Genomic DNA, 71,382 nt, shown 5'->3' on the forward strand with positions numbered 1-71,382 from the left:
GTTCATAAAATTTGTTCATTCTGAAGTAACCTACATCTAAAACCAGGTGGTTGCACATACCCAGCATGGCTTGTAACCTGTGATGGAATTTCCCTGCAGAACTCTGTCCAATCCCCTTTTAATCTGTCCAATCCCCTTTTAAAGGCATCTAGGCCAGACACCATCACTACATCCTGCGGCAAAGCGTTCCACAGACTAATTACATGCTGGGTAAAGAAACATTTTCTTTTGTCTGTCCTAACTCTCCCGACACTCAATTTTAGTGAATGTCCCCTGGTTCTGGTGCTGTGTGAGAGGGAACCTCTCCTGACAGATTATTTCATAAACCTGAGAGTTTATTTCATTCTGTCCTAACGGGAAACGTATGCAGAGCAATTTTTTAAAAAGTAATGTGGCAAGTAAAAATTGCCACATTTTTACTTTTACACAAAGTAAAAAAAAGTAAAAATCAGGCAAGAAGACCTGAGTTTGAAGGAGTATCCACCTCTTCTGTTCCACTTTCTTAGGAGCAGGAGGGATAGACGACAGTGGGGATACGCTGCTGCCTCATCACTGCAACGATAACAGTCCAGAGTTTCCCTGTTGTCACATACGAGCAGCTGACCCTGTGCCATGCGTACTCCAGCCACAAGAGTGTATTTAGCTATGTGTGTAATTAGTCTGTGGAACTCCTTGCCACAGGATGTGGTGCGCTCTGACCTGTATTTAGCTATGTGTGTAATTAGTCTGTGGAACTCCTTGCCACAGGATGTGGTGAGGCATCTGACCTGGATGCCTTTAAGAGGGGGCTGGACAAATTTATGGGGGAAAGTCCATCCCAGGTTACAGGCCTCCTGGTTTCAGAAGTGGGCTGCCTCAGAGTGCCAGTTGCAGGGGAGGGCACCAGGATGCAAGTCTCTTGAGGCACTGTGTGCTCCCTGGGGCACTGGTGGGCCACTGTGAGCTGCACCAGACGGGCCCAGCCTGACCCAGCAGGGCTTTTCTAATGTGAGCCAGAAACTACCAGGAGATCCAAGCTGCAGCTTGGATTGAGTCCAGACTGTCACCCTCTCTATGGTCAGGCGGTCCTAAAGAGGCGGAAGTTCTGTCCCCAAATAAGGTCCGGGGAGCAACACGCCCGCTGACATCTTCGTTCCTCCTCCAGAGGACCTGGAAGCCCTCCTCGCCGGGCCGGGCTCGCGTCCGGAGCTGCTGCTTGCCATGGCGGGCAGCGGCGGCCTGATGTTGGCCCCGCCAGAGGGAGACGCGCCTGTGGCGGGTGAGGCCCTGGTCGGCAGCCCGCGGATCTCCGCCGCCTGCTCCTGGGAGTGCCGGGCGGGCCTGGCCAGCGTACTGCGCCTCGTACCTGAGGAGGAGTTCGGCGGCCGGGAGCTTCTGGGGGCTCCACAGAACGGGTAAGGAGAGCGCCCTGCCGGGGCTGGGGGGGGTGGGCACCGCCGTGGGGGGGGGGGCGGTTGAGCTCGCTGAGAGGCCACAGTGCGCATGCGCGTGCTCCTGGACTGCCGAGGTGCACGGAGGGGGAGGCACGAGCTGGGCTGTGATTGGCTGGGACTCGTGAGGTTCCAGCCTCGCGCCTTCCTGAGCAGGTGTCAGTCATTTGGGGCTGAGCCTTCTGCTCCGGGAACTCTTTGCACCTCGAGCTGCAGCTGCGCCAACTTCCCCTGCTTTGACGGCTGAATGGGGCTGCAGTCCTTCCCTGGGAGGAAGGCCCACTGACTCTGCTGGGCCTTGCTTCTGAGTAGACCTGCATAGGAGGGGGCTCTGAGGCTGCCACCTTCTCCACACTTTCCTGGGAGTAAGCCCCATGGACTCTATTGGGACTTACTTCTGAGTAGAGCTGCATAGGACTGGGCTGTGAGGCTAGGATCTTATCCATGCTTTCCTGGGAGTAAACCTCATTGACCTCAATGAAACTTACTTCTGAGTAGACATGCTTAGGATTGGGCTGTCAGAGGGAATGCCCTTGCTAGGAGTATTGCTTTTGAGTTAAGAACACATAAAAACACAAAATGCCACCTTTTGGTGTTAACTAGCCAAATAAAAACACAAAACACAACCTTTTTGGTGTTTTAGACGTTTCCCAGAAATTAAAATAGTTCACTTTTCCAGTTAGAAGTAATCATGTGACTGCATTTCTTGACACTACATCACCTGAATTGCCTACCTACTAAATTTTTAAGCAATTATAATGTATAATTTATTAAAATGCAGCCTTGGAATAAAAACTCATTACACCACAATTTGCCATTTTAATAAAGAAATTGGGGGGGGGGGAATCACCCCAAAAAACCACACCCCTAGCCATTCCAGTGTAGGGACACCCACATTCAGATTTGGATTAGCCAGAAATTGTGAGGTGGTCTTTCTCTTTCAGCCCACCCCATTATTATTGTTATTTGTTTTTATTTTTCACATAAGAACATAAGAACAGCCCCACTGGATCAGACCATAGGCCCACCTAGTCCAGCTTCCTGTATCTCACAGCGGCCCACCAAATGCCCCAGGAAGCACACCAGATACAAGAGACCTCATCCTGGTGCCCTCCCTTGCATCTGGCATTCTGACATAGCCCATTTCTAAAATCAGGAGGTTGCACATACACATCATGGCTTGTAACCCATAATGGATTTTTCCTTCAGAAATTTGTCCAATCCCCTTTTAAAGGCATCCAGGCCAGATGCCATCACCACATCCTGTGGCAAGGAGTTCCACAGACCAACCACACGCTGAGTAAAGAAATATTTTCTTTTGTCTGTCCTAACTCTCCCAACACTCAATTTTAGTGGATGTCCCCTGGTTCTGGTGTTATGTGAAAGTATAAAGAGCATCTCTCTATCCACTCTGTCCATCCCCTGCATACTTCTGTATGTCTCAATCATGTCCCCCCTGAGGCGCCTCTTTTCTAGGCTGAAGAGGCCCAAACACCATAGCCTTTCCTCATAAGGAAGGTGCCCCAGCCCAGTAATCATCTTAGTCCCTCTGTTTTGCACCTTTTCCATTTCCACTATGTTTTTTTTTGAGATGCGGCGACCAGAACTGGACACAGTACTCCAGGTGTGGCCTTACCATCGATTTGTACATCTTTGTACTACCTTTCTTCCAAGGAGCTCAGGGTGGTGTACATAGTTCCTCTTTCCCTCCTTTTGTCCTCACAACAACCCTGTGAGGTAGGTGAGGCTGAGAGAAACTGGCCCACCCAGGAAGCTTCATGATTCCAAGGAGCTCAGATGGTGTCAATGCTCCTTTCCCAGTAGTTCCCAAGCTTTTTTCCACTGGTGGTTTTTTTCCCACCTACTGGGCCATTAGCTGTGGCTCCCCACAAGGACTACAATCCTATACACTGTGTAGGACAACGGGTTTTTCATGAGGATTCCACAGCTACCCAGGGTGGTTTTTGTGGCTCTCCGGGGAGCTGCATCTCACAATTTGAGAGCCACTGTCCTAGCTTCTCACCAATTTTATCTTCCGGACCCAATGAGGTTTGCAAAATTTTTCTGGTCCAAGGTTACACAATGAGTCATCTTGTGACTAAATGGGGATGATCAACAGTGCAACTGTGCATATCTACTTTGAAGGAAGTCCCTTTGAGTTCAGTGGAGCGTACTTCCTGGTAACAATTTATACAATTGCATTCTGAGTTACAGCTATGTAACCCATTTTCAGATAACCATTATTTTGTAGCATCTGTGTACATAGTGGTTTACATACAGTGAGAAAACAGATTATGAGCATTAAGTGGGGGATGATTTGTAAATCATATATGGTATCCTTGAGCACTTTGGTGGATGAGTAGAATTAAATGTAATACATAAATTAAAGGTGCAGGTACTCTTCGTATCTGAACACTCAAATTAGTACTATGTCAACTGACAATGAATATGGTTGTATCAAACTGCTTTATACTGAGTCAGGCACCTAGTCCATCTAGCCCTATATCATCATAGCTACATCATACATAAACTACTTAAAGTCTTGAGGCAGAGATTCTTCCTTGTTCTGATACCTGAGATCTTTGGAACTATTGATGTCAGGAACTAAGCTGACATTTTTTCCATGCAAAACATATTTATAAAGGTGGATTTATGAACAGTTGCTAAAACATCCTGTCATTCCAGGAAATATATACAGCACTGACCAATTAATATAGTTGTACAATGACCAATTATAGGGACAAATCCAGCCCCACATCATTATAATTGATATTTTGCAAATGTTGGACTCAGTCTGTGTAAGTGACTACTGCTGAAAGACAGCTGTGAAGTTCAAGGTGCAGTTGCATCCAACGCATTTGGATCTTATTTTAAAGTCCAACACGATTAACACACAAAATATTGGTGTTCTTATACATATGCAAACTTTTAGACACGGGATGCATCTATTTAGGTCATTGTTAATACTTTGTGAATTTAAATGTAACTACAAAATTGTTTACTTGTTTAATAATCCTGGAATTATCAGCACTATTAAGTGCATAGCTTTCAGTAACACTTTTTTCTCCTCTCTTCTAGTGAGAATGTTGTGGTGCTGGACGGACAATTAAACTGTGACAACACAGCACCATGTTTACTGTACTTGCACTGTGATCCCCATGGATCTGAAGAAATAATTGGTCTTGGCATTGTAAGTGAGGCACGGAACATGGAAGTTTATATAGGAGAAGAATACTATGCAACTGGGAGAGGAGAGAAAGTCTTCACTATCCAAAATGACAGGTCATTAGCTTTGTTTTGCTTGTTTTTGGAATATTAAGTTGTACTATAAGTTTATAATGGCATATTGCAGCCTTGCAAATAAATCTATACAAGTTTTCCCCAATCATTTTTGCCAGCTTGATTGCCCCCAACACTGATGGCCTGAAAGAAGTGAGCCAAGCACTACTTGTTTGCAAAAGCTTTCCCTGCTTGTTCACCTAGAGGCTATTTCTTCTTGTCACAGGTCTGGCATATTAAATTTTGAATGCTGAGACATGCAAAGCCCACTTTGGTTTGCTTTAGTTATTTTTAACAAGGATAATTTCTAAGGCCACTTCTCAAATAACATTTGAAAGGCTGAGGAAACACTGGCATGTTCAACAAACTACTGTATATAGATGTATGGGCAGTCTCTTAATTTTCAAAGCTAATAAGAGAAAATTGAAAACAGAGTTGCCCATAAATTTTAAAATAAAGGTGAATGGAAGGGAAGAAAGAGCTGAATTTTGATTTAGTGTTATGTTGCCAAACATTCTGTCACTAGGTTTTTGGTATCCATTGGTACTGGCATGTTGTCTGTATTCCACCAGTCATTCAGGCAATCCCAAAGCAATTTCTTGGTCTAGTTGAAATCTCTGCTCTTCTTATAAAAAAGAGGCCTGCCCTCAAATAGCAACAAATTTGGGCTTTGCCAATGGAGATGGAAGGAACTGAGCTGGTGAGAACAACTACCTAGGCTTTCTGTGGGCTGGTTTGGAACATATGTAAATGTTTTTGTTGTACCTTATGTATCACTCAGAAATGAATTTGAGTTGAATTTCAGGATGATAAACACAGAGTTGTGTTCTGTGTGCACACCAGAGCTTTTCCCTTTCCACTGCAGCCCCTAGTGCCTCCTTTACCCAAAAGCTTCTCCTGAAGGTTGGGGTCTCTCCAAGGCAGGATTCAACATGCTGAGATGGGATATGACTGGGAGGTAAAATGGATGCTTTCCACATCTATGCAGGATCCCAGCAAGCTACATAAATTACTCCGGTATGTTTCACACCTGCCTTCTCTAAACTCCTCTAAGAACATTCAAATTGTTGAAATTGCAGGTGTTTAAGGTGCATTTTACTGGGCATTAGAAAAGTATAAGCAGTGTTTGGAAAAACAGGCCACTAGGCATATTTGTGCTGTCATGCTTTTATATAAAGCTATTTAACTTATGTCACTGTTATACAGATTTTTCACGGATCTTTTTCTTTTCTAGCCAAAATGACCAGGTTACGTTATACAAAAAGTACCTTAAATTGGAGTGCTCCACAGCCTCTTGTAAAATTAAGGTAGGAAGTTACAGAAACTATTTCTTAAATTTATTTATCTCTTAAATTTTGGTACCAAGCTATTTTCAAAAGAAGGTTGTGATAAAGTATAATACAGCGCCTTGTTCTGAGTTCAGTTTTAAGTACTGAAAGAAATTTCACCCTACTCCTTCTAAGGAAACACTTTTTGACAATGAGATTCCTATAGCTATATAAATGGCTGTACAAGGTGGGGCCCCCATATCCATGGATTCTATATCCACGGATCCAGCTCAGCTTGGGTCCCCCGCACCCACATTGAGCCAGTCTTGGACCAACCTGAGCCCTCTGGAGGTGACTGGAGGGCTTTCTGAAGCCTGCAGAGGCTGCGTGCCATGTTGAGCTAGATCCGTGGATATAGAACCCATGGCCTCTGTGGGCTTCAAAATGGCCTTTTCAGCTGAAGGAAACAGAAAGTGACATATTTTCATTTGAAAATTGCCATTCTGAAACCCGCAGAAGCCATGAGCAGATGCATGCAGCCTTTGAGGGCTTCAGAAAGCCCTCCAGAGGCTACCAGAGCACAGCTCCAGTTGCATCCGGAGGGCTTAAAGTGGTATGAACCATGGGATTCATTATCTGGTTTCTAATATCCACGGGGGGGGGGGGGAGGTCCAGGAACAGATCCCCTATGGATAACGAAGCCCCACCTGTATTTTAACAACAACAAAAAAAGATAAGTTAAATCAGGAATTACTGCAGTAAAGTACAGTTAGCCACATGGTGCAGGCAAACCATGCCACAGAGAAAAATGGATAATCTTCGGAGCCACTAACATTATCTGACATGCTCTGTTATAATGGGTCTTTGTGTGTGGTCTGCAATTTTTTTAGATTGTGAGCCCTTTTGGGACAGGGAGCCATTTACTTATTTGACTTGCTTGTAAACCGTTTTGTGAACTTTATTTGTTGGAAAGCAATTATATAAATATGGGCGCAATCCTAACCTCTTATGTCAGTGCTTTCCAACACTGTCATAAGGGCAGTGCAGCTCTGAGGTAAGGGAACAGACATTCCCTTACTTTGAGGAGGCCTCTGTGAGTGACACCCAACTGCAGGATACAGCACAGGTCTCATTGGCACTACTATGCCAGTGCTGGAAAGCACTGACATAAGGGGTTAAGATTTCACCCTATAGTTAAGAATAATACGTGTCCTGTGACACAAATGTGTATGTGGTGCTGGGAATTAAGTTTATCAGTTCCTTACAATAACAGTGTGTTTTTCCCCCCGCTAGTTACTGTCCATCAGTGAAAAACAAAGAGTACTAATCAGTAAAATCGTAATAGAAGTGAAATCAGCTTGTACAAAATCTGGGCCAGATCTACCCGTACTAGGATCAGGAATAGATCTAGATAAAGTGCAAACTATAATGGAATCTATGGGATCAAAATTATCACCTGGGGCTCAACAGCTCCTAGATATGGTTCGCACTCAACAGAAGGTGAGTTTTTGCTTATAAAACACCAATGAATGTTCTTTGTTGTGATGAATGAACTGGAAGAGGGCTTTAATAATATGGGGGACCCCCATATTTGCAGATCCTGTATCTGTGGTATTACTTAACCACAGATGCAGGAAGTCTCCCCACTCGTGCCCCCACACCAGAGACGAGGGACGTTGGTCTCCCCTCACCTCCAGAGGCTCTTCTGAAACCCACAGAGGCCCATGTCCTCTGTGGGCCTCAGCATGGCCCTTTAGGCAAAAAAAAAGTCACTTCTGGTTTCTTTGAAGCCCTTCCTTGGCCCTCCTAGTGCTTTTTAAAGGCATAAAAACATCACTTCCAGTTTTACAAAAAACCAGATATTTTTTTTTGCCTAAACTGTCCTCTGGAGGCTCACGGAGGCTGTGGGCGAATGCGCACAGTGTCTGTAAGCCTCTGAAGGGCAGGGATCCCTGGTATCAGCAGATTCAGCTACCCGTAGTAGCTTGTTAAAAATACTGGTCTGTCACATTTCCCTAAATGCAGTCACATACCATGGTAGCATCAAGACTAATATATTTAAAATATTGAAATGAATGGGGACGCACCTGAAATTGGCTTGCAACCCACCTAGTGGGTCCCAACCCACAGTTTGAGAAACACTGATGTAGACAACGAGAAAAATAACATGAACATTTAAGTACTATACATTCTCCAGTTCCCCAACTGTCCCACCTTCCTTTGCCTTAATATCTATTCTCTTTTAGGTGAAATTGCTCTTCCTTCTCTTTTATTCACAATTTGTATTTTACTATACTCTGTACTTTCTGTATATATATATTCTATGCAGGTTTTTTCTGTCAATTATGATGTTTACTATGTAACTGTATTCTTTAAATTTTAAATTTCTGAAATACAAATAGATAGCCAAGGTTAGCAAAGGCCATAAATTAGGAGTTCTATGGAGTTCAGGGGAAGGTAGCTTAGTGAACACGTAGTCGGCTAGTGGCCTTCCAAGCAGAAGGGTGCTATAACAGCAAAAGATATGTTCCTTCCAAGCGGAAGGGTGCTATAACAGCAAAAGATATGACAACCTTAGCTTGTCAGTTCAAGATGAGCAAAGCCAAAGAGATGTTTCACAACCATTCAGGCTTTTCATATATAACCACTTAATGTCTTTCTACCATTTGCTTTTATCAGAATGGTCTTCCTTTTGGAGGCAAATTGCAAAATATTTTGGGGAGACAAGGATTTGTGCATGGAAACAATCATACCATTGATGGATTGTACAAGGCTGTTAATTTTGGAAGAGTAGACCATTTACCCAGTGCACTCACTCCTCTTAAACCTGGTTCAGCAAGTGGAACAGTTCTAGAAGACTTAAAAATGTACTCTGATATGAACAAGCAGATACCGAGCACAGAGACTATTTCTGAGCTTCCAGGACTTCATACTCCACAACATAGTGTTGTTCTTCCTCAAAAAGACTTTAAAGATTTGGTGTCTTCATTTCTACAAGAGCAAGCAAATGAAAACCCAAATACCCCCAGTTCCACACTGCTGCTTCCTTTTCTTCAAACTGTATGTGGTCAAGTAAACAGTCTACGAATAGATGAAAAGAACAAAAACTACGAGAACAATTCTGTATCTGAGGATGGTGAGATTTCAACTGTTGGGTGAGTTTTTGACTAAGCAATGTAGCAGCTTGTTTTATCCTGCAAATTGTTTCCTTGGATAGGAAAACTATTGATAGGTCTCTCCAGGACACTGAACCAGATAACTAACAGCCTAATCCTATCTCCCACAACTCCATACCATTAAGTCGTGTCAGTGGAGCATGTGCTGCATGCTATGGGGGGGGGGGGGTAACCAGAATGCCAGTGAGAGGTAAATAAAAAACTTTTTTTACTTATCTCTCAGAAGGCTAACTGGTCAACAATGGGTCTCCTCAGACCCACATCAGCTATATAGCTGGCATAAGTCCAAGGAGAGGAAGGGCAGCAAAGGATGGGTTAACACCCTGCCTCCAGACACTGCTGCTGGGATCTCCCCCACCCTGAATCACCCATGAACTGCCCACACCATCATTTGTTCCTTCAGGGCATCCAGGTAATTCTTGTGTGCAGGGGGAGCTGTTGGCCATTTCTGCCAATGGCTGGGTTGCTGTACCTTTTAAGGCAGCAGTTCAGAAGATTGGCTGTTGTATAGGAATAGGCCAGTGGTACTCAAACCTTTCTGGCCCATGGCTCCCTTGACCCCTGTGGCTGTTGGCCATGACTCCCCATCATGTTCCTGAGGGCTGGAAGTGACATCATTAAACAGGAAGTGGCCAGAAATATTTACTATATTATTAATTATATTAATCATCTCATTAATTAAATGCAGATATAAAAATATATTATTATTACACAGCAATATAAATGCTTTATAAATGATCAGCTGCTGATCACTGTTGGAGACAGGATGCTAGAACAGATAGATTTTGTCTGGTCCAGTAGGACTCTTTTTTTTTTTTTCTTCAACTTTGTAAGCATACCAATAGAATTGTTTTATTACATGAAGTTTGTGAACAACCAGTCTGACCAACATTATATACACACGCACACCCTGTGGACCCCAATCCAGCTAGTCATTTCTCCCATTCTCCTTGGATAGGATTGAACCCTTTATTAATTTAATGTAATTAAATTTTTCCAGCAGCTGCTGGGGAAAACAAAAATAGACCATGAAAATATATCGGAGCTGATAAGGGTTTGGTTAGGAGGCTGATTTGTCTTCTATACTAGGAGATGCACAGCTGAATCCTATGCATGTCTACTCAGAAGTAAGTCCCATTAGAGTCAATGGGGCTTACTCCCAAGAAAGTGGATAGGATTGGGCTGGCAATCATGGCTGATTGGAATGGAATGACTGATAAGTATTCCCTTTAAATAGCAAGATTCATCACTTTAAAAATACAGCCTCTCCTCTTCAGTCAAATGACAAGATTAATAAATAGCTTTAAAAACTGTTCCCTTTTTCTGCTCTTGGCCAAGTAAAGTGTGTGCTTGTCTCTCCCCCTCCTTTGCCAACTGCATGGAAACAACTTTAAGAGCCCTGGTGACTGGTAAAATAGGAAGCGTTTTATTTGGGGAGGGGGAGGAAAGCGGGAAGGTTTGGAGATCAGAAGGGGGGAGTGGAAGAGGGAGGGGGTTGAAAAGAGAGATTTCACTTTGATGAGAAGCGATCCCAGGCTGGGAACTAGGAACCAACCAGACAAGGATCAACGAGGGTTTCTTTCTGACGGTCAGCAAGGGCAAGGACTGCAAACTGAGCATACTCGGTATTTGCCAGCTGGAGGGTTGGAGTCGAAGAGGACACAGAAGGTGGCAGCCTGGGAAAGGAGGGAGAAGAGGGCGGGCAGCAGCAGCAGCCACTCTCGCAGTCCCTCTCGGAGGGAGCAGCTGAGCGACCCCCCTTTCTTCTGCTTTAAAAAAAAGCGCAGAAGACGGAGGGGCTCTGCCCAGGAACGGTGGTGCGACAACCCGCGCCTCCCTTGTGCCTTTGTGGCACCTCCCCAGGGAGCCGCATCTCACAGTTTGAATAATACTGGAATAGGCTGTAATAATAAGTAGACACTCTCCTCATTTTTTAATAACTGTATTTTGCTGAACTCCTGGGTCATGTTGAAACCAAGGGCAGAACTAGTAGACCAGATTCTCAAAACGGCAATTCACCCAGCCATTAAGCTTGCTGAATTCATTCCAGCAACTTCATATCTTCCAATTAAGCTGATAGCAGGAATTGGAAAAAAAAGGCTAGTCCATTTTTGTTTAAAATACTTTGTGGGTGGCTTGTTTTTTAACATTAAGTTCATCTTTATATTTTGCTGAGTATCTAGCATTTTGTAATTTTTTTGACTTTTGCCCCCAATGCTGAGTATTTGTGCTATTGAATTTTTTGTGATACTGGCATGCCACCATACTGGTTTGGTTTCAGTGGGATGTTACAGCGTCTGTAAATTAATTGATAATATTGATGCTGAACGATGAATATTTGTGAGTTGTGTGTTGCATTGTTTATTGCATAGAAGAGTATAGTTTAGGTAATGTTTGATTATATTATAACCTAATTATGAAAGGGGTCATTACCTTTTACTGAAGCATTTTTAAATTTATACTACTTAATATGCAGGGTATTTGGTTTAAAAAAAAAAGTAACATCTTTTGCTGTTTTTCCTGCAGTGTGGAACAACAGCCTATTTGCCTATACTTAGAAAAGATAATCTCCAAAAACATGGAACAGATGGAAAAGAGATTAATGGACTACATAGATCTGCGTATGAAAAAACTTCAGGAACGTCTTGATATTAAAATTTCTGCAATAATGGATTTGGCCCAGAATTCCAAAAATGCTTCTTAAGAATTATGCTCCGAAAGAAGAATTCTCAGCTGAGAAAAGATAGACAATCTTTGAAAAATGGAAGATCTCAAAAGATGTGTTGTCTTAGGGCAAGTATTTATTTTGCAAGTGTTTCAAAACTTTATGGTTACAAGCTTGTAAATCTTTAAATCTTCAGTATTTGTACTCGTTTACTGTAATTTTCCCCTGGTACTGTACACTAATGTTAGTGTTTGTATATCTGTAACTTTTGGGAAGAGATTTTAAACAAAAGAAACTCCAATATTTTTTACAGCTAAGAATTTTTCTACATCAACTTACGACTTATTTATTCATAACACTTCACAAAAGTTACTGTTTTGAATGTTTGTCAACCTCATATTGAAGTATGGGAGATTCACTCTAAATAAAGTTATGTGCAGCTTTAATATCTTCAATTAATTTGGTCCATTTATTGATTTATATTTAGAGACATATCTTTCTAGAAACACAGATATATTAGATTGTGTAGATAGGGAAAGTGGCTGATTTTGTGTCTGCTTGATTTATCCTCCATGTAACTTTACTCAACAGTTCTGCTGGCGTCCGCCCCATTTCTTGCTTTCCATCTACTCATCCCTTATCCTAAAAATGCAGTATACCAAATAAGTTTACAAATCTTGTTCCAGCAAGAGTATTGTTTATTGTGTGATCGGAGTTTCAGCAGTATTGCAAATAGAACAGAGTTTCTGACAGCATAACAAGCTTAGTTCCTTTGTTCTTCGTCACACTCATCCACTATTACATTGCTTAGAAACTGGATACAAATTGAGGCATTCATGCATACATACAAGAGTGAAAGTCTTGTTTTGTAGTTTTGGACCTATGTTTAACTTTAATGAAACCTGGTGATATATTTTCATTGCTATTTCTACAGTACAACTGCTCTGTATTGTATCTGAAATCAGAAAAATTTTATAGCCCAGTCCTAACCTGCACTGGCGCAGCCAGTCCACAGAGCCTGCACTGAATCCAGCATAGTTCAGGAGCAGGCTCAAGGTCTCCTTGGGGTAAGGGGATATCAGCCTGCCCAATGGGGCTATTTGAATCTGCACCAACTAAATTGCTGGTGCAAATCCAAGCAGCCCCATGTAGAACATTAGGCTTGGGAGGGAGGATAGGATATGGCAGAGGCTTCCTCTGCTAATCCCACCCTCTACCAGGCTTGATACACCTCCCCATTCTGCCCTCCCCAGGCTCCTATGCTACTCAGTGCTTTCTTGCCTTCACCAGTGGCCTGGGGTCTAAATGCAGTACAGGCCTTTCCAGTGGTGCTGCTGGCTCCTGAGTAGTTGCAAATGTGTTTTATGGCATGTTTGCCTGTGACATTCTAGGCTGGCATAGCAGCCACTGTGCTGGCAGAGCTAGCACTTAGGATTGCGCTGCTAAAGAGAGGTCCATGAAAACACACAATCTTCCAGTACAATTTCTACAGAAATGTGGGGTCCAAACTACAACATTTAACTGGAGTTCACTGTTAATATTCCTAGAGCTTCTGGTATCTGTATTCTGATTGTCGACGAATGAAATGTTTTGCTGCCAGACCAATCAGGAGGAGAGCATTTGCAACCAGCACCACAAATGTAATGGTATACAGGCCCTTAATTTGCATATTCTGGCTTTCTTCAGGATGAACTTGAATGGAAGAATCTGAACATAGAAAAAAGACACAATTTTTAAAAAAGTAGTATAAAAATGTTCCAGGTATGTACATTTCAGTTACACAGTGATAACTTGGCTTGTAACCAACAATTCGTATTTCTAAAATTTTTAATGTTAATAATAAACACATCCCATTTACTTTAATAAGCTTGTTAGTTGCGTGTAGAAGAGGAGAAGCATGTTTTACTTATAGCTGAACCTGCAATTTATCACATTCATATACAGTGGTCATAACAAATGGACTACTGCAGATTTTTTATTCTATATCAATGAATGAAATAGTCGAGAAATCTGCATGTATCCTTTCACTCAAAGGAAAATAAGGCAGTCTGCTTATGCTATACCTACCTGAGCGCTCCACAGAACTGTGGTCACCCTTCAAGCGAAGAGGTCCTACTATAGTGTCCCCCTTCCATTTGTAGGAAGAAATATCTCTCTTGTGTCGAGACTGACAGCCTTCAGTACAGCGAGAACTAGATTCCCTGCTGTCACAAATGAAAACTTCACAGTGGAGATAAACAGTTGGGAGATGCCGCAGGAATCTGAAGGAACTGAACCTGAACCTTCCAAAACGTTCACGGACTGGATAGGCCACGTACGTGTCATCTTTAGGGCAGCTGCAATAGAATTGCCAGATTGGTTCAATGTTAACAGTCACCTGATCCCAATATAGAGGTTCAGTATTTTACAGTCGAAGAAATGTATAAAACAAATGAATGGGTTTCACTGGTAAGACAGCACAGTGGTTCTAGTGATACAGAAGTAATTACTGGATTAGAGCCAACTTTTCATATATCCCCTTTAGAATGTATAGTTCTGAAAGTGATGGAATTGCTGCAAGAACATAGGGTCACAATGGCATACAGTGCTTTTCTAATTTAAGTTGTCATGAGGCCTCTTCACACAGTGTACCAAAACAAGAAACAAAACAGCACAAGTTACTTTTTCCAGGTGTTAACATGGATGCCTTAGGCCTTGAAAACCCCACTTTCTGAGTTCAAATTGGTCTCAAATACTAGTTAGCTCAAAATTCAATACATTTTTAGTCACATGTCTGATAGGATTAATTTAGATATTAACAACACTTGCAGCATCCTACGCATGTCTACTCAGAAAGATGAATTGATAGGATTGCATCCTGACAGTTTTTTCTTCTTCAACATACTAACATGGATATCATAAAGTTAATGACTGGAATTACCACAGGAAGTTCACCTGCAGAAATTATCAGTCTTAAATGGTATAAAGATGACTATGATAACCCAAAATGAAGAAAAGAAATGTATCAAGATAAAAGTGTGACTTGGAGACAATGAATACCTGGATTCACGAGGTTACGTTTAAATGATTGCTTGTATTAACCCACTAAACAACCTCTAAGAATACGTTTTGTTCTCTTGGCTCTCAAGACTAGGAAGATATGCAATCGCAATACATTTAGGTTATCAAATCTTTGACTTCAACCTTGGCACTGTGTAAGAAATTTACATGTGTTCTTTTTCTCAGGCCAAGTCCAGTTTGTGTTTTAGCCAAGATAAACTGCAGCAATCAAACTCAAGTCACAGCAGAATTCATTTAACCTGCAACATTTGCTGTACTGCATATGCTATTTTTCTGTATCTGATCCATTCTTTCCCTTTCTAGTTAATTGTTTTGGAGACACCTTTCATGCAGAGTAAGGTTGCAATCCTATGCACACTTTCCTGGGGTAAGCCCCATGGTACACAATGGGACTTACTTGTGAGTAAACATTGTTTGCTTCTTTGTCTGACCCACATCTCCAAGCCTTCTGGCATGTTGGACCCTATGGCCAGGGCAACCCCACTTCCTCCAGTTCTCATGTCATTTCTCTGTTTCAAATCTAAAAACAACTTCTGTAACAGAGCTTTTCTTCAACCACCCTACTCTTGCCTTGCCTTACAATGCACTGTCAAATCATTATCCCAATCACATTGTCAATGCCTGATCTCCCTTCTCTCTGAGGGGTTGCATTTCATCTAGTACATTAGTGTCAAATCATAACAATTTTGAACAATTTACTCACCCATTTCTGACTAAATCATATTTTGGTGATTCGGCATCAGGGTTTGGTGAGGCTGTGCAGGTATCCACAAATACAGACAAATTGAAATCACTAGAATACAGAGTGACTTGTGCATAGAGAGTTTGGTTCAGGTCTACATAATATGGAGACTCAAATACTGGGTTGGAGAATGAATCGGAATCATAGAAGGACATGCTGAGATTGAAGGTACCCAGAGCAGATTTGTTTTCTGCAAAGTCATTTTCCGTGACATACATGACTTCCACAGTTGAATTGTTTTCCATTATGCATTTCACATTAATCTCCACGTGTTTTAGGCGGGTAATCACATCTCCAGCTGGAGAGGCAGTGATGGTGTTGCTGTAAATGATGCGGTGATCCTCTCCCTTCACAAGACAAAGAATAACACCTGTAACACTGCCATGAAAGCCCCTTTTCTAAAGAAAGTTTGTGTAACAACTGCACAGAGGGAGCATTTGCTCATGCTTTCAAATCCAATAATCAGAAGAAGCAGCAACATAGTCATATGCCAGCATTATATAAATATGTTTGCTACATTATTAAAGAAGGGCCCAGGCTTTTAGTTCAGACTCTGATCATTCCTCAGTCGAAAGATGAGGTTTCCTGACAGTCTGCATCTGAAAATCCTAGGAAAAAAATCACACTGCAGTCACCACCTTTCAAGGCTATTGCCAATGAAAGCTCCTTTGTGACCTGAAAGTTCATGTTAGATGTGTGCAGCTTGATGTTGGAGCCTTCCTTCCAAAAGCAGCCCTACAGGTACCTAATAAGCCACTTTTGGAGCTTAAAAATGACTTCTAGTCATGATTTCCACTGACCAAGCATGAAGGCAACGCACTTAGAAAAAAAAGCAGGGCAGCCCTCTGCTGGAAAGCACATAGCTGACATATGTGCTTAAAGTGGTAGGCTTTTACACACTTAACAAGGGGGTAGGGGCAGGAGATCTGGTCTAGAGGGTTGAGCCTCCGTTTGCCTGAAGATAACATCCAAAGGTCGCCAGTTCGAGGCCACCAACACCGTGAATGGCAAGACCTTGAAGCAGCTGACAAGCCGAGCTGAGTTATTCCACCTGCTCTTTGGCCGCCCTACAAGTGAGAGATGAAGGAGCTGCTTGTCAGCCTGCATGGGAGGAATCTGGAGGCCAGAAAGTGATAACAGACCACAAAAGATCTATCTGAAATGTTGTGTGGTTCTTGAAAGGTAGAACCTTTCTTTCAATTGTAAAAATCCCTATGGGGATTTAGAACAGCTGCCTTGAATTAAAGTCTGAGGAGAAATCTGATGACCAAGAAAGGCAGTATATAAATACCATTATTATTATTATTATTATTATTATTATTATTATTATTATTATTTCAGTTGAAATCTGGGATTTACTTCTGAGAAAACAAGGGACCAGCTGTATATTGCTCTTTGCATCCTAGCTTTAGTCTCTATCAATCATCTGAATCCACAATGATTCAGAACAGGAGTGTCCAAATATTTTGGCAGGAGGGTCACATCATCTGACACTCTGACACTGTGTTAAGGATCAGGAAAAAAGGAATTAATTTACATTTAACATTTGAATAAATTTACATAAATGAATATATTTGAGATGGAACTTATATGAATGAAAGAATGTCATGCAGTAGCTCAAGGCCTATGCAAGGCCAGTTTTTCCTTTGCTGCCACTGCTGCATCACAGACGTGAAACAGCAAGTAGTGGAGGGAGCCCTTGTCCCACAGCTCAGGTGAGAGATCGAATAGTCATCCTCATGCTGAGAGCAGTTGCGTCAGGCCAGCACGGGCTCCAGCAAGTCTCCAGAGGGCCAGAGGCTCACTGGAGACTGGAGGCTCCCCACAGGCCAGATTAGAAGCCCCTGAGGGTCGCAAGTGGACTCCAGGCAGGGTTTGGGCACCCCTGATTTAGAACATAAATCATAATTTCAGTGGATTGTACTCTCTTGTAAATATTCTTGAAGCTACAGCTTAAAGTTGAAGAGCAGATTTTGTATAATGGTGCAAATAAAGTGCACCTGTCCCTTCCTTATGTCTTTAGTCCTCTCTCATTACATTCTATTCCCCCCATAGCTTCATGGTGTCCACTAAATACTTATTACCACATTCTGTCAACAAATCTGATGCTGACTGTGCTCATTCAAATAAGCCCTGGGGGGAAAAGCATGGTAAAAATAATGTAGATATAAAATGAGAATTAGATTGGCTAGCTGGGATACAATCATCATTGCAGGTTTGGCTTGGTTAGATAGGATTGGGCTGAGTCCTTGGCCAGATCTGCTAAGACAACAATTAAGGATATTATATCAAGAGGCAGTGCAAGATAGGCTCATGTCCAATACTGATAGCAGCCCAATCTTACATATATCTGTGCAGAAGCAAAACCCATTGAGTTAAGTGGGGCTTACTCCCAGTTAAGTGTTCAGCCTAGGTAAAAGTGCAAGACTCAGGCTGCAATCCTATCCACGCTTTCCTGAGAGTAAGTTCCATTGATTATAATGGGACTTATTTCTGAGTAGACAGGCATAGGATTGGGCTCTCAGACAAAATGGGAAGCAAGTTTCAGGCACTTGTCAGAAAGGTTCTTGACTGTATTTGGTTTAGGTTTGCTTATTTTACCGTTTTTTTCAACGTTCCACAGCTGTTGAGTGGAAAAGTAAATGTCACCGGGTTGAATGAAACAGGTTTGCAAGTTGGGTCATTGAGTGCTAAGTCATTTTCATCATAGCCGAGTGCATCCAAATACGATTTGCTGAGAATCACCGACATCGTGTCTGAAGAACAACTCAAGGATGCTGATATTTAAAAAAAAGCACACACAAATAACAAACATGCAGATAATACAACATCCATATGTGGTAGTATTCTATTCTTTTTGAGTTACATGTATGTCTATTATTTTTGTATGTAGTATGTCTATTCTTTTTGAGTTACAGTACTGCCTCCTCTTTAAGATACAACAAAATAATAGCTAAGATTTCAATGCAGTGTCAAAGCTGGTTGATTGACCAAAGATAAGCAAATGCTTTTCTTGGTCATCTGTGAAATAGAAAAAAGAGGGGTAAAGGAGAAATAACCTAGATACATACAATTAAATCAAGACTGGTGTGCTTCAGGTATTCAGTATATTAAAAGTATGTCATTCACATCTCTAATAAGCAAATAAGCAAACTCCTGAAAAGTTCCAACATTATAAACTTATTTCTCCATGGCTTTGTTGTTCCGATATGCAGTGCAGAAAATGCTTTGTAATCACAGGATTTATTTCAAAATTTTGAACAACTTGCTCTGTTGCACAATTGTTTGTTCTTGATTTGGCCATCATACTTTAAATATATTGATTAAGATTATAGTCTATACTCAGTTTTGTTCCAAGTTCTTAGGTTATTTGCCCTCCACCATTCCTTTTTTGAGAAATACTGTGCCTCTTTTTGTGCCTTTGTGCTGTGCAGACTGTCCAGCTGTGCCTTTGCTCAGCTCAGTTTTGGAGTAGTCATGTCTCTCATTGAAGCCCTCCATGTTTTCTTCACTGCAGCCCTCCCGCTCTAATGTCAACAGTTTCCTGATCCTCAGGAGTGACTTTTCAGGAAGCTGCAGTGGTGAGGAGGAAGTGGGGAAAATGGCTTGCACTGGCACCATTGCACCAGCGCTACATTGGATGCTACCTTCTGGATTGGATAAGGCAGAATCATGTGCTTGGAATTTGCCTTATTTCAGACCCACTACTGCCCCCATTTGAGCTTCCATTGGATCTGCATGTAAAGGATTCTCCTTACTCTCCTATATAGGGAATTGTGTTATAAGGCCTCTTCTATATAGGGCATTATATAATTTTTATGTGTTTGGCCTTTGGCAATTCAGTAGTTGTTCACATCCGAATTCACAGATTGCTTAAACATTTGTATCCTTGCACAATGAATCAGGTAATAAAGGAAATACCATTTATGCTCCTCATCAAAACTGCAGATTGAAATAGGGATAGTGGTTTTCTTCAAGAATGACTACATTTTTGGCTTATCAATTGTAGTAGTTAATTGAGTCAGATCTACTACAACAGTCCTAAGCCACAATCTTGCAAAACTATGTGCATGCATGGGAGAGAACAGCCTGTACAGCAGGTGATCTGTGAACTTTTTACTAAGGCTGCTCATGCACCTAGACAGACAAGCCACTTTTCATGTAAACAAGCAGCTGGCTTGTTCAGATGTGACACTGGCTGCAAAAAGAATAACCACCTCTGGCTATGCATGGCATTTCCATGCTTGTGCACATCACTTTGCAGACTTAAACTTCTGGATAGTGTGAGGAAGACATCTGGCCAGATTCCCTATATGTTTCTCGGTCCAGCTGGATTCCTTTCCGGTCTGGCCTCTCTCTGGCCCTTTGCCTCCCACGCTCCACTTGATGGCAACTCCTCTCTGCCACCGAGGGTCAGCTCATCAGTATATCAGTGTGTCGTCAGTTCTCAGGTACTTCCAGTTGTTTACTATACTGTACAACTGCATAGCTGAAAACACTGCCATCTTTTCTGTGCATTAGTCATCTGCCTTTCCACATACAGATATACACTACTGAAGAAATGACACCAGCGAATTTAGACTTACTGTTAGGTTCTGGTACTGGTATTGGTACACTTGTATAACGAGCAGAAAAGCCCCGGTATGAATTGGCATAGTCTGTAGATAGCACAACTGTCATCATATTGGAAGAAGACTGAAATGTTGGGGCAGTGCGTCCACACACTTGTTGGATTAAACCGGAGTCAGTTGTTGCACCATCATAGATGGCAAGAAAATCAAACCTGCATTTGTCATCTAACTCTAGACTGCAGATGGAGAGAAAAGAATCATTTCAGATTATTATTTTTAAATGGGCAAGACTCTGCAAAACTAAGTATTTTGGCCAGCATCAAATGAGCTGCTTATGCAACGGGCTTCTGCTAGCCCAGCTGAATATGTGATTTCCTTTTCTTTGAGCAGATGAACCTCTTCCATGTCACAAACTGCTTTTGCAAGTACTGTACTGGCACTTGCAAATTTGCTATTTGATAAAATCAAGTCTGATAAAATCAAGTCCTTGGGCTGGGCTCACAAAACTCATTTTATGTATCTTTGGATCCTGGCCACTATATTGGCAATAGCTCATTAATCAAAGAGATAGTAAACCTCTGCAGAAACTTATGCAGGGACATGCAGTTGGTGGGGAGGCAGGTGTGGCAGAGCTTCCCCACTGGGGCCTTCGCAATGCGCCACCACCATGTGAGGCGCCCAGAGCATGTGAGTAGAGCGCAGAGCCTGTGGGTTGTGGGTGCCTGGGCACCTGGGCAGTGGTGCTTTTCGAAGGACTCTGGTAGGCAGGTTCTTCCTCACCTGTCTCCCCACCCGCTGCATGTCCTAGCTACTATGTCTATGATAAACACATGCTCCCATTTAGTTAGACAAATGTCATATTTTTAGATCCAGAAATCTAGGGGTGCAATCCAGTCACGTCAACATTTTTTTGATTTCAATGAGAGGATGTTAAGCACGTACCAGGTACTTGGGACAAAACACAGGAACTGACCATCAACTCCATGCCCTGTTTGCTTGTGAGTGACTAATACCTTGCCTGGTCACTGCTGGATGATACAACAAACCATAGCTTATGCAAGTCACATAGAGCTGGACTCTTTGTACTGTTTGCTTTCAAAAAGACCACGCCATGCCTTCCACTCCCAGCATTTCGCAGCATGATGGTTAAAATTCTAGTTTATATTGATTCATCTGTTGTGTTCTGACATTTTTAAAAAATATAACAGTAAATAATACACTGATATTCCTTATTTATCTTCCTTGATGGAGATGTTGGGGGAAGGAAAGAAGGAATCAAATGTCTTATATTGCTCAGTTTTTGTGTAATGTGTTGCAGACACAGCTGGAGATGCTGGCTGATGTTGCCTTGGTTCCACTGCTGCCCCCTCTACTGTGGTGTGCTGAAAAGAAGAAAAAGCCCCTTACCATGGTCCATTATGCTGTTTTCACAAACTCAGGAATACAAGACTTCCAGTTTTATTTAAAGGGACCGCATGGACAAAGGCGCTCCTTCATCCACACAATCTCTGGAAATAAAAGTCTCACACTTCCGGGTTTGCAAAAACTGCATGATGGAGCACAGTAAGGAAACCAATGACCTGCTGTGGGCTGAAGGGAGATGGCAGCAGACTCAGAATGAAGGGCAACCTGAATCTGCCACCCCCTCACCACACCATCTGCTGCTGATCCAGGCCACATCAGGTCGCCTCATGGTTAGGCCTGCTATGCAGGATAGAGAAGGGAAAGAGTGACAGTCCACGGTTTTATGCTTGCATTGTATATTGCTCAGAGTTTGTAGGATGACTTTTATACAAAGTAATCATCATCATCATCATCTGTTACTAATAAAATATAAAGGTTTTGTCCCTGACTATTACAATTATACAAGACCCAATCCACACTTACCTGGGAATAAGTCCCATTGACAATAAAGGGGTTTAATTCTGAGTAGACATGCATAGGATTGGGCTCACGCTCGCTAAAGTAACTTGAAGTAAAGAACAACGTACTTACAAAATTTCACTGAAGGTTAAATTGATCTTGGAATTTGCTCCCGTCTGTATGTGCCAGATGCAATATAAGAATTCAGGGTGAAAACTGGGATAGTTGGGACTGGTGAATGATCCATTTGGGCCAGTAAGGTAACCCCCACAGTTTTGAGGGTTAGCTTTAAAATAAAAAGAATTTGTTGTACATTTTAAATAGAAATCTCAAAGAACAGAAACAGTAACAGCAATCAACAGGTTTCTTAAATGTTCACTTGTTCCTTCCCCTCCATCTTGCAAGAAATCCAGCCAGCTGGGAAGCCTCATCTACCTTCAGAGTTCAGTTTCATAAATAAAAATCTGCAACTTCTGCAGCGGATGTGACAAGACATTCTTTAGGAAGGTTAAGACATGATAGATTATCATTAACAGTCTTCCAGCTTGCAACTATCTGCTGTGCATTTGCTTGACTTTCCTATGTCACACGCGCAACATTCTCTCTGGCAGTAAAGTTGAGATTGTAACATACATTGTTAAACTTGGCTCCACTTTCTTAAGTGTCCCATAGACATACCATCATCAACCACTGTAAGCTTGTAATACTTGGAGTTCATGTGACATGTCTATAAAACTAAAATACAGCTTAGAAGTACAAATTTCAGAGAGGAAACTGAGATTTTTTTATTTTTTTTTAGTGACCACTTATTGGTTCTTGTGGCACCATAAAGCAGTCTTTGAGTGTGAAAGATACTGGTAAGGCAGTTAGGCAGGATGTTCTAGCTAAATTCCAGTTTGATAGGTCAAGCTCCTGTAAGGGGATGAAAAATGATGTTGTGAAAATTCAAGACCCCTATAGTTGTTCAAATATTACTAATTCATCAAGTTGCAAATATATTTTAAAACTCCAGAGCTTTAAAAAACAAAAACTAAGTAGGAGAGGTTCTGATGAGCTTTCAAGTAATCTCCATTGGTTCCCAAAACTGTCACTTTTTTCTGAAGGTTATTTGTTTCATGGTGATTTACCTGACTCTGGGACAATGAAGTAATAAAATGCAAAGACCTCACGGGTAAAATCTGTGGAGTCTGTTGATAAACGGAATGTTAAGGTGTTAGAGGATGAGTGAAATACTGGAACAGAGTCATGGGTGTTGCATATGCGCCCCAGGAGAGGTGCATTAGAAGAAGGACCATCATATACTTCAATATTTTCTTGGTCACATGTAGACGTAGGATTAAACCTAGGAAGAAAAAGACCACATTCTTATCTTATTAGCAATTATAGCAAAGGCTCCAACTAGCATTGATAAAGTTATGTGTCAGTTCAAATTATCAAAAACACAAACTAACATCCTAGAGCATAGGTTCTCAAACTTTTTATTACTACTGCTCTTGAAAAACTATATATATATAGTTTCCCAGACACACTCCTCCCCGTTCTCCCCCTGCCAAATTACAGCCAGGTCTGACCCACACTTTGAGACCTTTGGAATAAGACAATTGTTCTAGTTCAGGATTGCCTACTCTTACAGGTCTCAGCTTGGTGGGGTTTCAGACAAATGTCTTTCTCAGCACTATTCAGAAATTCCAGAGATTGAACCTAGTTCAATCACTAGTTTTTAAGCCCTTAGAAAGACTTCTAGTTCTTAAGCCCTCAGAAGGCCTTCTAAGGGCATCAAAATATCACTTCCGGATTCCTCCATGAAACCAAAAGTGCTGTTTTTTACCCTCCGACGGCTTTACAAGGTATTGGAGGGTCGGGAAGGCAGTGTGCTGCATTCCCAGCCTTCAGAGCACCTCTGGGTGAAAGGTCCTAGGGAGAGGCCCTCAGATTGGCACCCTGGCCAACTGAGTACCATGGGGGTGCCACAGGTGGTGGATAGTGCCACAGTGCTGTAGCCCCAAGCTGGCATCCAGGGCAATTTCCCCCTTACCGTCCTCAGATACACCACAGGGTCTCCTCTGTAAGGGAATATGTAGGATTGGGCTGTTATAGCTCAATCCTAACTACTTCCTCATGCAGAACCAGCGCAGGCTTTGCTGCATCCCGTGGGGGATTTTGGACTTCTGGAAGTCTCCTTAGGGTAAGGGACATTTCCCCCTTACCTTGGGGTAAGCCCCAGTATCCACAATGGATCAACTCAGATTTCAATGAGTGATATTGCTGGCACAAGTCTGAGTTGATCCATGCAGGCAGATCAGGCCTGTGAAGGGAGTTAGGATTCAGTGTGCACAAGTGCCACCGATCCTGCCCCCCCCGGCCAGATTCACCCATCCCCACTCCATCTCCTTCTTGTTCCTTCCCCGCCCCTGTATTAGACTAACCTGGTCTGATGGGGTATCCTGGCGGCCGCCAGCACACATGGGAATGCTCCAGCCATCCCACCAGCACATGAGCTAATAACTCTGTTGCAAAGCACTTTATGGCACTTCTGCCACAGTGCGTGCTGGCAGAACTGTCATCTCATCTTTCCTTGAGACTTTATCACAAATATTGGCTTTATTATTTTTCTGCTCTGCTGTCCGCAACCATTTAATAACTACTTACTGGAAATAAGAGAAGATGAGCCGAATTGTTTGATTCACGGTTCTCTCTATTTGCCAGGTGCAGTTTTGATTTGCATTGACTGTAATTGGCAGGGCTTGATAGGCGTTTGTCAATATTTTACCACAGTTAGTGTCCTCTATTTTTAGAAAATTAACAGACGTTTGATTAATCTTGGTGCGACTTTATGGAAAAGTTTGACATGAAACATCTAGAGATCAACCATTAGTAATGGTACAGGTAGATCTCACAAAACAACCATTGAATTATTTTATTACACAAATGATAATATGGCTACAAGATAGCAGTGCTTGTATTCTTGCAACCTCCAGCTGTAGAAAAAAAAAATCATTATTTGAGACTTTCTTGCTTAACTCTCCAAACTAACTTGCCTTAAAGATTTAGTGAAACACAAGACCAAGTGAAACATATGACCAAGTCAGAAAATGTATCATTATATTTTAGCTGCCCCAAAGAAAATACACTTAGCCCACACCTTAAGCAAGGGTTACATTCAGCACATAAAATCAAAATCACATATAATCAAAACTCCTTTAAAACCAAAAAATGTATACGGTTTCTTTAAGAAGGAAAAGCACAGTACAAGAGATCTATGGGAACTAAGGGGACAGCAGCTTCATCTTTCCCTTTCATGCTCACCCTAGGACATAAACAGAATAAATGGAAAGGTGGGTGGAGACATCTGTACTATTTAAACTGCTGTTTTTCTCCATCTTTTTTGGAGGAGGCCGAGTATGTCTACTTAAATCCATGCTGATCTATTATATATAAGGTGTGGGCTGACTGTGGTAGGTTTTCATATGCATGAGATCTAAACATGCATTCTTAATGCATTTTAAATACTCCTTTTATAGCATCTTAGGGTACAATTCAATCACAGTTAAGTACTTGTAGGTTCCACTGATTTCACTGGGAGAGTTCATCATATTCCTTGCTATTTTCCAGTGAAATCAATGGGACTTGAAATTACTCCCCCAGAAGACTTACAGCCCAATCCTACCAAAACCCCTGCATGGCACCTATTGAAACCCCTGCAGTAGCGCCAGCGCAGCATGTGCTGCATCCTGCAGGAGAGTTTTAGCTGCTGGAGAACTCCTCAGGATAAGGGGAGTGCCTTTCTCCCGGGGTAAGCTCCAGCAGCCACTATGGATCAACTTGGACCTGCATTGGCAATATTGCTGGTGCAAGTCCATGTTGACTCATGCAGGCAGATCAGACCCAGGAAGGGGTTTGGATTCACCCCCTTCACCCCAATGCCAGGCTGAACTGTTCCAGCAGGCCTCCCAGTATCTGCCAGCATGTGTGGAAAGGCTCTGGCCAGCAGCTTGCTCTGCTGCAAAAGCACTTTAAGGCTGCTTTGTGGCAGCTTGCACCAGCAGAATGCACATTCCACCAATGCTGGTTTTGGATAGGATTGTGACATCAGTCTCTTTAGATCTTAAGTGCTACTTTTTTTTCTCCTGGAAGACACGTTCATGTGCAGTGAAATCCTGTACTATACATGTGTTCTCAGAAGTAAACCCTACTGTCCTCAATGGGGCTTGTAGGTAAGTGTATACAGTACAATGCATCCAGAATTAATTAAATTGTTGCTTCTTAGCAAAATCTGAAGACTGCTGTACCCAGACGTGCATATTTAGCTGTGATATCATATATCTTATATGTTTATACTTACAAACTATAAAAAAAACCTACCCACACTACAACTTCAAACTTGTATTAATAGAAAACGAAAGAAAACAATTTGAATCAAACAACTCAGTTTTTGCAGCCGTGTTCTCCTAAACTTGTTTACTCAGAAGTAAACTCCATTTATGAAAATAAAACTAACTTCCTGGTAAGGGTGCTCAGGACCACAGCTTTAGAGTTTTGAATTTCTGACATGCAATTTAAACCCAAGTCCAGAGAAAATGAGTCATGCCTCAGTCCTACTTAAGTCCTTAAGTCCTAAGACTTAAAAGAGTTTTGATGCCCCATTGACTTCACTTGCTCTGACCTGTCCTATTGCTTTCATTTTATTTGCTAGACTTCAGCCAGGGATTTGCAATATCATTTCTTCTGAAAATGCACAGGTGAAAGGGATATATACTATAGAATTAAACTACAAAAACATACATGATTTAAGAACAATTGCTTATTAACACATGTTTCTAAACTTTTAATTCTTCATACCTTGGAGTTCTATCAGGTTATTGTCAGGCAAACCAAGAGTCAAACCAAGAAAAAGTATCAGAAGAATGCATTGTTGAAATGCTGTCATTTTGGAGAAGGTAGCGAGCTAGAATTTCTGGCGCTTTATAGCTGCAGTCACTTCTTATATATATTTAACCCAGTCCACAGAGCCACATAGCAGCGCATGTAATCTTTGCAGATTTTTCCGGTGCCTTGAAACCTCAATGGAAGATACAGCTGAGAAAGTCACAGGTGTTGCACACTGTGCTAAATGAGCAGTCCACTCACTGAAAACCCCCAAATGCAAAGCTTTAGAAATGCTTGCCTTGGCAGATCCAGGTCTACACACCTTGAATTTCATAGCTGGACAAATGAACAAACCCATCAAGATCAAACACTGATGCACAAATAGTCTGGAACCAGGGTAGCAAAAGGACCACCTTTTCCTTTATGAATGCCTATCTGCTGAGATCATCATCTGTTGATCTGTTGGGAGCTTCCTGTTTGTAATGGAGCCCATGTGCTCATAAGAGATACTTGAAATCAGGGGTGGCTTCAGAGGTTGGCCAGTGTGGCACTGACACCGACTAGTATGATGCAATTGACTTTTATTCCTTACCCTCCCATCAGTTATAAGAGAAAGAGATATTATTGATCATTATCTTATACATTGCATTTGCAAACTACTAAGCTCTGTATGTAAGGTGAAATAACAAGGGCTTCCCTCCCCACAGGCTTCAAAAAGGGCAATACAATTTAAGGGTGTGGAGGGATGCAAAACGGTTTCTGTGTGACAGCACTTCATTTAGGAGGTATATTATTTGTTGACCCTTTGCCCCATGACATGTGCCACCTCCATTTTGTGAAGAGTTTCCATAGTACCATGTATGTTCTATAGCTGCTGACACTAGCAAGGCATCCCTCCGTGGGGCCTGGTCATCACCAGTGGCACTAGGTGATTACCAGGCCCCACAGTGGCAGCATCTGCCCCCTATCCTTATTACACAAAAGCTGTTTCTGATTGTTCACCCCCCACACTGGTGGGGGGGGGCAGTAAAACAAGGAACATGTAAGCATAACAAAAATGAGGGTGGGCATTTGATAAAAAATAGCAAAGAGTGTAAAATCTGACTTTACAAATACAGGTCCAGCCTTGTTATACACTGATTTTTTATACACGGATTTGACTCAACATGAATGGCCACTGCAAATGAGAAGGAATGTGCTGATCCCTGGAGAAGGGGAAAAATACATCTCTTTAAAATCAGTTTAAAAAACTGAACAGTCCTTTAATGTGTGTGTGAGAGAGAGGCGGGGGCAGCTGGCTGACAATCCATCAATCCTTCTCTTTCCAGGCGACCCCCTCCCTTCTCCCTGAGCAGTGAAAGAAAGGCAGTCACTTTGCATTGGTGAAGGGAAGGGCTGAGTGAAGGGCTAAGCGCTTGGAGGAGGACTGATTGATGGATTGTCTTCTTAATGACTCTTATCTTACATTACAAAGGTCAGCAAGGCTGTTTTTCAATCACCGGAGTAAAGAAACTTTGTTTTTTAAATTGATTTGCTATAGTGCATTTTTTGCCATCCAAGTGAGTGCTTGGAACAGCGAGCGAATAAAGAGACTCAACCTGTATACACAAAAGTTGAGCAAAATCAAGGAGAAGCAAATTCAGTTAACACATTTAAAAGTAACTTCTTATTACTGGGTAGTCTGGCAAAACCCTACAGCAGGGGTATCAATGAATGATTACTTTACCAATTTTTTCTCACTTCTCTTTGGGACAGGAAATATGACACTTTTTCTTCTTTTGTTTATTCTCTTCTTAGCACCATTAGCCATAGCTATCTGTGCAAATCTAAATATCAAAGGAATTAAGGTTGGCTTTCAGTCTCAAAAAAGATCAATATACTATATTCAGATGACAGCATTCCATTTCTTTCTCAGTCTCACCTACCTGTGACTAGAATTTTAAATCTTTTGAAATATTATGACATGTTATCAGGCTACAAGATTAATTTGGGGGGAAAAATGAGTGGTTTATTAATGATCCTAGGAAGTGAGGTGCTGGACGTATGGGGAGTTAATGTGCATATTTTATTCAAATATTTTGAAGATGTGAAATAATTCAGAAATAGGCCCAGTGCTGGTAATCTAGATTTATGAATGGATGATTTTGAAGTGATCTCTAATCCAATCTCTTCAAGCAGCTAAAATGTCAATTGCTAGCAACTGGAAAAAGTCTCTTTCACTGCCATTTTCAGCATGTTTGATATGACATGGGATATTGCAGCCAAGTCTAAGATCACACACTACATTTAAATTCAGAAAGATAAGTTTGTATATAGAATAAATTCATATGGAGACGGTCTGTGTTTGCTCTGTTCTGGAATGCTAAATGTCAAAATAACATTTTCCCAATGTACCTTTTCCTCAAATGTAATGTTTTTAAATGATGGACATTTTATGTATATTGCCTTCCTCGATAATTCCATGTTTTTCTTTCTAGCATTTTTATTTAGATTCATGTTTTTAAAAAGTAGAGAGGGGTCATGATGGGTAAGTGCTTCAATGAATTAAAAAAAACAAAAACATAGGGGGAAAGCATGACAGCAAATCATTACAAATTGTTCCATCAGTGAACTTGCCAGAGTCACAGATGTGAAATTACTCAAGCTTGTAGTGAGTGAATGTTTGACGCAAAGGAGCGGTATGACGTGAGGTTTTCTGATAAGAATGTCACACGCAGCTGTATAAACATGGGCAGTGCCCTGGGAAAACTGGCATTCAACTCATCTCCCCTAGCAGTCTGAATTCATTCCATTAATCTATTAAGGCCCAAATCCTAACCAATTTTCCAGCACTGACATAGCTGTGCCAATGTATGCTGCATCCTACAGTTAGGTGGCAGTCACAGAGGCCTCCTCAAAATAAGGGATTATTTGTTCCCTTACCTCAGAGCTGTATTGCCCTTACCTCGCTGCTGGAAAATTGGTTAGGATTGTGCCCTAACAATTATAAAATTGTAACTGTTTAACATGGAGCTGTTTAGAATGCATCTAACAGTGTACTAAGCACTCAACTGCTTGAATATAGTTTCTCAATGTGACATAAGAACATAAGAACAGCCCCACTGGATCAGGCCATAGGCCCATCTAGTCCAGCTTCCTGTATCTCACAGCGGCCCACCAAATGCCCCAGGGAGCACACCAGATAACAAGAGACCTCATCCTGGTGCCCTCCCCTACATCTGGCATTCTGACTTAACCCATTTCTAAAATCAGGAGGTTGCGCATACACATCATGGCTTGTACCCCATAATGGATTTTTCCTCCAGAAACTCGTCCAATCCCCTTTTAAAGTCGTCTAGGCTAGACGCCAGCACCACATCCTGTGGCAAGGAGTTCCACAGATCGACCACACGCTGAGTAAAGAAATATTTTCTTTTGTCTGTCCTAACCCGCCCAACACTCAATTTTAGTGGATGTCCCCTGGTTCTGGTATTATGTGAGAGTGTAAAGAGCATCTCCCTATCCACTCTGTCCATTCCCTGCATAATTTTGTATGTCTCAATCATGTCCCCCCTCAGGCGCCTCTTTTCTAGGCTGAAGAGGCCCAAACGCCGTAGCCTTTCCTCATAAGGAAGGTGCCCCAGCCCCGTAATCATCTTAGTCGCTCTCTTTTGCACCTTTTCCATTTCCACTATGTCTTTTTTGAGATGCGGCGACCAGAACTGGACACAGTACTCCAGGTGTGGCCTTACCATAGATTTGTACAACGGCATTATAATACTAGCCGTTTTGTTCTCAATACCCTTCCTAATGATCCCAAGCATAGAATTGGCCTTCTTCACTGCCGCCGCACATTGGATTGACACTTTCATCGACCAGTCCACCACCACCCCAAGATCTCTCTCCTGATCTGTCACAGACAGCTCAGAACCCATCAGCCTATATCTAAAGTTTTGATTTTTTGCTCCAATGTGCATGACTTTACACTTACTGACATTGAAGCGCATCTGCCATTTTGCTGCCCATTCTGCCAGTCTGGAGAGATCCTTCTGGAGCTCCTCACAATCACTTCTGGTCTTTACCACATGGAAAAGTTTGGTGTCGTCTGCAAACTTAGCCACTTCACTGCTCAACCCTGTCTCCAGGTCATTTATGAAGAGGTTGAAAAGCACCGGTCCCAGGACAGATCCTTGGAGCACACCGCTTTTCACCTCTCTCCATTGTGAAAATTGCCCATTGACACCCACTCTCTGCTTCCTGGCCTCCAACCAGTTCTCAATCCACGAGAGGACCTGTCCTCTAATTCCCTGATTGTGGAGTTTTTTCAGTAGCCTTTGGTGAGGGACCGTGTCAAACGCCTTCTGAAAGTCCAGATATATAATGTCCACGGGTTCTCCCGCATCCACATGCCTGTTGACCTTGGCATAAGAACATAATGATGTGAAACTATACGCAGGGTTGTGTAAAATTTATGCTTCTGTGACGGCCCTACAGGAAGGCAGAATTCAGTAGGGAGTAGAACGTCAATTACCAGTTAAAAACAAAAGAAAGAAATATTTTACATGAAATTTAGTAAGAGTTTCTGGTTACTTTTCCTTTAATAAAATGTCCAATAAGAATCTTAAACAGACATAGAAAGGCAAGAGATTTTGGCTGCAGCACAAAAAAAATGTTCGCCCCTAAATTTCCATCTTAACAATACCTTTGGTCTACAACCAAAATACCTGTCCTTCTTAGAGTGCCCCTTTGAAAGGAGGGCTTTTACATTAGCCCGATGCAACCTGTTACCTTCTAATGACCTACTTGGTAGGTTTAGAACAATTTTGCAATTGTGGCCTCAGAGAGGTAGACTCTCTTCCACACATTGTTCTGCATTGTGCTTTTAATCAGGTGCTCAGAAACCAGTATCTCCCCTCATTGTCAGGTCAATGACAAAAAAGGTCTCTCTGAGATCACCTCTTTACAACTTTTGCTGGCAGGTGAATTTGAATTTGTGACCCTTCCAGTTGCTAAATTTCTACATTTGAGCAACTTGAAGCAGGCTAAGTTGCTGGTTTTAAGCAACTTGGAGTAACTGTGTAAGCAAACTGGTGTGTTTTAACCCTTATTTCTTATCTCTCTTTTAATATATACCTTCATACATGACTGTTTGGAGACATTAGTGTAAAACTATATGCCTAATAAAGGTATGCTGTATGTTGTATGTTGTAAGAATCTTAAAGTACATCATTTGGGCAGCCTAATCCTATGTAACTCCCCATGCAGTGGTGCAGCTGTACCAACGGGGAACAAGCATTGTATTACTTGTATTACTTGGGGGAGTTTCAGGCCCTGGGGTATTTCTTCCAGTTTCTTCCAGTTAAGGAAACTGTTTTCTTTTCAGGCATCTTTTTGTGGTTATGGAGGATGATCTATACAGGACTGATGTTCTGATGCGTCCACAAAAGATGAAGAACTTCTGTGATTCTATGAACATTTTTTCTCCAAATGGCCTCATAATGTGTAAATTTACAAATGAAACCAGAAGTCTTTTTGTTGGGAATACTCAATGACTCAATTCAGAAAGATCTTGAAATTATACTTTTATATATGACAACTACTGCCAGAATATTGTTTGGTAAGTACTGAAAGCTTTCTGAGATACCTTCAATTGGAGAATGGTGGGTAAAAATATTGGACTTTGCTGAAATGGACAAACTTATGACTTTTCTTAAAAAGAAGTCAGTAAAGACGTTTATGGACAATTGGAAACCATTCATGGACTTCCTGCATTCAAAGGGAAAAATGGGTCAAATGAATTAAGGATTCAATGAGTAGATAATGGATATATAGATAATTTTTTCTTGCTTTGTTCTTGAAAATGCATTTAGAATAATTAATAGACTGTTTAAGATACTATACTAGTATATTATATGATTACGTCGAGTAACCAAAAAATGTAAATTTAAAACTCCACATTTGCCACACAACTTTCAATATCTGTTCTTATTCTTATTTTTTTAATTTCTAATGTTTTGAGTTTGTATTTGTTAATTTTTGGCATCTTAAAATAAAATTACCGCAGACACCCGGCCACAAGTTGACCCCACAGATAAGTCGAGGGCAGGTTTTGAGCCAACAATCATGGAATTTTCTATGACACTCGGATAAGTCGGGGGTTAAACTTAGGGGGGTGTCTGACTATAGTTTTGTCTGATTTTACCTGAGACCAGATCCTGAAAAATAACCTACTGCTAATTGTTACCTAAGAACTGTAGTCTGTAATTTATTAAAAACATAGTAAAAGATCATAAGATAAATTTTTATTCTTTTTAAATTCTGCTCTTCACCACCTTTTTGTAAGCACTATCAGAGTAAGTGCACTGTAAACAACATAACAGTAAAACACTGGTTCCCAACCTGGTATTCATGTACTCCCAGGGACGCTCAACAGGACCTTTAGGTGTACTTGAAAAAGAATGGAATAATGGCAGAAAAAGGCAGATCGTGCTCCAGAATGCCTTGCAAGGACCAGCAAGGCAGGAAGGGAGGTAGCTAGTTGGCTGTGAAAGCCCCACCAATAGCTAGTTTTTGGTCATCAATTCATCTATGAACCAGTGATTGAAAACCAGCACAGAAAAAAAGCTGAAACATAATATGGAAAGTGATCAATCACCCAGAATTTCTCAGCACACTTCTGGTGCAAAACAATGCAAAGGCAGAGTTTTCTGTTCTTCAAACAGATGAAAAGAGAAAGTATGTGATGAATACATGAAGTCTGGGCTTTCATATAGAGGAGATGAGGGTTTGTATTATTAGTTACAAACATTTTGCTAATATGAAGGGTACAATTGATGGAAATGGGCTGCCAAGGGATATGCAAGTGAAAAAGGTTGGGAACCACTGCAGGAGAACCATGAATCAAATCCACCTTTAAGGTGCCTGGTGTGTTAAGCCAGAAGCTCTACATACAACATACAACCCATAACACATAACTTAGAGTGTACAATTCAATTCACAGCAGAGAGATGCAGCTGTAAGGCACGTGACTTTGGACCCCAGACTGTAACCCACATGTAAAGGCCACTGGATAGCCCAATATAAAGCATAGCAACACATAAGATGGAAAAAGAGGCTGCTTAGTGGACTTTGATAAGAGAGCAAAATTGCAGTCTGACTGAAGCTGGGGCTTGGGGCCTCATACAGGTTGTTTACCCTTTGAAATATAGCAGAGATAACAAGAAGTGCCAGTGCCAGGCCATGAGCTCTCACACCTTGGCAAATGTATGTTATGAACCTTAATGCTTTTAGAGTAAAAGCACATATGTGTAATACGGAGACCAAGTGATCCCTTGATGCCAAACTATACCCAAGGTAAAAGGGTCACAATAGCTATATAGAATTAAGCCATAGAAATAAAATTGCTTGGTTTTAGTAAAACATTTGAGACTCTTCAAGACCAAAAGGAACCTTGGCTTTGTAAACTGGGCCCCACGGTGTTTACGTTAAGCAACAGGTGTAAAAGATTACAGGAGACTAGGCAACTCTATCAGGCCACTGTATCAGGCTGCACTAACAAGAAGGGCCTGAAGTCCTGCCAAGGAATGTCATAAGTTATGTTGGTCTCCACACCTGTCTTTTGTGTTATACTGCTCTCTGCTAATGATGTTATTCTAAACCTTGCCAAAACAATCGGTATAATTGGGTTGAATGATGACCAGGTTATTGAGTACTGGATAAATGGTATTATAGTGCACCCTGCTGGGATTTAGAAACTTTTGTACTTTTCTAGGTTTTAAGGTGAAACCCCACCTGTATGTAAGTTATAGCCAATCAATTGTTTTTTTCACTTGTTGCCCACCTATTTCCCAACTTTTATGCAAATTGTACCTTATCTGTAACCTATTAGGTGTTTGCCCCATCTCTGATGTACAATTTCAGCCAATGGGATGTCTAGATTTGAGGACAAAGGACGGCAAATTGTATAAATGTCCAAATCTCTATTAGGGAGGGGCCCATGCTTTGAGAAAAGAGTCCCATGGACCCATTGCTTACAATGAAATAAAGAGCCTGCAAACCTTCACTCCTAGTACCGAATCTTCTTGATTGACCTTGCAACAGCTGCATATATTTGCAACCCTTTTTACTCAGAAGTAGACCCACTGCTTTCCATGGGTGTTACTCTTAAGTAATGGTGCATTGAACTGTAGCCTGGGACTTTGCTTCAAATGGAAAGGAGGATCCCATCCTGGTGTTGAAAAAAACAGACCTGCTTTGCAAGCATTTGCAAAACAGAACCAGGTTGCAGCAGAAGGAAGGAGAATAAAAGAATAAAACTGGGCTAGAATTTCCCAGTTGCTGTAGAAACAAATGATCTGGTGCCTGCTTGCTGCTTGAGAAAGAAAGGAAACTTTTCAGAGTTGAAAGGCTCTGCCCTCTGATTGACCTGGAGATAAGGGGGAGTGATAATTGGAGCTTGATTACTTGTCAAAAATTTTACCTACTATAGGTGAGTATCTACAGTATAAGAAAAATTTTTTTAAAAGATGTAGTAAATCTCAATTCTCTTCAAATGGGCACATTCAGAAGGAGACACTAACCATGTGATAGGATGAATGAAAATTCTATTGTGACAATAATGAATATGAGAAATTCGTCTCCATATAATTATATATCCAGGACACAAAGCTTTTCCAGCTCGCTTTATTTTGTTTAGTCACTAAGCCAATGAACCATGATGACGTACAGCAAATGTTTTTACAGATCTTTCATATTGAATCAAAGGCTACAAGATTAAAGAATTGACAAAGCCAGAAAAAAATCAGGTACACCAGCATGTGACAGTGCTAACTTATCTGTGGAATTTTATACACTGATGAAAATTTATTGCTGTAAATTGATCATGGGGAAAGGTGCCATGAACTGATTCTTTAAATCAGCAGTTTCATTGTACTTGGTGTAAGTCTGTAGAAGTTGCTGTGTCCATGTTGTCAGGGTTTATTTCCTTAAGCTACTCAAGTTTAAATGGCCCAAGAACTTGGAAATGTTCCACACCAGAGCTTGCCACTTCTCTCTTACCCCTAGATTGGCAGCCTCTGTAGCATTCAGATGCGTAGTTATTCACATTACACACTACTATTTTGCACTGCAGGTAAACTGCTGAATGGCCACTGAAACACTGGAGGGGTTTAAATTTGAGCTGAGTGACCCAACGGTTTTGTGAAAAAGAACTCACACAGGTCCGATCCCGTATACACCTGAAAGAAAACAGAGAAAATTAGTTCTTTTGTTATGCATTGCACAAGAACAAGTGATCATAGCAGCATTATAGTATCCATCTGTATGACACATCTTTCCATCAGTTTTCTCCTTTACATTTCAATACAATTTAACAAATTGGAAGAGAAAAAGACATGGAGAACTGGAAGTTCCTGAATAGTGCCCTTTTATAAAGGTACAAGGGACTACTTTCTCTTGTTTATATTATTTAGGTCCCAGTTCTAAATCCCCCCCTGCCTTTGCATGGGTGCCAAGGAGATGCATGCTGCGTCCTATGGTGGGGACAGCTGCAGAGCTAGCTTTTGTTCCCTTACCCTGGGGAAAGCCTCCACTTTCCCTATAGGCTTCCTCAGTTCTGTGCCAGCTATCTTGCTTTTGCAGAACCCAAGGAGAGTAAGAGAGAAAGAGAGAGGGAAGGATGTATTTTCCCAGTACAGCCAATAGTACAGCCAATCCTGCCCCTCCTCTCCATTCCGTCCCCATCCAGAAACACCCCATCCCCTCACTGGCCACCCCTACTGCCAATTCACCTGGTGCCACCAGCATCAAGTGTAACAGCATTGCCTGAAACATGCCAGGATGCCAGCACTTCCACCTAAATCCTGATGCCTTTGCTGGTGGAACATATATTCCATAGGCAGATACCTTGAGTTAAGACTGGGCTGTAATATATACTGTTTTTGCTGCCTGCCAAGATCTGTAAGGTGTGGGAGGTTGGTAAACATCTGGATGGCCACAATACATGGATGGGGGACTGTGGTCAACTTGGTGGGTCACAAATTGTGTAGACATATGTTTACTGTTTTTCTATTTCCAGGCTACACATTTTGTTCAGTTCCAAAATAAATTAACTCCCTGCTGAGAAACTATGTAGGCAAGTGGCTAAATTTGCTCTGGAAACTTTAAATGGCCTCTTACCTCCTTGCAACCCCAATGACCATAATACAGATGCAAGGGAGGGCAGCAGGATGCAGGTCTCTTATTATCAGGTGTGCTCCCTGAGGCATTTGGTGGGACGCTGTGAGATACAGGAAGCTGGACTAGATGGGCCTATGGCCTGATCCAGTGTGGCTGTTCTTATGTTCTTACAGAATTAAAATGTGTTTGCAGATTTATGATTCATCCATCAGATTATTGCAGTGGTTCCCAAATTGTGAGCCGTGGCTCTCTGGGGAGCCGTGAAAACCAGCCAAAGGAGCTGCAGCATCATTGCCAAAAACCTGCTGCCCTATACAATGTATAAGATTGTAGCCCTGATGGGGAACCAAGGCCAATGGTCCAGTAGATCAAGAGAGCCACCAGTCAAAAATGTTTGGAAACCACTGGATGATAGCATTCCTGCTTAATTATTGCAAATGCTCTTGACTTAGCCCTCTGTCTCGATGAGACATCGAAATAGTGATTGTGGAGAGCCAAAGTGAAAAGGATGGTGGTGGAGAAGGATGAAAGGACAGCTAGAGTTCCTCTGCCTAAGACAGCAACTGGCACTGACAGTGACTGGCACTGCGTAACACATGGAAACTTCCATTTGAATGATGATTTTTTTCTCCTTACCCGCCCTGTAGTATGGTCTTTACATTATTTCTGAAGTCGTTAGGATTAGGAGAAGCCAGACAAGTGTGTAGGAATAACATCTTGTTTTGATTATAGCTGTGGACGGTGACCCTGATCTCTACATCCTCATCCAGACTTGTAAACGTTGGCAAGTTGTCTACTGAGTGCAAAAAGGAAGATGAGTCAAAGAATTGAAACTGAATCTTGAACCGTCCGTTTTGCAGTTGGGTCTTTTGAGAGCATTCCGACTCCTTTACGTTGTGTGTTAATTCTTCTCTTGTCCTTGAATTCATTAAGCAGGTGAAGTCAAATGTAGGGTTTATTGTTCTTTGGTCCCCAGAGTTGCTAACAGTGTTGAAATAGCTCATAGTCCGGCTGTTCCTCTGCTACAGAATCAGACAAAAGTTAAGTACAGTAATTTTTTTTAAAAAAATAGCAAAAATACCTAAGGCTGCAATCCTCTGCTCATTTACTTCTGAGTAAAAATGGATAGGCTTGCAAGATCCATCAGCATAAGGCCCAGTTAGGATTGGATCGTTAAAGCTCAATCCCATCCCCAAGATATGCCTGTGTAGCACCACATACGCCAGTACAATGACAGCTCCACCAGTGTAGAAGTCCTGCTGCTAACACCATGGGTGCCTGCACAGTGTCGGACAATGCTGTGCTGGCATCACTTGGACACTGCTTGGAGGCTGGAGCAACCCAACTGGTGGAGAGGCCAGAATGGAGAGGAGTGGGGTGCATGATGAAGGAGGGATATGAGAGAGAAGTGGGAGGGAACAGGAGGAGTCAACGTGAAGCAGGGAGGAAGATGGATGGAGTGAGGCTTAGGGCTGAGTCACAATTCTTCCTCATCATATGTGGTGGTGGTGGGGAGAGTGGTGAGACACTCACAGGATGATAAGGAGGAATCCTCCATAACCTCCTGTGACAACTTTGTAAGATACTTCACTGGGAAAGTCATATCCATTGTGACTTGGACATTACACTGGGGGTTGTTCCCCTGCTTCCCTTCTTTCAATGTATATATTTCCATTCATTCAACCTGAGGATATGTACAGTCTTGAGAAGCACTTGGAAATGTAAGGTCAACTACATGTCCTCTGGAACTTTTCCACTCTAGCTGCTTAACAGCCAGTCCTATCCAGCTCAGCGCTTAGGGCTCCAGCAGTGCTGAAATAGCTGCTGCTGGATCCTGTGGGCACTGAGCTAGCGCTGGGAGTCTCCTCGGGGAAAAGGAGTGTTTGCTTCCTTTTCCCAAGTAATGCTGCTGCAGCACCAATGAATCTTCTGGACTTGTGGCTGCCTTTGAGCAGTCACAGAGTTGAGGAGACCCGTGTCAGACTGCCTGGCTGGGGAGGGAGGACAGGATATGGCGGCAGAGGCTGCTGTCCCCTCCGCCCCCCTCCCAGGCCTGATTCTCCCCTCCCCCAGCCCAGTTCCACTCTCAACCCACCCCAAAATGCCTTGTCACCAGGTGCTGGTGGGTCTTACCACTGGCTGCTCTTGCTGCTCTTCCAATGAGGCCCAACACTGATGGCTGCCAGCTGGTCTCCTCTTCCTCCTCTTCCTGGCAACCCCTCCTTGCCAGGTGCCACAGATGTGCCTTATGCCACCTTTGCAACACTTAGTGCCAGTAGTATAGGTGTACTGCCAGTGCTGGGCCTGATAGGATTTGGCCCTAAGGCAGCAAGAGACGGCCTGGCCATCTAGGTGGTGGAGACAGTGAGTGCCTCACCAAGAGATCATTAATCCTGGATGATGATGCTAATTACCTAGATCCATTTTATCAATGGTGTCATTTTTTACCAATGATACCAATTATCTAGCTCTCTTCATTTTGAGTCTGCTATTGCCACCCTTCAGTCTGCAGCAAATGCAAGCCACATTGATCAGTTTCTTGCTCCCTAAAAACAAGCCGAAAGTGGATCATCTGCTTCCTTTACATGGTTTTCAAAACCAGAAAGTGCAGGACTCCCACTTTTTGCTCAAACCACACAATGGAGCATTACAAGGGGCTTTTTTAAAGCATGCCACAGCTGGGTGTTGTAACACTGGGCAGCATCTTTGACAGAAGTCAAACAAACAAACAAACAAACAAACAAACAAACAAACAAACAAACAAACAAACAAACAAACAAATACTTCAGGGCCCAATCCTATCCAATTTTCCAGCACCGGTGCACCCACAATGTAGCCCTGAGGTAAGGGAACAAATGTTCCCATATCTTCAGGAGGCCTCTGTGACTGCACCCCCAGCACAGGAAGAAGTGCATACCCCATATGCACAGCAGCACCAGCACTGGAAAATTGGATAAGATTGGGCCCTCAGTTGTCCAGTGAACAAAGCTTTAACAGACAGTATATTCCTGAAATGCTTATTCTTAAAACTATCATTGTATACTGATCTATGGTTCAGAAACACTCTTTCTCACCTCTCGTCTTGTCCCACATCTGTCATATGGTATACGGAATATGATACGGTCTCTTTGAATTTCAGGCCTACAAGAATGGTCATTCAAGTGCAAACTGTCCCAGAAAGTGAAGCCTTTTCTAATCAGATACGATTTCATAATGGTTGCATGCATGTGTTCCACTAAACATGCAAGTGTTACTGGGCAAGGGAGGGATAAAAACATTGTTAGTTTATATATATATATATATATATATATATATATATATATATATATATATATATATATACACACACACACACACACACACACACACACACACACACACACACACATACATACACACACCCATCAGTTATCAGAATCATCCTCATAGCACATTAGATTTTCCATGATGCATTTCCAGTTAAGTCCGTTTGTGATTACATATATTGCTATGCAGTTATAAGTATTCATTTTCATAATTTTGGTGTTATTTGTTTTCAGGCCTGGTTAAAATCAAACCAGCATCTGATGCAGTGCCTACATTTTCCAATCCTTTGTTTGTTTTGGTGCATGAATCATTGCACATGCGCACTATCCCCTCAACCATCACTACTACCTCTTTCTTTATAGGTTGGGCAGGAGAAGCCTGGGAGCAGGATCCTCCAACACAGCCTGTTTTGAAAAAGTGCCAGATACAATGTGATGGTACTGAGAGGCTGTGAGGGCTGCTGAGGTCCTTTGCCTGATTGCTGTCTTTTAGGATCAAGATCACAGAGGCCCCCCAACTCCTTTTTCCAGGTCCACCATAGTGATCTTCAGCAGTGGACTGACAGAAGGCATGAAGGAAGACAATAACTGCCTCAATCCTTTTCTGACTTGCTTTTCTTGGCAGCAGGTTGGTGGAGGCAGCAGACAGGTACCGAGTTCACTGCCCCCCCACCAACATTTGAAGTGGCTGTTTCACTTGGCCTAATGGGTAGATTGGGTTCTAAATCCCTGTGTGGCAATGCAGTGGTTGCAGCGCAACTTCTGCAGGGGCTTTTCGGCTGCTGGAGGTCTTCTTGGGGTAAGGGACCAGTATTCTACCAGTGCAGCATTTGCAAAGGATTCGGCAAATCATATGTGAATGACAGCCGACCTTAAGTATTCAAATTTCCAAGTTGGATTCCATAATGTATCCTCCGTGCTTGATGTGTAATCCTAGTTAAATCCGCACATTGTTTACCAGGTGAATTCTTGCATCTGGTCAAAAGATTGCCTCTGACATGCTGATATTTAAAGCCAGCCAACAAGAGATCACAAAATAATGATATGAGCAGCTGGGGCAGGAAGGTCATGTATGTGGGCACTATGTTCCTACACAGGTCAGAAATAGCAGTTCTTCCCACCTGGCTCATCAATCTATGTTAGCAAGAAGCAGTAGTCCTGGAAACAGCAGAGAACTCAGTCTTCACCAGCTCTTCTCATTTTAGAAACTAGGTCCTATTCATAAGACCCACATACTGTTTCTGTAGCCCCTGACAGTTTATGGATTTCAATCTGACTTTGCCACAAATCATTACTATCATGGAAACTGGCTGAATGGAAGTAAAGCCAAGGAATCTGAGCCCCATGGCTTTTTGTATGCTCGGTGTTCACCTCCTTTTTTTGCTAGGTAAAAGGACCAAAAGCTTCCAAACAAAAACACAAGTGACAAGTCGTTGGGCAGGCTTCTTGCTACTGAGTCCCAGCTTTCTCAGCCAAGATAATTTCAGTTGACAGTCAGAAGGAAGTTACCCTTTTCATACCACAAGAAGAATTGGATGACTATTCTATTGGTTGTGAATTCCTTCTATTGGTTGTGAATAAAACTACGAATGGATTCCAAAAACACAACAACTTGAATAATAATAATAATAATAATAATAATAATAATAATAATAATAATAATAATAATAATAATTATAGTATTATTATTATTATTATTATTATTAATTTTTACCCAGACTTTCTCCCCAAAGGGACTCAAGGCGGCTTACAAAGAAGGTTTGAATTGTTTGAATTGATAATATTTCATCAGTTAAGGAAGGACTATGGGTCCAAATGGGAAGTCAAAGACTAATAAGATGTTTCAGTATTCTTAAAAATGAAAACAGTTTATAATGCATTAATTAAAAATGAAAAAGACCAACAAAAATTACCTTCCTCTCTAGTTCTTGCATCATCTGCCGGAACTTTTAAAGAAAGATAATAGAAGATAACACCAAATGAGTATCTGCTCATGATATTGTTTTCATCTGAGATACATACATTTAAGGTGCCAGTCATTGAAAGTTCTACAGCACAGGTACTACCTTAAAATTATCATGATAACATGACTATATCAATAATTTGTATATCACACAAATGTCAATTATTACCAGTTGTAGTGGGCAACTTCGTGGTAGGTTGAGCAGGAACTGCTGTTCAAAAAAATATAAATGAAATTACTTCCTGTTCTTAAAAAGTATAAATGTCACACTAATGTTATGGCACATCACAAGCTGTAGGCTATCTGCATATATAGACTACATATAGGTAAATTCCTCAACAGAAAGTTCCCCCCAATGTTGACAGAATACTTAACTGGGAATAAGCTACGTAGTAGCATCTACTTCTAAGTAAACATGCATAGCATTGTGCCAAAACAGATTCATCATACAGCAAAACAAGAGTACCTGAGCAGACAACACCAGCATCTTCTCTATGGAGGCAGCTGTGTATTCCCCACCCTCTGTGGAAGCACTCAGACAAGGTACGTTCATTCCCATTGCAGTTTACATACTCCAGAAAAATAGGGCCTGGACCCTGACCAAAGTATGCATTCCCTGGTGCTGCAACAGCCTCTCCACATCCAAGTTGTCTGCACACAACATGTGCATCGTTCATGCTCCACGCATTATCACAGATCGTCCCCCATCTTCCATTGTGAAACACTTCAATCCGTCCTTCACATCTGTGTCTTCCATTGACAAGCTGCACAGCCCCTTCTTAGAAAGTCAAAAGAAAAGCACTGATTGCCATTGATAAATCAAATTCTATATAGTGTGCTCATCACATACATTGATATGCTGCAAGTGCCTCTCATAGCCATATGAAGCACTCCAAAAAGCACTTTTCCATTTAGGATTCCACACAGCAAGTATCATGTATCAAAAGCTATGAGCTAATTCATCAGCTCCTCTGTACGCAGCATATGCATATCGGCCCTATATGGCCCAACTGAACACTGTAGCGACATGCAAGCATTATACAAGTAAGAGGTAAGTTATGGGCAGAACAGTCTTTACATGTGATTCCCAAAACACCTGGTGCCTACAGGCTATATAATTAATATCTTTAGATAGCAGTGATGTAATGATTGTCATGTGAAAATTGTTCCTAAGTCAAGATCATGTGATCAAGAATAGCCAAAAGGGGTAGTTTAGGTTTTGGATTTGGAAAAACTAGACTGATTGTTGGGATTACTGAGCAGATAGAATACCCTAATGACACAAGTCAGATTGCACGTTTTGATACAGGCAGACGTTTATGGAAAGGAATTATATGCCCCAATTGAGCATGGAAGATTGCATATCCTTCCCCTACTTTCACTTTGATGCTGATTGGTCATTAGGCTGACTTTTCTATCTCTTGGTATTCAAGAGAACATTCTTTTGCATCTGGTCCTCAATTTGTTTACACACAACAGAGCTGTCCACAACTGGAGACAGATTGGGTCCAGTGAATCACAACATGACTTATTGGGCCCCAATCTACATAAGTAGGGAGCAAAACTTATTCAACATCACTATACTAGCCTCAAAACAGGACTTATTGTGAGCAACACAATGACAGAGAGATAGGCTGGAATACAGGTGTAGGCAAAGAAAGCTCTCACAAGATAGATATTCCAGGGCCTTCTGCACTCAGTTTTCCAGTGAAAGTGGCAAAAGATTTGCCACAGATCAGACTATATACTACCTACACACAATTTGCATTTGTGGGCTAATGGTTGGCAACTCTTGTAGCATATAAGGAACATATTCTACAATGTCTAAATATTGAAAACCCTAAATTAATATGAGTATCATTAATCGTATTAAAGATTAATTTAATGATAATGATACTAAATTAATTTAGTATCATTACGGAGATAAGATGCCACTTACCAGTGGGAGAAGGAAGTCTCTGGTTAGATACTTGGAAAAAAAAGGAAGAACAAAAAATAAAAATAAGGATAGTGAAGCAATTCTTGTCAGTGTGATATCACTGACATGATAAGTTTAGACTGAATTTACATGGTTTTCTATGAAGCAACAATATCAACAATCAATTCCAACAATAAATATCAGTATCAGTTCATCCCCTTCCTCTGTTGCATCTGTATGTCTATATTTAGATTAAGCTGTTCTGGGCAAGGACTTATCTCACATTTTTCATAAAGCACCATGTGCTTGGATTGCACTAAATACACACAGTACACTAATTAATTAAAAAGAAATATAGTTTCCATAAATGTCATGTTTTCTTTATTGCCTGAAAATTCAAAAAGACTTACAATCCTAAACATGCCTACTCAGAAGTAAGTTCCATTCTGTTAAATAGGGTTTACTCCCAGGAAAGTGTGTACAGGATTGCAGTTTTAAATTGCTACTGCAATCAATCTGTTTCCTCTCAATTAGAGTAGAATTTTGTATACATATCTAGCTCTCCAGAAAGTGGAACTGTTAGAAAAGTAACAGTATGTAAGTTAGATTGTACAACATGGGGTGTAGAGATACAGTATATGCATTCATTCCAACAAGTAGGGGGAACCGTAGGGGAACAGTAACCTATTCACTTCTCATTAGCTTATTTTCCTGTCTTCTTGTTTTGTGTCTTTCGGCCTAAGCCAGTGGTTCTCAAACTTTTAGCACTGGGACCCACTTTTTAGAATGAGAATCTGTCAGGACCCACTGGAAGTGACGTCATGACCAGAAGTGACTTCATCAAAGGAACATTTTTAGCAATGCTAGGCTGCAATCCTACCCACACTCACCCAAGAGTAAGTCCCATTGACTGTTAAAATCACATACAGAGTAACCTGTTAAAAATACAGATATCCCCAAATGGAGTCACATACCATGGTAGCATCAAGTCTAATATATTAAAAATAAAATATTGAAATGAATGGGGACCCAACTGAAATTGGTTCACAACCCACCTAGTGGGTCCTGATCCATAGTTTAGAAATACTGGCCTAAGCAGTCCTGACCAGTAGCTTCTTTTATTTTGCAATAAGTATATTAAGCACTTTCTGTAACTCTGCTGTGAATGAGCTATTTTTTTCCACAGCTCTACTAACAGGAACATCCATCAAATACAAGAAAGAGAGATTGCAGCAAATAAAAAGAAATCAAAATAAATAAGAACAATACATACTGTAAGTTTCATTTATGATCCAGTAACTGCACAAGTTATCCAAGCAACTACATTTTACATGTCAGTTCAGTCTCAGATAGAACATTTACTAGATCAGTTATGATATTTTCAGAGCTAAATTTCAAAATATACTAATGTGATAGTTGGAATCGCAGATTCTTCCAGAAAAAAAGAATAAGAAATGAAAGGATATTACATAGTTGGTAATATCTATGTCAATAATAATATTATCAACAATAATAGTTGATATTATTAGTTGGTTCCAAAGAAGCACAAGGAATTGGAATGAGGCTTCAGCTCTCAGCATATACACCCAAAGTCAATCCCAAGGATCAGGGGACTTTGTAAGTACTGTGATATATTGCTAATGGACACTGAGGTTGGCAGGAATCACTTGCCCCTTGTTATACAACTGAAATTACTGCCTTGAGGACTTGGCAATGAGGCAGGATATACATTCATCAGGAAATAAATAATATTTATACTATATGTCCTATGGCTTTAGGCATACGCTTTACAGCCTCCTGCCTCTGACATGCCCCTGACCATCCCCCAATCCACTTCAACCTTCTCATCCCTCACTCAGTTCCACTCACCCCATTGACTTAACCAGTGTCAGGGTGGTGATGTCATGTGGGAACAGGTAGTACCCAGCACAAGCGACTTGAGGCTATCCCCTCTGGAGCCAGCCAACATGCCCCCTTTGCCTCCTTGGACCTGTGCCAGCTAAAGAGATGGTGCAGGTCCGAGGAGACCCATGGCTGAGAATGGGATGTTGATGGGGACAGGAAAAGGGTGGATCGACTCTGGTATGGGGTTGGGCTTGATGGTAGCAGCAACTGCCAAATCCTAGCCTCCTTCCTGGACCCGATCCCATGGCCTATGTCTACACAGACCTGTGCCCTCAATTTGGCTTGCACAGGAATGAACAGACTACTCTGCACCACAGAGATTTAACCTTGGGTAAGAGAATATTTATATTTATTTATTCTCCTTATTCTCTTTATTCTTTATTTATAAAGAGAATATTTATTCTCTTACCCAGAGGAGACCTCCTGGACTGCCCCTCCTTCACAGCATGCAGGACAAGTTTTTGCGCACCTGAATCAGTGGTGATGGGGGGAATGCATAGGATAGGGCCCACAGGGAAGGAACAATTGGTTTATATGTTAAATTTGCCGTATATTTATATCAATTTAAAAATTTACTGTTTCCAACATCAATCATTTAGACCAGGGGTGCCCAAAGTTTTTGGCAGGAGGGCTACATTGCCTCTCTGACACTGTGTCGGGGGGGCAAGAATTAATTTACATTTTAAATTTGAATAAATTTAAATAAGTTTACATAAATGAATATATTAAAGATGATCTTATATGAATGAATGAAGGTCTTGCAATAACTCAAGGCCTATAAAAGACCTTGCACAAAGCAAGGTTGGCCTTTCCTTTGCTGCCGCTACTGCATCACAGACGTGAAACAGCAAGTCGTGGAGGGAACTCTCATCCCACAGCTCATGTGAGAGGTCAAATAGTCACCCTCATGCTGAGAGCAGTTGTGTCAGGTCAGTGTGGGCTCCAACAAATCTCCAGAGGGCCAAAGGCTCATTGGAGACTAGAGGTTCCCTGAGGGCCACATTGAGAGGCCTCAAGGGCCGCAAGTGGCCCCAGGGCCGGGGTTTGGGCACCTCTGATTTAGACTCTAACAGATCATTCAGCAGTCCAAGAGTACCTGAGCAGACAACGCCAGCAGCTTCACTCCGGGCACAATTGTGTATTCCCCAGCCTCTGTGGGGGCATTGGTCCAAAGTACGTTCGTTCCCAGCGCAGGATACTTCATCCATTAAAATATTCCCTGGGCCTGGGCCAAAGTGAGCATCTCCGAGTGCTGAAAGTGGTTCTCCACATTTAAGTTGATTGCACACAACACGGGCATCTTTCATGTCCCATCCATCATCACAGACCGTCCCCCATCTTCCATTGTGAAACACTTCAATCCGTCCCTCGCAGCTGTCTTTTCCATTGACAAGCTGCACAGCCCCTTCTTAAGAAAGTCAAAAGAAAAGCATTGATTGCCATTTGTAAAGCAAATCCTATACAGTGTACCCATCATATAACACATATGGTACTGGTGCTGGTACTTCCCATAGTCACATGAAGCATTCCAAAAATCTTAAAAGCTATGAGCTAATTCTTCAGATCCTCTACACACAGCATATGCACACCAGCCCTGTATAGCCCAACTGGACACTGTAGCGGAATGCAAGCATTATGCATGAATGAGCCAAATTATGGACAAAATAGCCTTAACATGTGATGCCCAATGCACATGGTGCCTATAGGCTATATACTTAATGCCTTTAGGTGGCACTGATTCAGTCATTGTCATATGGAAATTATCACGTGGAAATTGTTCCCTAAGTTTAGGGCATATGAGCAAGAAGAGCCAAAAGGGGTAGTTTGGATTTGGAAGGTCTTGACTGATTGCTGGGAATGCTGAAGATCCTAAACACCTAAGTCAGAGAGCAGCTTTTTCGCACTTGCAGGCTTTTATGAAATACAATTATATGCCCCAATCCAGTATGGGAGATCTATGATTTATGGGTGGGGGTGGGGGGGCTGGAATGCAGGAAGGGGCAGGGTGGGGGAGGAATGGTTAGGAGACAGGGCAGGGCGCAACTGGGGTGGGGGTGGAAAGAGGGCTGGAAGGGGCTCTCGGTACTGGTACAAATGGTGTCACCAATATTCTATCTCAACCAAGCCTTGACCGGCCTTCTTGGGTCCACTCAGGTTTTCGCCACAAAATCACTGACACAGATCCAAGTAAACCTGTTCTGGTGCAGGAGGCTATCCCCAGGTAAGTGAACAAATGTTACCTGGAAGAGATATCTGAGACTGCAACCACCCAACCCTGCAGGATGTAGCATACACTCCAAAATCATGGTTGCATCGGCAGTGGAGGGAAAGGATACAATTGGGCCCTCAGCATGACATATAGGTCTCAGTATAGAGATATAGGGATCAAATTCCACTCGTGATTTAACAATGTCAATATGCCAGCCTCAAGACTTACTATGAGCAACACAACGACAGTGAGATGGGCTGGAAGACAAAGAATGTTGCACAGAATGGATATTTCTGGGTATTCTGTACTCAGTATTCCCAGTGAAGGCAGCAAAATGCTGTTGCTGGCAGTTCATACTCTAATTCTTGCATAAGAAAGATATTTCACAAAGTCTAAATACTGAAAGCCATAGTTTAGTAGTACCTGTATTATTATGGAGATAAGATGCCACTTACCAGAGGGAGAAGGAGGTTTCTTCGGTGGTTCTTGGAGGAGGGAAAAGGGGACAAATAAATATTGTGGTTTCCATGAATGCCTTGTTCGGCTTTTGCTTTAAGATGCAAGAATACAGATTAAAATTCATATTGCAAGCAATATGAGTTCTACATCAATATGATTGGAATTTTGTTTTAACATTCTAGCCTCTTCTAGCCTCACTGCCACTTACCAGTGGTCGTAGGAGGTTTCTGAGGTGGTTCTTGGGGGCAAAAGGGGGACAAATAAGTAAATAAATACGGTGGTTTCCATGAATTACTTGCTTGGCTATTGGTTATATTTTATGAGATATATAAGATCTAAGATCACACAGTACATCCTTATGGAAATGAAAGTGCTGCCTTGCACACTTGGCAATGATGTAGAAGAGAAATTCTTAAATACTAAAGTAAAAACAGGAATATGCTCTATATCTCTAGGAAAAACTCTAATTCAGAAATCCCTGTACTTCAAAGAGGGGATTTGTTGAAGGAGTTTTAGTCTTACAATTCCAACAGTTTCTCTCCCTAACAGCTGCCAAGGCCTTCAAAGCAGTGTCTCTGAAATGGTGGGTTTAATATCATTGAGATAAACATTTATGATATAAGTTTAAACCTGTGGTTTACAGTTTAAACCTGTGGTTTTCAAACTTGCAGGGACTTTGAGGACTGCAGTAAGTCCTTGTGGGGAGGAGGGGAGGCAGCGGGTGGGGGGGAAGGCAGCGACGTAATCCCCAGGATCGGGTCGCTAAGGACTGGCATGTATTTACAAGTCCCTGCAGCAGCCTCCCTGGGGTGTGGGGAGCCCTGTGCGAGCATCTGCAGGGCTCCCTGAAGTTTAAAAAATAAAAGCACAGCAATCGCGCTGCATTTCCGCAAAACCAGGAGGAAACTGGGAGTATGGAGAGGGAAACAGAAGTTCATGCTACCAGAACATGAGAGAATATATTCTAATGGTTATGGAAGGACAGGAGGGGACAAGATACAGAGTTGCTGCTGTTGAAAGCAGCCGTAAGTATCATCACATCTAGTTTGATTCTGAGCCATTATCTCCGTACTAATATAAATTCATTTAAATTGTATTGATCTACAGAGATACAAAAGGATATAAGTTAAACAGTGATGACTTGACTGTATCAACAATTTCTATTTCATACAAATGTAAATTATTACCAGTTATAGTGGGCAGCTTCGTGGTAGGTCGAGGAAGAAATGCTGTTCAAAAAAATGTAAATGAAATTACTTCCTGCTTTTAAAAGTATAAATTCTGCAATAATATTAGGGTAAATCACAAGTTGCATGCCATCTGCATATATTTTAGACTACATATAGGTAAATTCCTGCATAAGAAACCCATTTTACAATATCTGCATACTCACAACCAGAACTTAGTGCCGTATTAAGGTGAGGTGCACATCATCAATTACAGACAAATTTTCCATTAGTGATATATTTTGCTCAATTTATTATTGTTTTCCTGATGTAAAAATATGTGTCCTGGTGAATCAGAAAGCTCTGATTTAAATACAAGGTAAATATTATGTCCCTGAGTTGCCTTTTCTGGCTCAGATAGTAATCTGAGTCAGAACAGAAATCAATGACAATCACTTTGATAGTTGCATATATTCCAGTCTATGCACAAACATTGCTGTTAAGGACTTGGGAAGTCCTAACAGATTGGACCTGGAATATCTCAAAGATCACTTCTCCATATAAGCTGTGCAACTTGAAACGAGGTCAAATGGTTAGGCCTGGCACATGTTTAGTGGGAGAGGAGAGTGATCTAAGCAGGGAGAGGAAAACAGGAAGTGGTTTTATACAATATCAGATCATTAATCCACCTATTCCAGTGCTGAATCTGCAAGAAGCAGCTGCCCAACATCTCAAGCAGAGATCCTTACCAAAGCTTTGATCACTGACATCCTTATGCATGTATGTCAGATAATGAATCTGGAACTTCGGCATGCAATTGTACTATGGTGGGGTGTCCGCGCCCCGCCCCCCCACAATCGCGATGGTATATGTAGCCCAATTGTAGTCAGTTGTAGCCTATGTTGTCCAGGGTGGTCCCTGCTCACATTTAGGAAAATGTGCAAATTATTTCTTCTTAAACAGTCTTCCCAGAATATCTTGGACTTGTTGGATTTGTTCCTGGCTTTCCTTTTCATATTTTAGCATTTGCAGCTTCATTATGTTTTGATGAATTCTAATAATTTTCTAAGCTGCATTGAACATATAAAGTGGAGTGGAAAAAAAAAGTTATAACGAATAGACAAATGATCGAAGGATTAATTCTAATAAGCAGTCGTTTTGACCACATCCTGTCTCAATCTGCTGCTTTTAGCTTTGGGGTACCTGAAGCCTCTTCATAAAATGTGCAAATCACGGGTCATACAACTTAGCATAGGTTGTCCAGGTTCCAGTTCAAGTGCAGATGTTTCCCTGGAATCATTTTCTAAAAGTAGGATGCTCAAAAAGTCATTTCTGGCATTGATCTCAAAGTGTCATAAATTAAAGATTTATGGATGGATACATTTGTACTGTCGTTTGCAAAAATTTGTCACCATAAAAAAGTTGTTACCTCCTAATGAATCATTTAGACACTAAGGCTGCAATCCTATGCATACTTTGAGTCATAGAGTTGGAAGAGACATACAGGATCATTGAGTACAGCGGCCTGCCACTGCAGATTGTCCCCAGGTACAATATCCCCAATAGATGAGTGTCTGTTTAAAGACCTCCAACAATGGACAGTCATAACTGCCAAACAGTTCACAGTCTCAGAATGTTCCACCCAGTGTTGGCAGAATACTTAACTGGGAGTGAGCTCCATGAACATAGTAGCACCAATGTCTGAGTAAACATGCATAGCATTGTGCCGAAACAGATTCATCATACAGCAAAACAAGAGTACCTGAGCAGACAACACCAGCATCTTCTCTATGGAGGCAGTTGTGTATTCCCCACCCTCTGTGGATGCACTCAGACAAGGTACGTTCTTTCCCATTGCAGTTTACATCATCCAGAGAAACAGGGACCACGCCAGGACCAAAGTGAGCTTTCCCTGGTGCTGAGACAGCCTCTCCACATCCAAGTTGTCTGCATACAACACTTGCATCATTCATGTCCCACGCATCATCGCAGACTGTCCCCCATCTTCCATTGTGAAACACTTCAATCCGTCCCTCGCAGTTGTGACTTCCATTGACAAGCTGCACAGCCCCTTCTTAGAAAGTCAAAAGAAAAGCACTGATTGCCATTGGTAAAGCAAATTCTATACAGTGAACCCATCACATATATTTACATGCTGCTGGTATCTCCCATAGCCATATGAAGCTCTCCAAAAAGCACTTTTCCATACTCCACACAGAAAGTATCACATATCAAGACCTATGAGCTAATTCATCAGCTCCTCTGCACACCACGTATGCACATCGGCCCTATTTGGACCAGCCAGACACGGTAGAGGCATGCAAACATTACACATGTAAGATCCAATTTACGGACAGAACGACCTTTCCATGGCCTCTCCAACACATGCATGCCTACAGGCTATATACTTAATGCCTTTAGGTAGCAGTGATGCAGTCATCATTTGAAAATTGTTCCTAAGTCAAGATCATGTGAGTAAAAACAGCCAAAAGAGGCAGTTTGGATTTGGGATTAAGAAGGACCCAACTGATTGCTCAGATTGCTGAGCAAATAGGACTACCCTAATCACACCAATCAGAGTGCATGTTTTTGATACATGCATACGTCTGCATACTCTAATTGGTCATTGACTGTTGTATTTCCTGATGTGAAAGGGAACACTCTTCCCCATCTGGTCTTCCAATTTCTTTACACACAACTGAGTTGTCCAGAACTAGAGCTAGATTGGGTTCACTGACTCTCAGCATAACACACTGGCCCCAGTCTGCACATATAGAGAACATGTCTCACTCCATATTTAACAATGTCATATGGCAACCTCCACACAAAACTTGCTGTGAGCAATACAGTGACAGAGAGTTGGACTGGAAGACAAAGAAATGTATAGAATTGATATTTCTGGCATACTACATTCAGTGTTTCCAGTGAAGGCAGAAAATGTTGCCACTGGCAGACCACACTCTATGCAGCTTACATACTTCCTGCATTTGTGGGCTACCACTTGACAATTCTTGTGTAAGAAGCATATTCTAAAATGCATATTGAAAGCCATAGTTTAGTAGTATTATTACAGCGATGAAATGCCACTTACCAGTGGGAGGCAGAGGTTCCTTATTTGGTTCTCGGAGGGAAAAAAAAAGGACAAATAAATACTGTGGTTTCCCTGAATGCCTTGCTTGACTATTGCTTTAAGATGTAAGAACAAGGATTGAAATTAATATTGCAAGCAATCTGATTACTGCCTCAATAAGAGTGGGATTTTGGTTGTAATATCTAGGCTTTGTGAGTATAGAATAACCACCAAATGCCATAGATTGTCACATCTTCTCCACATACCCCCTTGGGAACAATTCCACGTCAAAAAGACAAAGAAAAGGTAATGAAAGGACATGACATACAATGGGCGTGACTAAAAAAAAATGCACGACTGTGAGCTTCAGTTCCCACCACACACACTCATCCAAGGTCAGCAGACCTTGGGAATACTGTGAGATACGGGTACCACATGGACAGTAGAGTTGGCAAAAATCACTCAGCACCTCCTTATGCAAGTGAAAGGCACTTGGCAGTGAGGCAGAATAGAAATCCTTAAACAAACAAACAAACAAACAAACAAACAAACAAACAAACAAACAAACAAACAAACAAACAAACAAACAAACAAATAATCTAGGAATATGCTATGTCCCCTGCTAACTGGGCAAGAAGCACTTTTGCAGGTGGCGTCCTCTTTTATTTAGCAAAAGCAGAGTAACTGCCCCTTTCACCCCAACACAGTGTCTTTTCTAGTGGCTGCCTGCCGGTGTTCTTTGGCATCTTAGATTGCGAGCCCTTTTGGGACAGGGAGCCATTTAGTTATTTGACTTGGACTGTAAATTGCTTTGCTAACTTTTTTTGTTGAAAAGTGGTGTATAAATATTGTTCAACAACAACAATAACCACCATCCCAAAATCAAATTCAGAAATCCCTTTGCTTCAAAAAGTGGCAAGCAGCCTTGCACCAGCAGCCTCACAACGATCCCTGGTGCTGATGTCAGCATGGGGTGCAGGAGGGAGGACAGAGGGGGGCTAATGTGGCAAAGAGGAGGGCGGATCATGACTGGGAAGGGGGTGGTATCAGCGGTAGCTGTGCCACCATTATCCTGTCTCTGTTCCCAGCCTCAATCTGCCATTCCAGGTCCATTCAGAGTCATACCAGCTAAATCGCTGCCATAGGTCCAAGTGAGGCAGCAGTGCCTTACTTTGGGCAAGGGAATAAATGTTCCCATATCTGGAGTTGACCTCCAGGACTGTCCCTCCCCGCAGGATGTAGCTCATGGTCCACCGTTCCAACAGAATTGGAAGGGAGAACTTAGGTAGGATTAGGCTTTTAGACTACAGCAGATTTATCATTCAGCAGTGCCAGAGTACCTGAGCAGACAACGCCAGCAGCTTCACTCCGGGCACAATTGTGTATTCTCCAGCCTCTGTGGGGGCATTGATCCAAAGTACGTTCATTTCCCCTGCAGGATACTTCATCCATAAAAATATCGCCTGAGCCTGAGCCAAATCTAGCATTTCCTGGTGCTAAAAGTGGTTGTCCACATCTAAGTTGATTGCACACAACACGTGCATCATTCATGTCCCACGCATCATCACAGACCGTTCCCCATCTTCCATTGTGAAAAATTTCAATCCGTCCCTCGCATCTGTGTTTTCCATTGACAAGCTGCACAGCCCCTTCTTAGTAAGACAAAAGAAAAGCATTGATTGCCATTAGTAAATTCTGCAGAAGCTAGATTTCACGGACTTTAAATTTGTCCACAAGGAACTTTCCCCATAACATCTTCGTATCTGGAATTAGGCTTCAGCATTATATTATGGAGAAGATGAGATTGCCCTTACCACTTGGAGAGGTAGTTGTCCTGACAAAGGATGGTTCTTGCAAAAAAAGAGGAAAGAAAGAAGAGTAAGAGAAACTTTACTGTAAATACATTTTCACTTCACTCAAAACCTAGCAGTGTATTGACCAAAGGTGCTTCATTGATGATAGCAGGAACTGATACGAGCATTTGGATGGCCATACAAAATATATCTGGATGTTCAATAGTCAAATCTAACTTGGATCCAGATTGTTAAATTTGTTAATACTGGTGTGCATCTTGGACACTAGCAGGCATCAATGTTGCTGCTCTTTCTATAAAGCTATCTAAGAATATACTTGGATAGCCAATTCTATCCCTGCTGGCGCTGCTGGGCACCAAAATGGTGACTACTTCAGCCACCGGAAGTGAGACCTGAAAACCTTTGTGTCAGGTTTTGCAGCCTGACGTGGCAGATAGGAACTGGCGAACCAGGGCTCTGCTGGAAAGGCCTTTACTGCTGCCCAGAGCTTTTGCCTTGCTCCAGACAGCATCTGTCCAGTGCTGGGCCTGCACCAGTGCTCCCTCTTCACAGGGTGCAGTAAACGTACTGTATGGCATGTTTATGACACCCAGTGCCAGCACTGGAGGGTCATAGGATTGGGCCCAGAGTCTCATTCACTGTCAGGGAGATAGGTGGCTGAATCTGATTTATCCAGGCTGTAGCCGTATGGAGGTCTCCAGAAAGTACTTCTGTTTCCACATTTGGAAAGCTCTAAGATCATGCCTTGACCCTTTTGCACATAGTGTTTACACACTACATTCTTCGCTCAGGAGGGGGCTGCAGATGCATACAAGCATGGGTGTCAATTAATGGCTCAAGAAGACCCCTGCCTCCTGGAAATTAAGACTGAGTACTGTATTATATTAAGGAAAAGATGAGATGATTCTTACTAGTTGAAGAAGGAGACTTCAGGGTTGTTCCTTGAAAAATAAGGTGCGGGGGTGGGGGAGAGATAAATGAAAGAGTTAGTAGAATTTCCCTGAATTCAGAATTGTGCCTTGAAGTGATATTATGTAATATAATTTAATAGAAGAGGCTTCCTCTGTACCAAGAAAATTATGTCCAATGACAGAAGTTATAGCAGTTTATCATAATTCAGCACCATTACAATCAGGAAGTGAGAGAACAGAAATCAGCAGTAATCAGCTAAGGCTGCAATCCTAACCATACTTTCCTGAGAGTAAGCCCCATTGAACAAAATAGGACTGACTTCTGAGTAGACCTGGTTAGGATTGTGCCCTAAGCGCAGAACTCTATATTTGACTGCAATGCAGGATTCTAATTGCATGCTTGCCTCTTGCAGCTGTTCCCCTCCCCTCCTCAACACACACTCCTTCCTTCCAGGCTGGAGGCAAACCCTGGACTGGAGATGGTGCAATTGCTGTTAAAAATCTAGTTCTGACTGAACACAGACAGCAGGCTGTCAAGGAATGGTATTTTCCAATAAATGGTTAACTACTTAATGAATCACATGCTGGAGCTACTGAACTGCAATGATTGGATGTTTGGTGCTTAACAGAGGAACTAGAAATAGAAAATTAATATTGAAAAACAAATGTACCATTATATTAAAAAAGAGAGAGATTTAAACACAACTTGTTAACGTTCTGGAAATAATCCATATGACACTGGTACATACATATTAAGAGGGGACAAAAGAAGGAAGATTCAATTATTAAAAATTTAAAATTAATCCAATGGCCCCATCCTATCCCAGGCCAGCATGGCAGCTGGCACAGATTCCACTCTATATTTTATTTACTCATGTTCCAATCCCCCTCCCCGTTGCCATAACTAGTAACTACGGCAGTTGCAAAGCAACTTCCATCAGGGAGTGCTGCAGGCCTGCTGGTGGGGAAGCTGGGGGCTGCTTCCCACATGCTGACAGATGACCAAAGGTCTACCGGCCCAGGTAAGCTGGCACAGGGGGTTGAAGGGAGATGGGGAGGAGGTTGAATGGGGTGGGGGTGGTTGGAACAGGGTCGTGACGGGGGTGGGGAAGAGGGCAGATCAGGCCTGGGAGGGAGGAGGGTGCAGGGGTGTTGCATACCAAGTCCTAACACCCTTCCTTGGCCTAATCTGTCTTCAAGGATCAAAAGAAACTTGCACAAGTGATTGAGCTGGCACAGGTATGAATTGACCCATAGCAGCTGCTGAAGCAGTGAGGATACAATTGGGCTGTTAGTTGAATCAAAGTTCTTAATGAATCACATCCTTGAGCCACTCACCTGCAGTGGTTGAATGCTTGGTGCTTGACACAGGAACTAGACATACAAAATTAATATTGAAAAATAAATGTACTGTTATATTAAAGAAAGATATAGCTAAGTACTATTTGTAACATCCTGAAGATAAGCTGAATAACTGAATAATCCTGAAGATATTATTAGTTATTAAAAAGATTAAAAAGATTATTTAAAAGCCTGCCTTTCCTCTATGGGAGCAGAGGGTGAGACTGGAAGAAAGATTCATCTACTAAACATTTAAACCTGGAGGTTTTAGCATCTTCCAAGGAGGCAAATTTTGCTCAATCTTTCTAATAATAATAATAATAATATAGCTTATTGTATCTGGATCCTGAGCCCTGTGGGGACTGTGCAGTCCAAAATGGGACTCTCCAATTCTGCGGCAGCTCCAGAGCTGCCACAGAATGAGTAGCCCTGTTGCGGGGCTGCTTCGCTTCCTTGGGGGAAGGGGACAAAAGTCCCCTTCCCAGCTGCCCGGTTGCATGCTGGATACTGCAGCAGCCATTTTGGTGCCATGGCAGCCTCGCGTGCTGGGCAGCTCAGGATTGGGATCTGAACAAGATCTAAGGGCATGCTGGTTGCACTTGGACCTAGGCAGGCACTTACCAGGGCTAAAATGATTTCCCCAGAGCCAAGCTCTCTCCAAGCATATGCAATTGTGCTAATATACAGTCAGTTCGCTAATATACAGTCACTAGGGTTTGCGTCACCCTGTGTGGGATGCCAGCGCATCACTCCCCCATGCAGTGGGCAACACCCCAGATGGTGGGCGTGGTGATGTACCATCACTCTGCCCCCACTGGTTTTTTGTTTATACCTTTTGGTAGAACAAAGATAGAACACATTCTGCATGAAATTACGCATTGATTGATATATAATATGATGGTATTATTCCTCCAAACTGTGATTTTTGTGATTTTGGTCACTAGTGGTGTCAAACACCCCCAGGGTGTCAATTTACTAACATCTTATTGGAGCAGTTCTCAAACTTTTAGCACTGGGACCCACTTTTTAGAATGACAATCTGTCCAAGAACCACCAGAAGTGATATGGTGGAAGTGACATCATCAGGCAAATTAAAATAAATAAATATAAATAATTAAAGTAAAACAAATACGAGTAGAAGGCTAAGTCCCAGGATCTGTCCTGGGACCGGTGCTTTTCAACCTCTTCATAAATGACCTGGAGACAGGGTTGAGCAGTGAGGTGGCTAAGTTTGCAGACGACACCAAACTTTTCCGAGTGGTGAAGACCAGAAGTGATTGTGAGGAGCTCCAGACGGATCTCTCCAGACTGGCAGAATGGGCAGCAAAATGGCAGGTGCGCTTCAATGTCAGTAAGTGTAAGGTCATGCACATTGGGGCAAAAAATAAAAACTTTACATATAGGCTGATGGGTTCTGAGCTGTCTGTGACAGATCAGGAGAGAGATCTTGGGGTGGTGGTGGACAGGTTGATGAAAATGTCGACCCAATATGCGGCGGCAGTAAAGAAGGCCAATTCTATGCTTGGGATCATTAGAAAAGGTATTGAGAACAAAACGGCTAATATTATAATGCTGTTGTACAAATCGATAGTAAAGCCACACCTGGAGTATTGTGTCCAGTTCTGGTTGCCACATCTTAAAAAGGGCATAGTGGAAATGGAAAAGGTACAAAAGAGAGCAACTAAGATGATTACGGGGCTGGAGCACCTTCCTTATGAGGAAAGGCTACAGCGTTTGGGTCTCTTCAGCCTAGAAAAGAGACACCTGAGGGGGGACATGATTGAGACATAAAAAATTATGCAGGGGATGGACAGAGTGGATAGAGAACATAAGAACATAAGAACAGCCCCACTGGATCAGGCCATAGGCCCATCTAGTCCAGATTCCTGTATCTCACAGCGGCCCCACCAAATGCCCCAGGGAGCACACCAGACAACAAGAGACTTGCACCCTGGTGCCCTCCCTTGCATCTGACATATCCCATTTCTAAAAGAGAGATGCTCTTTACACTCTCACATAACACCAGAACCAGGGGACATCCACTAAAATTGAGTATTGGGAGAGTTAGGACAAACAAAAGAAAATATTTTTTTACTCAGCGTGTGGTTGGTCTGTGGAACTCTTTGCCACAGGATGTGGTGATGGCATTTGGCCTGGACGCCTTTAAAAGGGGATTGGACAAGTTTCTGGAGGAAAAATCCATTACGGGTTACAAGCCATGATGTGCATGTGCAACCTCCTGATTTTAGAAATGGGCTACGTCAGAATGCCACATGCAAGGGAAGGTACCGGGATGAGGTCTCTTGTTATCAGGTGTGCTCCCTGGGGCATTTGGTGGGCCGCTGTGAGATACAGGAAGCTGGACTAGATGGGCCTATGGCTTGATCCAGTGGGGCTGTTCTTATGTTCTGATATCATAGCTTCAGACCTCCAGTACTCACTAGTTGTAGCAGGGTTCACTGTTGTAGAGGTTTGAGTGCTTTCTAGTTTTAGAAGATAGGAAAGGTAGAAAAAACTCAGCCAGCAATATTAGTTATTTACAGCATATTGGATCATATTTGTGTTAATTGACTTTTTCAGATTTAACTCAATGCACAGGCATGCAGGCATGAACGCACGAATGCGCTCACAGAAACACATGGACATGGACACACAGACAAACACACACAGAGGTTTCTGTAAAAGTTGGTGAAGATTCTAAACCACACATGTCTCTAGAGATACTGTGTAGTAATGACTCTTGGCAGAAATGGACAGGAACTCAGAAAATTCAAACGTCCAGGACTCACCAGTTGTAGCATTTTTCACTGTGGAGGGTGGAGGAATTTCTGGTTTTAAAAGACAGAAAAGGAATAAAAAATCTCAGAAATCAATACTAGATATTTACAACCTGTTGGTACTTGCTTGTGTCAGTTGGCTTTTTCACAATAAACAAATGTATTTGTACCCGAACACGCCCGCACACACACTGTTTACTGTCTGGCACATCAAAGAAAAGAAACAAGTCCTATGAGAATATGTATGGTGTCCCCAAGGTGGGGGGAGGGAATAATAGAAGATTGCAAAGAGTAGCAAGTCATAGCTTACCTGATGAACGAGGAATCTCTGTGCTGGTTGGAAGCAATTCTGATTGAGAGAGAGAGAGAGAGAGAGAGAGAGAGAGAGAGAGAGAGAGAGAGAGAGTAATCATTCTTAAAGATATATACAGAATGACTTCCACATTTGTGTGAAAGGGTTGGGATTTTATGTGGGGACTGCTGTACATGGAAAGAACTGGAAGTACCCGAGCAGACGACACCAGCGTCTTCCTTGTGGGCACAGTTGCTGACACCCCAGCCGTTGTGGGAGCATTCCGTGATGGAGGATTCATTCCCGCTGCAGTGGAGGTTATCCATGAGGACTTCACCAGTGCCTTGACCAAAGTAGGCTTCACCTGGAGTTGAAAGGACTGCTCCACACTGAAGTGCTCTGCACACAACCTGGCCATCATTTTTGTCCCAGTCGTCATCACAGACGGTTCCCCAGGTGCCGCTGTGAAAGACTTCAACACGGCCCTGACATCTGTTCTGTCCGTTTACCAGTCTGAGGGATGAAGAACTGGCTGTTGTCCCCAGCGGTGAAGATGCTGTAAAAGTTGGTGAAGATTTTAACCACACATGTCTCTAGAGATACTGTGAAGTAATGACTCTTGGCAGAAAAGGATAGGAAGTCAGGAAATTCAAACATCCAGGACTCAGCAGTTGTAGCATTGCTCACTGTGGAGGGTGGAGGACTTTCTGGTTTTAAAAAATAGGAAAGGAATAAAAATCCCAGAAATCAATACTAGATATTTAAAACCTGTTGGTACACCTTTGTGTCTGTTGGCTTTTTCACACTAAGTACATGTGTCCGTACCCGCACACACCTGCACACATACTGTTTACTGTCTGGCACACCATAGAAAAGAAACAAGTCCTATGAGAATATGTACGCCCAAATGGTGGTGGTGGGGGGAATAATAGAAGATTGCAAAGAGTAGGAAGACATAGCTTACCTGATGAACGAGGAGTCTCTGTACTGGTTGGAAGCAATTCTGATTGAGAGAGAGAGAGAAGGTAATCATTCTTAAAGATATATACAGAATGACTTCCACATTTGTGTGAAAGGGTTGGGGTTTTATGTGGGGATTGCTGTACATGGAAAGAACTGGAAGTACCCGAGCAGATGACACCAGCGTCTTCCTTGTGGGCACAGTTGCTGACACCCCAGCCGTTGTGGGAGCATTCCGCGATGGAGGATTCAGTCCCGCTGCAGTGGAGGTTATCCATGAGGACTTCACCAGTGCCTTGACCAAAGTAGGCTTCACCTGGAGTTGAAAGGACTGCTCCACACTGAAGTGCTCTGCACACAACCTGGCCATCATTTTTGTCCCAATCGTCATCACAGACGGTTCCCCAGGTGCCGCTGTGAAAGACTTCAACACGGCCCTGACATCTGTTCTGTCCGTTTACCAGTCTGAGGGATGAAGAACTGGCTGTTGTCCCCAGCGGTGAAGATGCTGTAAAAGTTGGTGAAGATTTTAACCACACATGTGTCTAGAGATACTGTGAAGTAATGACTCTTGGCAGAAAAGGATAGGAAGTCAGGAAATTCAAACATCCAGGACTCAGCAGTTGTAGCATTGCTCACTGTGGAGGGTGGAGGACTTTCTGGTTTTAAAAAATAGGAAAGGAATAAAAATCCCAGAAATCAATACTAGATATTTAAAACCTGTTGGCACACCTTTGTGTCTGTTGGTTTTTTCACACTAAGTACATGTGTCCGTACCCGCACACACCTGCACACATACTGTTTACTGTCTGGCACACCATAGAAAAGAAACAAGTCCTATGAGAATATGTACGCCCAAATGGTGGTGGTGGGGGGAATAATAGAAGATTGCAAAGAGTAGGAAGACATAGCTTACCTGATGAACGAGGAGTCTCTGTACTGGTTGGAAGCAATTCTGATTGAGAGAGAGAGAGAGAGAGAGAGAGAGAGAGAAGGTAATCATTCTTAAAGATATATACAGAATGACTTCCACATTTGTGTGAAAGGGTTGGGGTTTTATGTGGGGATTGCTGTACATGGAAAGAACTGGAAGTACCAGAGCAGATGACACCAGCGTCTTCCTTGTGGGCACAGTTGCTGACACCCCAGCCGTTGTGGGAGCATTCCACGATGGAGGATTCAGTCCCGCTGCAGTGGAGGTTATCCATGAGGACTTCACCAGTGCCTTGACCAAAGTAGGCTTCACCTGGAGTTGAAAGGACTGCTCCACACTGAAGTGCTCTGCACACAACCTGGCCATCATTTTTGTCCCAGTCGTCATCACAGACGGTTCCCCAGGTGCCGCTGTGAAAGACTTCAACACGGCCCTGACATCTGTTCTGTCCGTTTACCAGTCTGAGGGATGAAGAACTGGCTGTTGTCCCCAGCGGTGAAGATGCTGTAAAAGTTGGTGAAGATTTTAACCACACATGTGTCTAGAGATACTGTGAAGTAATGACTCTTGGCAGAAAAGGATAGGAAGTCAGGAAATTCAAACATCCAGGACTCAGCAGTTGTAGCATTGCTCACTGTGGAGGGTGGAGGACTTTCTGGTTTTAAAAAATAGGAAAGGAATAAAAATCCCAGAAATCAATACTAGATATTTAAAACCTGTTGGCACACCTTTGTGTCTGTTGGTTTTTTCACACTAAGTACATGTGTCCGTACCCGCACACACCTGCACACATACTGTTTACTGTCTGGCACACCATAGAAAAGAAACAAGTCCTATGAGAATATGTACGCCCAAATGGTGGTGGTGGGGGGAATAATAGAAGATTGCAAAGAGTAGGAAGACATAGCTTACCTGATGAACGAGGAGTCTCTGTACTGGTTGGAAGCAATTCTGATTGAGAGAGAGAGAGAGAGAGAGAGAGAGAGAGAGAGAGAGAGAGAGAAGGTAATCATTCTTAAAGATATATACAGAATGACTTCCACATTTGTGTGAAAGGGTTGGGGTTTTATGTGGGGATTGCTGTACATGGAAAGAACTGGAAGTACCAGAGCAGATGACACCAGCGTCTTCCTTGTGGGCACAGTTGCTGACACCCCAGCCGTTGTGGGAGCATTCCACGATGGAGGATTCAGTCCCGCTGCAGTGGAGGTTATCCATGAGGACTTCACCAGTGCCTTGACCAAAGTAGGCTTCACCTGGAGTTGAAAGGACTGCTCCACACTGAAGTGCTCTGCACACAACCTGGCCATCATTTTTGTCCCAGTCGTCATCACAGACGGTTCCCCAGGTGCCGCTGTGAAAGACTTCAACACGGCCCTGACATCTGTTCTGTCCGTTTACCAGTCTGAGGGATGAAGAACTGGCTGTTGTCCCCAGCGGTGAAGATGCTGTAAAAGTTGGTGAAGATTTTAACCACACATGTGTCTAGAGATACTGTGAAGTAATGACTCTTGGCAGAAAAGGATAGGAAGTCAGGAAATTCAAACATCCAGGACTCAGCAGTTGTAGCATTGCTCACTGTGGAGGGTGGAGGACTTTCTGGTTTTAAAAAATAGGAAAGGAATAAAAATCCCAGAAATCAATACTAGATATTTAAAACCTGTTGGTACACCTTTGTGTCTGTTGGTTTTTTCACACTAAGTACATGTGTCCGTACCCGCACACACCTGCACACATACTGTTTACTGTCTGGCACACCATAGAAAAGAAACAAGTCCTATGAGAATATGTACGCCCAAATGGTGGTGGTGGGGGGAATAATAGAAGATTGCAAAGAGTAGGAAGACATAGCTTACCTGATGAACGAGGAGTCTCTGTACTGGTTGGAAGCAATTCTGATTGAGAGAGAGAGAGAGAGAGAGAGAGAGAGAGAGAGAGAGAGAGAGAGAAGGTAATCATTCTTAAAGATATATACAGAATGACTTCCACATTTGTTTGAAAGGGTTGGGTTTTTATGTGGGGATTGCTGTACATGGAAAGAACTGGAAGTACCAGAGCAGATGACACCAGCGTCTTCCTTGTGGGCACAGTTGCTGACACCCCAGCCGTTGTGGGAGCATTCCGCGATGGAGGATTCATTCCCGCTGCAGTGGAGGTTATCCATGAGGACTTCACCAGTGCCTTGACCAAAGTAGGCTTCACCTGGAGTTGAAAGGACTGCTCCACACTGAAGTGCTCTGCACACAACCTGGCCATCATTTTTGTCCCAGTCGTCATCACAGATGGTTCCCCAGGTGCCGCTGTGAAAGACTTCAACACGGCCCTGACATCTGTTCTGTCCGTTTACCAGTCTGAGGGATGAAGAACTGGCTGTTGTCCCCAGCGGTGAAGATGCTGTAAAAGTTGGTGAAGATTTTAACCACACATGTGTCTAGAGATACTGTGAAGTAATGACTCTTGGCAGAAAAGGATAGGAAGTCAGGAAATTCAAACATCCAGGACTCAGCAGTTGTAGCATTGCTCACTGTGGAGGGTGGAAGACTTTCTGGTTTTAAAAAATAGGAAAGGAATAAAAATCCCAGAAATCAATACTAGATATTTAAAACCTGTTGGCACACCTTTGTGTCTGTTGGTTTTTTCACACTAAGTACATGTGTCCGTACCCGCACACACCTGCACACATACTGTTTACTGTCTGGCACACCATAGAAAAGAAACAAGTCCTATGAGAATATGTACGCCCAAATGGTGGTGGTGGGGGGAATAATAGAAGATTGCAAAGAGTAGCAAATCATAGCTTACCTGATGAACGAGGAGTCTCTGTACTGGTTGGAAGCAATTCTGATTGAGAGAGAGAGAGAGAGAGAGAGAGAGAGAGAGAGAGAAGGTAATCATTCTTAAAGATATATACAGAATGACTTCCACATTTGTGTGAAAGGGTTGGGGTTTTATGTGGGGATTGCTGTACATGGAAAGAACTGGAAGTACCAGAGCAGATGACACCAGCGTCTTCCTTGTGGGCACAGTTGCTGACACCCCAGCCGTTGTGGGAGCATTCCGCGATGGAGGATTCATTCCCGCTGCAGTGGAGGTTATCCATGAGGACTTCACCAGTGCCTTGACCAAAGTAGGCTTCACCTGGAGTTGAAAGGACTGCTCCACACTGAAGTGCTCTGCACACAACCTGGCCATCATTTTTGTCCCAGTCGTCATCACAGACGGTTCCCCAGGTGCCGCTGTGAAAGACTTCAACACGGCCCTGACATCTGTTCTGTCCGTTTACCAGTCTGAGGGATGAAGAACTGGCTGTTGTCCCCGGAAGTGAAGATGCTGTAAAAGTTGGTGAAGATTTTAACCACACATGTGTCTAGAGATACTGTGAAGTAATGACTCTTGGCAGAAAAGGATAGGAAGTCAGGAAATTCAAACATCCAGGACTCAGCAGTTGTAGCATTGCTCACTGTGGAGGGTGGAAGACTTTCTGGTTTTAAAAAATAGGAAAGGAATAAAAATCCCAGAAATCAATACTAGATATTTAAAACCTCTTGCTACACCTTTGTGTCTGTTGGTTTTTTCACACTAAGTACATGTGTCCGTACCCGCACACACCTGCACACTTACTGTTTACTGTCTGGCACACCACAGAAAAGAAACAAGTCCTATGAGAATATGTACGCCCAAATGGTGGTGGTGGGGGGAATAATAGAAGATTGCAAAGAGTAGGAAGACATAGCTTACCTGATGAACGAGGAGTCTCTGTACTGGTTGGAAGCAATTCTGATTGAGAGAGAGAGAGAGAGAGAGAGAGAGAGAGAGAGAGAGAGAGAGAGAGAGAAGGTAATCATTCTTAAAGATATATACAGAATGACTTCCACATTTGTGTGAAAGGGTTGGGGTTTTATGTGGTGATTGCTGAACATGGAAAGAACTGGAAGTACCCGAGCAGACGACACCAGCGTCTTCCTTGTGGGCACAGTTGCTGACACCCCAGCCGTTGTGGGAGCATTCCGCGATGGAGGATTCATTCCCGCTGCAGTGGAGGTTATCCATGAGGACTTCACCAGTGCCTTGACCAAAGTAGGCTTCACCTGGAGTTGAAAGGACTGCTCCACACTGAAGTGCTCTGCACACAACCTGGCCATCATTTTTGTCCCAGTCATCATCACAGACGGTTCCCCAGGTGCCGCTGTGAAAGACTTCAACACGGCCCTGACATCTGTTCTGTCCGTTTACCAGTCTGAGGGATGAAGAACCGGCTGTTGTCCCCAGCGGTGAAGATGCTGTAAAAGTTGGTGAAGATTTTAACCACACATGTCTCTAGAGATACTGTGAAGTAATGACTCTTGGCAGAAAAGGATAGGAAGTCAGGAAATTCAAACATCCAGGACTCAGCAGTTGTAGCATTGCTCACTGTGGAGGGTGGAAGACTTTCTGGTTTTAAAAGATAGGAAAGGAATAAAAATCCCAGAAATCAATACTAGACATTTAAAACCTGTTGGTACACCTTTGTGTCTGTTGGTTTTTTCACACTAAGTACATGTGTCCATATCCGCACACACCCGCACATGTACTGTTTTCTGTCTGGCACACCAAAGAAAAGAAACAAGTCCTATGAGAATATGTACACCCATGTGGTGGGGGGGGGGATAATAGAAGATTGCAAAGAGTAGGAAGACATAGCTTACCTGATGAACGAGGAGTCTCTGTACTGGTTGGAAGCAATTCTGATTGAGAGAGAGAGAGAAGGTAATCATTCTTAAAGATATATACAGAATGACTTCCACATTTGTGTGAAAGGGTTGGGGTTTTATGTGGGGATTGCTGTACATGGAAAGAACTGGAAGTACCAGAGCAGACGACACCAGCGTCTTCCTTGTGGGCACAGTTGCTGACACCCCAGCCGTTGTGGGAGCATTCCGCGATGGAGGATTCATTCCCGCTGCAGTGGAGGTTATCCATGAGGACTTCACCAGTGCCTTGACCAAAGTAGGCTTCACCTGGAGTTGAAAGGACTGCTCCACACTGAAGTGCTCTGCACACAACCTGGCCATCATTTTTGTCCCAGTCGTCATCACAGACGGTTCCCCAGGTGCCGCTGTGAAAGACTTCAACACGGCCCTGACATCTGTTCTGTCCGTTTACCAGTCTGAGGGATGAAGAACTGGCTGTTGTCCCCGGCGGTGAAGATGCTGTAAAAGTTGGTGAAGATTTTAACCACACATGTCTCTAGAGATACTGTGAAGTAATGACTCTTGGCAGAAAAGGATAGGAAGTCAGGAATTTCAAACATCCAGGACTCACCAGTTGTAGCAGTGTTCACTGTGGATGGTGGAGGAGTTTCTGATTTTAAAAGATAGGAAAGGAATAAAAATCCCAGAAATCAATACTAGATATTTAAAACCTGTTGGTACACCTTTGTGTCTGTTGGTTTTTTCACATTAAGTACATGTGACCATACCCGCACACACCTGCACACATACTGTTTTCTGTCTGGCACACCAAAGAAAAGAAACAAGTTCTATGAGAATATGTACGCCCAAGTGGTGGTGGTGGGGGGAATAATAGAAGATTGCAAAGAGTAGGAAGACATAGCTTACCTGATGAACGAGGAGTCTCTGTACTGGTTGGAAGCAATTCTGATTGAGAGAGAGAGAGAGAGAGAGAGAGAGAGAAGGTAATCATTCTTAAAGATATATACAGAATGACTTCCACATTTGTGTGAAAGGGTTGGGGTTTTATGTGGGGATTGCTGTACATGGAAAGAACTGGAAGTACCCGAGCAGACGACACCAGCGTCTTCCTTGTGGGCACAGTTGCTGACACCCCAGCCGTTGTGGGAGCATTCCGCGATGGAGGATTCATTCCCGCTGCAGTGGAGGTTATCCATGAGGACTTCACCAGTGCCTTGACCAAAGTAGGCTTCACCTGGAGTTGAAAGGACTGCTCCACACTGAAGTGCTCTGCACACAACCTGGCCATCATTTTTGTCCCAGTCGTCATCACAGACGGTTCCCCAGGTGCCGCTGTGAAAGACTTCAACACGGCCCTGACATCTGTTCTGTCCGTTTACCAGTCTGAGGGATGAAGAACTGGCTGTTGTCCCCAGCGGTGAAGATGCTGTAAAAGTTGGTGAAGATTTTAACCACACATGTGTCTAGAGATACTGTGAAGTAATGACTCTTGGCAGAAAAGGATAGGAAGTCAGGAAATTCAAACATCCAGGACTCACCAGTTGTAGCAGTGTTCACTGTGGATGGTGGAGGAGTTTCTGGTTTTAAATGAGAGGAAAGGAATAAAAATCTCAGAAATCAAGACTAGATATTTACAACCTGTTGGTACATGCTTGTGTCTACACTTTTCCAGACTAAACACATGTGCGCATACCCACACAAACCCAGGCACACCCTGGTTACTGTCTGGCACATCCAAGAAAAGAAACAAGTCCTATGAGAATATGTATGGTTTCCCCAAGTGGGGGGGATAATCGAAGATCGCAGAGAGTAGCAAGTCATAGCTTACCTGATGAACGAGGAGTCTCTGTGCTGGTTGGAAGCAATTCTGATTGAGAGAGAGAGAGAGAGAGAGAGAGCGACTCACCAGTTGTAGTCCTTTTTTCTGTAGAAGGTGGAAGAGTCACTAATTTAAAATACAGAAAAAGTAAATGCTTCAATAGATATGTCAGTGCTATGTCTTCACATGTGTTTTAATCACCTTGTATATACAGGGTTTACGAAATTACTTCATCACATTTTTTGCCCAATCCTAACCAATTTTCCAGTGCTGCTGTGCCTATAGGGTATGTAGTGATTACTGTGTTGGGGAGGCAGTCTTGGAGGCCACCTCAAGGTATGGGAACATTTGTTCCCTTTCCCTTGGGCTGCATTGCAGTTGCACCGGTGCTGGAATGTTGGGTAGGATTGGGCTGTTACTATTCATGTTTTTTAGAGAATTTTACAATTTATATTCTTCTGTAGGAAAGAGAGGACAACCTCTCTACCTTGCACATAATCACTTATCTAGGTTTGAAAGCTGATCAAGGTATGAGCCTTCAAAAGAGCCTCTTTCCATTTTCATTCTGTCTCTGAGTCTTCCCTTTGATGTGTCTGCTCAAATGTCTGCCAGCCCCATAACAACTTCAAGAAAGAAGGGAAAAGTCTTAAACATACCTTACTTCTGCTGTGGATTATAAATATGACACAGACTGTCACTGTATTAAACAGGACAACAAAACATTTAAGTAGATACTTACCAGATGTAATGGGTGTTTCTGTGGTGGTTGGAGGAGCTGAAATGCATACAAGGGAGGCAAAGGAGAACAAAGCTTATTTTAATATCAGACTTGCGAAGTTCACAGATACATAATTTTTAGTAATTGCACATGGAAGGCAATTACCGATGAAATGTTTTGTCGAGAACCTGACTAGAATCTGGTTTCTCACCTTATGTTTACAAAAGAAAACCTGCACCAGTCAATACAGTTCATTCCATTTTAAGCCTCCATTATAACTCTGATCTTTGGCCTATTTTCTTGTCCTGATGACTTTCCAGAGTCTAACCTTATCTTATCTGAGATGATGCAGCTCTTTTTCCTCATACTTCTCTTTAAGTAAAGTTTGGAGAAACTACAAGCAGCATCTATTAGGAACTCTAAATAACCGGACTTCTAAATAGGTAAAAAACATTACACATTACTTACAGCAATGCACAATACTTTTACATAATTTCTTTTTCAATTTGATCACGGTTGCTATTCAAGTTTGAAACCCAAACTTCAAATAGTCAGAACATATAGTTGATTTTAGACTTAAAAAAAATACTGACAGACAACCATCCTGGGACTAAATTTATGAACATAGTCATAACTGACAATGTCCTGCTGATGAAGACTATGAATATGAATGAATATGCCATGAATATGCTCACATAAGCAGGAACATAAAATACTTGGAACATAAAATACTATATTATGTGCCTGGAAATCAGCACAACTAATTACCTGAGCAGATCACACTGGCATCTTCCTTATGATTACAGCCACTGGTACCCCGTCCTTGGTGCAAGCACTCTGCCAGAGAGGATTCATTCCCTCTGCACTGTACCTTGGTCCAGGAAGATTCTGCCTTTACCCTGATCAAATCTGGCCTAGCTTAGAGCTTCAATAATGTTTCCACATCCCAGTTGTCTGCACACAACTCGACCATCATCTATGTCCCATGCATCATCACAGATTGTTCCCCAGCTCAGGGAAGAATCTGGAAGTTTGGAAGAGCTACCCTGACAGGAGGAGCAAACTTCTTGACTCCCCAGAATTATTTTCTGAGTTCAGAGAAGCAGCTTCCTTATCAATCCCTCAGACTTTTTTTTTCTTGTCTCATCAGTGAGATGGCAGGAGAATCAGTAGCAGCAATGCACAGGAGAGGTGGCGGCTCCTCCCATATGTCGCATGAAAAGCAACAGTGCTACCATCTGGGACTTGGGAATATTTTGATCCTTCCCCTCCACCATTGTCACTCAGAAACACTGCTTTACAGAGCACATAGCGAAGTCATGGCAGCCTTTGGTACCTGGAATCTTCCCAAGAATTACTGCAATCTTATTTATTTATTTATTTATTTATTTATTTATTTATTTATTTATTTCCTCATGTACTGTATGAGAAGGGACCATAGTTCAGTGGTTGAACACCGGCTTTGCATGCGGATGATCCTGGGTCAAATGCCGGGAATCTCCAGGTAGGGAGGGAAAAGACCTACCTGAAATAATGGAGAGCCACTGCCAGTCATTGTGCACAGTACTAAGCTAGATGGACCTGTGATTGATCTGTACAAAGCAACTGCCTGTGTACCCCCAGGCTTCCATATTCCTGGGAAGCCTGGGGGTATTTGACCATAAACACTTCTCTCTCCCTGTTGCTGGACCGTTGAGCTGAGGAAGAGACTTGGGCTGGCCATTAAGTTCTGTGTAGATAGTTATGAGGATGGTTGTCAGGAAAGCCACTGGAGAAGAAATCAGGCTGACGGAGGGAAGTAATACTCAGTAGTTAGCATGCACACAACCCTTCCCACTCCCTGTTTTTCCTTTTTACTGAGTCAGCAGTTGATGGGGGGGGGGGCGCACAGGTAGTTTTTCTCTGTTATCACCATCCCAGGCTGCAGAAGACAGGCCACCTGGGAAATCTCTCCCCCAAGAAAATCAACTGAATTCCAGGGGTTCTTGTTAAAAATGATTTTGCCATTATCACAGTTACTATTGAGAAATTTTTCATGGTACCATTGGTCTAGAT

At 42.4% G+C, this 71,382-nt stretch overlaps 4 protein-coding genes across 5 annotated transcripts in view; 1 reads left to right on the forward strand and 3 right to left on the reverse strand.

The window, feature by feature from the left end:
* The first annotated feature begins 1,148 nt into the window (after nt 1–1,148).
* Nucleotides 1,149–12,720, forward strand: C3H10orf88 (chromosome 3 C10orf88 homolog). Of its 2 annotated transcripts, XM_066621071.1 has the most exons (7): nt 1,149–1,394; nt 4,509–4,712; nt 5,634–5,726; nt 5,944–6,016; nt 7,271–7,477; nt 8,657–9,132; nt 11,680–12,720. In XM_066621071.1, exons 1-7 carry the CDS (start codon nt 1,201–1,203, stop codon nt 11,855–11,857), a joined length of 1,425 nt encoding a protein of 474 aa, XP_066477168.1. In that variant the 5' UTR covers nt 1,149–1,200; the 3' UTR covers nt 11,858–12,720. The 2 variants fall into 2 exon arrangements, with proteins under 2 accessions (XP_066477168.1, XP_066477169.1); XM_066621072.1 differs by lacking the exon at nt 5,634–5,726.
* A 641-nt stretch (nt 12,721–13,361) lies between these two features.
* On the reverse strand, nt 13,362–38,079 carry CUZD1 (CUB and zona pellucida like domains 1). Its single transcript, XM_066621443.1, has 9 exons — nt 37,712–38,079; nt 24,704–24,883; nt 23,182–23,396; nt 22,187–22,340; nt 20,207–20,427; nt 18,222–18,397; nt 15,582–15,967; nt 13,886–14,154; nt 13,362–13,525 (listed from the first exon to the last, which is right to left on the reverse strand). Exons 1-9 carry the CDS (start codon nt 38,077–38,079, stop codon nt 13,362–13,364), a joined length of 2,133 nt encoding a protein of 710 aa, XP_066477540.1.
* Nucleotides 38,080–45,648: 7,569 nt separating this feature from the next.
* Nucleotides 45,649–63,317, reverse strand: LOC136645206 (deleted in malignant brain tumors 1 protein-like). The gene is made up of 9 exons (XM_066621444.1): nt 63,206–63,317; nt 62,237–62,603; nt 61,332–61,630; nt 61,060–61,062; nt 60,411–60,737; nt 54,411–54,719; nt 51,763–52,071; nt 47,263–47,571; nt 45,649–45,692 (listed from the first exon to the last, which is right to left on the reverse strand). Exons 1-9 carry the CDS (start codon nt 63,315–63,317, stop codon nt 45,649–45,651), a joined length of 2,079 nt encoding a protein of 692 aa, XP_066477541.1.
* Nucleotides 63,318–63,465: 148 nt separating this feature from the next.
* The window catches only part of LOC136645208 (deleted in malignant brain tumors 1 protein-like), a 16,346-nt gene continuing 8,429 nt past the window's right edge, over nt 63,466–71,382 (reverse strand). The window contains exons 4-12 of the mRNA XM_066621445.1: nt 68,329–68,367; nt 67,875–68,216; nt 67,721–67,735; nt 66,931–67,288; nt 66,038–66,345; nt 65,717–65,726; nt 65,088–65,386; nt 64,152–64,469; nt 63,466–63,698 (exon numbers count right to left, since the gene is read on the reverse strand). Of these exons, the coding sequence (XP_066477542.1) occupies nt 63,466–63,698; nt 64,152–64,469; nt 65,088–65,386; nt 65,717–65,726; nt 66,038–66,345; nt 66,931–67,288; nt 67,721–67,735; nt 67,875–68,216; nt 68,329–68,367 (1,922 nt within the window). The remainder of the gene's footprint in view (nt 63,699–64,151; nt 64,470–65,087; nt 65,387–65,716; nt 65,727–66,037; nt 66,346–66,930; nt 67,289–67,720; nt 67,736–67,874; nt 68,217–68,328; nt 68,368–71,382) is intronic.

The sequence above is a fragment of the Tiliqua scincoides genome, chromosome 3 (assembly GCF_035046505.1).
Source record: "Tiliqua scincoides isolate rTilSci1 chromosome 3, rTilSci1.hap2, whole genome shotgun sequence".
NCBI lineage: Eukaryota > Metazoa > Chordata > Lepidosauria > Squamata > Scincidae > Tiliqua > Tiliqua scincoides.

What these genes read in the sequence shown, in the direction of transcription:
- LOC136645206 (XM_066621444.1), bottom strand. Translation starts at nt 63,317, where the DNA reads ATGGATAACCTCCACTGCAGCGGGACTGAATCCTCCATCGTGGAATGC. An exon ending in CGTCTGCTCGGGTACTTCCA is followed by an intron (nt 54,720 to 60,410) that starts GTTCTTTCCATG and finishes CTTACTAAGAAG; the next exon opens with GGGCTGTGCAGCTTGTCAAT. An exon ending in TGCTGGTGTTGTCTGCTCAG is followed by an intron (nt 47,572 to 51,762) that starts GTACTCTTGTTT and finishes TTTCTTAAGAAG; the next exon opens with GGGCTGTGCAGCTTGTCAAT.
- CUZD1 (XM_066621443.1), bottom strand. Translation starts at nt 38,079, where the DNA reads ATGAGCTATTTCAACACTGTTAGCAACTCTGGGGACCAAAGAACAATA. An exon ending in CTTCATTGTCCCAGAGTCAG is followed by an intron (nt 22,341 to 23,181) that starts GTAAATCACCAT and finishes TTTATTTTAAAG; the next exon opens with CTAACCCTCAAAACTGTGGG. An exon ending in CAGTTCTGTGGAGCGCTCAG is followed by an intron (nt 13,526 to 13,885) that starts GTAGGTATAGCA and finishes TTCTATGTTCAG; the next exon opens with ATTCTTCCATTCAAGTTCAT.
- C3H10orf88 (XM_066621071.1), top strand. Translation starts at nt 1,201, where the DNA reads ATGGCGGGCAGCGGCGGCCTGATGTTGGCCCCGCCAGAGGGAGACGCG. An exon ending in CTGGGGGCTCCACAGAACGG is followed by an intron (nt 1,395 to 4,508) that starts GTAAGGAGAGCG and finishes CCTCTCTTCTAG; the next exon opens with TGAGAATGTTGTGGTGCTGG. An exon ending in CAGCCTCTTGTAAAATTAAG is followed by an intron (nt 6,017 to 7,270) that starts GTAGGAAGTTAC and finishes TCCCCCCGCTAG; the next exon opens with TTACTGTCCATCAGTGAAAA.